At 32.4% G+C, this 72,089-nt stretch overlaps 2 protein-coding genes and 1 long non-coding RNA gene across 3 annotated transcripts; 2 read left to right on the forward strand and 1 right to left on the reverse strand.

Annotated features, from left to right (window-relative positions):
- Window positions 1-3,257: 3,257 nt before the first annotated feature.
- On the forward strand, window positions 3,258-4,888 carry LOC120091788 (uncharacterized). The gene is made up of 4 exons (XR_005485835.2): window positions 3,258-3,662; window positions 4,217-4,443; window positions 4,532-4,619; window positions 4,701-4,888. It is a non-coding gene; the product is annotated as an uncharacterized LOC120091788 (long non-coding RNA).
- A 21,503-nt stretch (window positions 4,889-26,391) lies between these two features.
- Window positions 26,392-32,262, forward strand: LOC120090932 (bZIP transcription factor 17-like). Its single transcript, XM_039048629.2, has 2 exons — window positions 26,392-28,459; window positions 31,503-32,262. Exons 1-2 carry the CDS (start codon window positions 26,443-26,445, stop codon window positions 31,946-31,948), a joined length of 2,463 nt encoding a protein of 820 aa, XP_038904557.2. The 5' UTR covers window positions 26,392-26,442; the 3' UTR covers window positions 31,949-32,262.
- Window positions 32,263-39,569: 7,307 nt separating this feature from the next.
- On the reverse strand, window positions 39,570-43,821 carry LOC120091120 (Transcription elongation factor (TFIIS) family protein). The gene is made up of 9 exons (XM_039048974.2): window positions 42,370-43,821; window positions 42,211-42,279; window positions 42,009-42,091; window positions 41,440-41,492; window positions 41,201-41,346; window positions 41,051-41,078; window positions 40,662-40,954; window positions 40,492-40,582; window positions 39,570-40,264 (listed from the first exon to the last, which is right to left on the reverse strand). Exons 1-9 carry the CDS (start codon window positions 42,838-42,840, stop codon window positions 40,140-40,142), a joined length of 1,359 nt encoding a protein of 452 aa, XP_038904902.1. The 5' UTR covers window positions 42,841-43,821; the 3' UTR covers window positions 39,570-40,139.
- Window positions 43,822-72,089: the final 28,268 nt, after the last annotated feature.

Consider the following 72,089-nt stretch of genomic DNA (forward strand, 5'->3'; position numbering starts at 1 on the left):
AATCTATATTTTTAATATGAATCTCATTCAGATTAATTTTAACATATAGTTTTATATGATGTCATTCACATAAATAATATTTAGATCTTATTCAAATATTTGTTTCTCTTATATAACCTATAGATTTAATATGAATATTATTCATATTAATTTTAAACTATAGTTTTATATGAATCTCATTCATCTAAATAATATTTGAATCTTATTCAAATATTTACTTCTTCCATATAACTTATAGTTTTAATATGAATCTTATTCATATTAATCTTAACCTATATTTTTTATATGGATCTCATTCATATAAATAATATTTGAATCTTAATCAAATATTTATTTCTATCATATAACCTATAGTTTTTATATGAATCTCATTTGTATAAATAATATTTGAATCTTATTCAAATATTTATCTCTCTCATAAAATAAAATATAATTTTGAATCCCATTCAAAATTAACTTTATATCATAATATATCTATATAAATTATATTAATTGTATCTCATACAATTAATTCTCTTATTTAATTTGGACCATTCAAATTAATCCAAAATTAGATTATTCTTGTTTTACCCTTAGTGAGTTAGCAAGGGGACCTAATGGACTTACAAATTAGATGCTTCAATGATACAAGATTAATTTCAAGATTAATTTAATTAAACTCTTTAATTAAATTAATCAGCATTTATTAACTACATGTCACTAGGGTTGGCAAAAAAATCCCGGGGGGGCGGGTGGTCTGCATGTCATCTTAGTCCTTTTACTTAGAATTATGAAGGTTGTTAGGCAGAAATTGCATCGATCATGCTAGGAATTCATGAGAAAAAGAGTTTGCATCGATCAGCATATCGAATCTCAATTAACCCATTACTTTGCGTTAATTATGCGTTCAATGTTCTATTTTTGTAGCCAATGCAGAAAATGAACGGAAACGCGGAAACCGAACCATTGCATAAATGACCACATGCGGAGAAACACTCCATCACAAGGCAAACACATCGATCAATGCATGGATGTTGTGGTAATTAGTCGTATGCGTCCATCGCATGGGAGTTGCGCTCGTCAAGCGTTTGCGATCATCATGTAGAGTTGCGGTGTTTAGTGAATGCGGTGAATGACTACGGCTACGCGACAACGCATTCTAATGGGATCAACGCAAAGTTGGTGGAATGAATGCATCAACGCATCTACCTCGAGAAAATCCAAAGATGATGTTGACATTTCACCTACCACGCCATTAGTAGCAGAGGTTCAGAAAGGATGAACGTGCCTAACGTCAGACTTAGAACAGTCCAATTAATGTTGTCGGTGGCCAAGCTCTATAAATAGAAGCCGATGAACTCAAATTCATTTTATCCAGGTTTTTTGCCTAAGGATGAATCCAAGGTTTTCGCCTAAGGTTCGCTTATGGCAGATCCTTGTGATCCAGACAAACTGCGTGAGAAGATGGCTGAGAGTTCTTCACCTCCTTCATCCATTCCGAGTGACGATCGGAGCCTTCGACTGGAGTTAGATCTCGAGAGAGTCAGCTCCTCCACCCATCCATGGCACACCAGTAGCCTTGACGCACATCCGCTGGAAGCAAAGTTTTGCTTCCAGCCGGTCATTTCTTTTTTCTTTCCTTTATTTTCTCATATTATATTATATAACATTTTGGAATTAAGAAATTAATACAATGTGTTTTAAATGCATTTCTCTTTTCCTTCGACTTCATCTCCATCTTCTTGCTTAGCATCTTTACTTTCATTGCAACACTTAGTGGGATTGCTTGGGTATTGCATACTTAGTCATTTGGATTAGGGATATGAAGTATGTAGCAAACTACCGAGAGGTATGCGTTGCGCGAGTATGTGAGTAATCTTATTTGCTTAGTGTGAAACTGCTGCAATGCCTGTCTATGGGCTAACGCATTGCTTGTCTATGAGTGAAGTTAGCAACAATCAACTGACCAAGAGGGTAAGTGGTTGGACGCATTAAGCAAGGTATGCATTGTTCACTAGGGATAGTAACAATCGTAGGTCAGCGAAGTTTATGCGATTGTCTTGTATTATGTATGCTTCATTCGTCCATTAGGGATACTTGGGAGGGTAGTCTAAGGACAGGATCTAGGCTTGGGAAAGTCAGGTCAGAATTTAGGCTTGGGAGAGCCAGATTAGAACACATAATACCAGAGATAGGCGCTTAGAAATAAGCACTATTTGTTATTAACGCATCACATGCATCCTAGAGATAGGATAGGATTGAATGTGGTCACCTTGCTTTCATGCATTTTGCATCATCGCATAGGACAAGAGTAGAGACTTAGGAATAAGCTCTATGGACACTTTACTTTCAACACATGCGTCCTAGAATTAGGAGCACAGCATTTCCATTGGAAAATGACTTGTCGTACGTGGTTGTTACATGATCACATAATCTGACGCTGACTAAGGTTCCCTTGCGGTCACTCTTAAAGGTTACAATGAAAACATCTCCGTATTTTATCCATTTTTCCATTCATTTATTTTATGTCAGGGTTTGTCGCATCTCTACCTTTCATGCATATTCTTATTGCGTTGTCTGATAGATAGGACTAGGAGTAGGATTAACGTAGCAATATCCCCTCCATTCTTTTATTTATACCGCTACATGCTTAATCACCGCAAACATATAGTTACAAGTCCCTGTGTTCGACCTCGGATTACCCGAGAAACTTGCATTCATGTTATACTTGGCGTGAACGTAAGAAAACTTGTGGCAAAATGCATGGTCATCGCATATATTGTTGGCACATTTTCATTCCAACGCATGACCATCAACGCATGGCTATCAACACATATTTTAGGAACATGCATCGCATAATGCATCCACAGGATTGGGTTGTCGAATAAAAATTGACTTCTAATTTCCACGCATCAGCGGGTCCCCGCAGGGACCCACCTTGTTCGAGTCGGGGATTCCCCAGTTTGACCGGGGATGGGGTCAAACCGGGGAATTTATTCGAGGCCCTGTCCGGGGATGGGGACAGTATCCCCGCCCCGACCCTGACCCCGATTAATCCCCGTCCCTGAATTTATATATATATATATATATCTTTATATATATATATATATATATATATATATATTTAGAAATTTTATAGACTTATTAATTTGTATATAAACAGACCCAAAATAAAAAAAGTAAAAAGCCCAAAAACCCAAAATTAAAAGAAAACCCAAGCCCAAGCCCAAAATTCCTCTCCTCCTTCCTTTCTGCCAAAATAGTAAATCCCTAAAACTATTGTAAGCCTATTGCACGGCCGTTGAAGTCTGTTGCTTCTGCCTCCAGGTGATTCGTTGCGTTGAAGTCGTGAAGAGTCTTCTGCTCCAGCCGTTGAAGTTGTGAAGAGTCTTCTACGTTTGCTCCAGCCTCGTCCACGTTTGCTCCATCCTCGTCCATCGCCGCATGAAGAGTCTTCCGCGTCCGCGTCTGCTCCATCCTCGTCCGCTGCATCCGCGTAAGCCTCCAGCCTTATCCGCATAAGCCTCCAGCCTCATCCGCGTCCGCCTCCAGCCTCTGCGTCCGTGTCTAAAACTAAATCCCTCTGCATCTGCCTCCATCCTCATCCCCATCTGCCTCCAGCCTCGTCCGGGTCCGCCTCCAGCCTCCGCGAGTATGCGTCCGTCCGTTCGGTGCCATTTCAGGTGAAGACAATGTGCTATTTTAAAAAACAGACTTTCTGCTCTTTTAAAAAATAGACTTTGCCACTTTCTATGTTTAGATAATGACTAATGAGTCTTTGTTTTTTTTTATATATTTTCACGGTTCTTGTGTTGTTTTTCTTTCGAAAAAAATAGACTTTGTGCTATTTCGAGAGGCAAGATCTATCCGTTCAACTTTCAAGACTTCAAAGTTCAAGCCGGTGCCGGAAAAAATTTTCTTTCGTTCTCTTGTTTGACCATTTGATATTTTTGAAAAGTATGCTTGAAATTAGTAAATAATATGTATGAAAAATATGTTTGTGTATGTTTGATATTTGACTGTTTTTAATTTTAGTCTTGAATATGTTTGGAAAATATGTTCGTGTATGTTTGATATTTGAATGTTTTGAATTTTAGGCTTGAATATGTTTGGAAAATATGTTTGTGTATGTTTGAAATTTTAGTCTAGAAATTTAGATGGAACCTCACAGAATATCGAATTTAATGATTTTAATGATTATGACTTGTTTGTATCAAATTCCAATAATATGAATCAGATGCAACAGTTTGATGCATATTTGGATGAACCTGTCTTACCTCGAACATCCGATTTTGACCTTTTGAGTTGGAGACATATTAGCCATCCCGTTATCTAGTGTTGCATCAGAGTCTGCTTTTAGTACCTATGGTAGAATTGTAAGCCCACATTGTAACAAACTTCATCCAAAGATGATAGAGGTTTTGATGTGCGCTCAAAATTGGATTGCAACTGAAGTTTTGACAGGTTAGTATGTTTATTTTGTTTTACATCTTTCTACCATTTAATATATTAATAAATATTTTCTTTTATTACAAATATTTGACAATGTAAGGTACTAGCACGGAAAAGAAATAGTTACACATTTAGCAACTGTTTTAGAAGATGCAGATGATTCTGATAAAGATTGCCTGGTGACTAAGGTATGCTCAAGGATTAACATTATTTCGTGGTCTAGTTTTTTTTTTTAATGATATTATTTGTTTATTACATTTTAAATGTAGGAATGAATACAACTAAGGATGTGATGATGCCAAGAAAGGTGAAAGATTTGATTGTAACGTCGTTGAAGAGAGAAATACGAGCTTTATTGAATTTTAAGTTGTAAACTTATTTGAATGTATAAGACGTTTGACTTTAATTGACTTCCTTATTCAAACTTTATTAAATTTTAAGTTTTAAAGTTTTTTAATGGATTTTTTAGCTTTTAAATTGTCAATTGATTGTCAGTTAATTGTCAATTGTGTTTATTTCATAGAATAATCTATTGTTTTTTGTTCATTTGTTGTGCATTAGTCAAATTTCAAATAAAATCACTTGAATTAAAAAACGTGAAATTCGATAAACTTATTTAATGGATTTTTTGTGGATTAAAAAAATTTTAATTAAAAAGAATGGGGAATCCCCGCAGGGAAACGAGGAATGGGGCCTCGTGGGGACCCCATTTCCTCGACGAGGAATCCTCGCCCCTGTCCCCACCGGCGGGGATGGGGGATGCCCCCTGCCCCACCCCGACCCCGTTGCCAACCCACATGTCACTCCACTAAAGACCCACAGTTACACTCTTCGCAGGGTAGATATATCTTTGTGTCCATTGATATAACTAATCAATAGTAAGTCGACCCTTTATAAATCACTCGTAATTACAGTTGGGTCAAAATTATCGTTTTACTCCTGTAATTACATCTAACTCCTTAGGTTTTACTCCTGTAATTACATCAAACTCCTTAGGTTCTACTGGTCCTCTAATTAACAACTTGTTTATGATGCTACCATAAACAAAACCCTCTTGAACCAATGAGAGGGAGGGGCCCCATTTTTCAAGACTCAGAGTCGGCGCTTAAGGGAGCAATTCATCTACTTACCCTAAAGACGAGGAGTGAATTCCATCTTGTAGCTATGTTCCCAGCTCCCTACTCAGATAAATCCCAAAAAGGTAGGCATATTGAGTCATCAAATCTGACCACTCTCACCCATACAGATCAAAGGACTACCCTCATAGACATGAGTTCGTAACTTACTTAGGATTAAAATCGAGTCACCTATGGTCATCCTATGAAATGTTAATTTCTTCAGTTAACGATATTATAAAGAGAGAATAATCATTTTGCAATCCAGTCTTATACAAACTCTTTGTATAGGATACCCCCACTAGCATGTCTCCACACGAACGATTAGGATCAAATCGTTTGCAACACTTTACAGCTCTTGTAACAATTAGAAAGTGAGTCAAATCCATATTGTCACTAGGATAAGGCACCCAACCTTATTCATATACTACAGACCATTTAAGTTATTACTTGAACATGATTCACCTATATGTCGACCACATACTATTCAAGTTTCATAAAATAACCTTGAATCTTTCTTTAATGGATAATTGTATATATAAAATAATCAACCATTATTTCAAATAACATATGAACTACGAGGCCTTAGGACATATATCCCAACAATCTCCCACTTACATTAAAGCCGGTGAGACATGTATCCTAAGACATACTCTATACCGACATACTGCCCTAGCACACTAGAGACATGTCTCGTAGTCCTAGATATTCTAGGAGATCATCTCACGATTTAGCCTAGAGAATCCTTTATATTATTCAAATTTGTTGTGTCAATAAATACCATCTGGTCACCACCATGATGTTTTGCTCATTTTGTTTTTATTCCTACAACTTGGTATTTATAAATATCCTCATACTTAGTCCTTATTCATAAATATCCTCATACTTAGTCCTTACACCACATTATCTCATAAAGTAAATAGGCTAATTCATATTTGAAATGGCTTTCAATACTTAAGATATACTATGGCTATGCAATTATTACTTCACAAGCAAAAATATGTCTTGTAGTCCAATTTACACCACATAGGATAAAACATGGATTTCTCTAAATCTTGTATGAAACAGTGTATTCTGTAAAAGATCAAATCATAAATTTTATATACCAACGTCTCATTATTCATAAGTTTTAATGTTTAAACTCAATGGTCATACCATCGATTTAACCGACATGACTAACCAACTGTATATTAGATGTTAATTAAGTCTCGTGTAAAAATGAGTTACATCCTCTCAACATTTGAACGATCTTATGAAACTTTTCCTTAGACATATCAACTTCATTGTAGAATGAGGCATTACCATTCCATCTGAAGCTATTGCATCGAACATTCAACAAAAACTTTGTAAATGTAAGATGCATGAGACAAACTTAACATCATGTCCTTAACACCTCTATGTGGATATTTAATATACAAAATCATTTCAAATCAACTATTTGCAATTGGTTAAATAATCAAACTTTCATACTGGTCTTTACTTCATCCATAATGAGTAAATATCAATATAAAATAGATAAATACCCACTATTCATTTTCTTTTCATTGTCAACGTTCAAAGTCATGGGTTATGATGTTGGGATTGGTGTCCTAATTCTCCTGGTAGTCTCGTAGATTATAAACACTTTGTGAACATATTGTTATTAATAAAATACATGTCATTTTATAAGCATTTACTCAAATCCAATAAACTAAGATCCATGGTTATTTCATGTAACTTAAGCATGTATGTGGAGACATACAAGTAGATCATGCCTTAAGTAATAACCTAAATGGTCTATAGTAGATGGATAAAGAAGGGATACCTTATCCTAATGACACTACAGATACGGTCCACTTTGTAGATGTTACAAGTATTGTAAAGTACTACAAATGGTCTGATCTTGACCATTCAGTGGAGACATGCAAGCGGGAGTACCCTATACAAAGAGTTTGTATAAGACCGACCACGAAATAATTGGTCTCTTTATATAACGCCGTTGATAATTGAGACTTACATTTCACTAGAATGACCATAAGTGACATGACCTAATTCTGAGTAAGTTGGGAACTCCTGCCTATGAGGGCAGTCCTTTGATTTGTATAGGTGAGAATGCCAGATTGCCAACTCAACAAGTCTACCATTTTGGGGATTCATCTGATTGGAGAGTTAGGAACTCAGCTACACAAGACAAAATTCACTCCTTCCCAAAGCAGGGTAAGTAGATAAATTGCTCCCTTAAGGGCTGATTCGGGATCTTGAACATAATAGCCACACCCTCTCCTGGCTCGAGATGACTTAGTCATAGTAAGACTATGACTTATTGTTCATTAGAGAAATCAAGGGTACTTAAGAAGTTAGATGTAACTACATGGGGCAAAACGGTGAATTGGCCCAATTGTACTTACGAGCAATTTGTGAAGGGTCATCGTACTATTGATTGGTTTATGTCTATAGTGCGAAGAGTGCAATTGTCGGTTTTAATGGAGTGACCAATAGTTAACGAATGGTGGATCTCGTGATTAAAGAGTTTAATCAGTTATTCACGTACTGTTGAAGCTTCAAGTTATAGGTCCATGAGGTCCCCTTGGTAGCTCAATGAGTTCAAGTTGAGATGACTTAGTCATAGTAGGACTATGACTTATTGTTCATTAGAGGAATCAAGGGTACTTAAGAAGTTAGATGTAACTACATGGGGCAAAATGGTGAATTGGCCAATTGTACTTACGAGCAATTTGTGAAGGGTCATCGCACTATTGATTGGTTTATGTCTGTAGTGCGAAGAGTGCAACTGTCGGTTTTAGTGGAGTGACCAATAGTTAACGAATGGTGGATCTCGTGATTAAAGAGTTTAATCAGTTATTCACGTACTGTTGGAGCTTCAAGCTACAGGTCCCTGAGGTCCCCTTGGTAGCTCAATGAGTTCAAGTTGAGAACAGATTTTAGGTTAATTTGAAGTGTTTAAATTAACAAGAGAAAATTCAATTATATGTGATATAATTGATTCAATGTATTTGATACATTATCATTGGAGAAATTAATATAAATATGATTTATATTAAATACCATAAAATAGAAAAAGAACTATGGTTTATATATTTCATATGATAAAATATTAAAAATATAGGTTATAAATATAATATAATAACTTGGTTATTATATTTATTTATAACATATTCATTATATGATAATTAATTATTCTTTTTTTTCTACTAACCGATTTGAGTGGGAGGTTATTGGAAGTTTTATGGTAACTGTGAGATAAAAGAAAAATGGTTTTCCAAAATTCAGTTGATGATTCATTCGGAATAATCTCACAAAAGGCTATCAAGTAAAAGTGTTCTATTAAACAATAGCATAGAGAGCATACACGATCGAGTTACGAGTTTATGATGCGATAGTTACTCATTTACTCATTGCTACACGATCGAGTAGTAAAGTCTATACGATAGGCTTCGTCTTTATAAACGATCGAGTATCTAATCTATACGATAGGTTTCATCTCCCACTTACTCGATCGTCTACCTCCTGCTTTCCTCAATCCAAAATCATACAGAGTCCACAACTCCTGGATTCTCACACCGAGAATACCAAGGTAACCATTATGGTGGTGTTCTAGTTCAGTTCGAGGATCGGGTTGAACTTGATTGTGATCGAGGTGCATCCAGTCGTTCGCTAAGATCGTATTCTGATCATTGCATTCGAGTTCATGTTGTTAAACGAGTTGTTGAACGATCAAGGGATACTTGAAGAAATGTTCTTCAAAAGTTTACATACTCTATCCCTTGTTCAGTCTTTTAAAAAAGCATGCTTTAATTTACTGTTTATGCATAATAGTTTCCGTTTAGACTATAATTGTTTGTGTTCTTTCTTAATGGAATTTGGAACGATCCGCTTCCGCTCACTGGATCTCAATTTAGAGTTCCTTCATATGATACTATCAACCATTATTCTCAAAGATCTTAATTGTGAAATTTATTTTTGAAATGAACATCATAATTTTGCAAACCTTTTACAATTGGATCTTTGAAAATTTGCTTGAATTTGTGTAGATGCATTGAACTTCTTTTCACAAAAAAATTAAATCATTTTTACATATCTCATATGGAACAATGAATCAAATAATAGATAAAAACTCTATTATAGTAACTAGTGAGAAAATTGACTCATAGTCTTTTCATCCACCAGTTCCATCGCTAGTTTTCACCTTACGCCAAGAGTCTTATTTTAAAGATCTCTATCTCCAAGTTCTACACTTTCGAGTCTCCCTTTTGTAGATTCATATCATTTAGGTTCTCCCCATCAAGAAAATCTATAAAAATAGACTGAGATTGAATATATATGCTTTATCTCTAGTTTTATGACTTTGACATAATTTATTTTGTCAACATTATTTAATTTTTGTCATTCATTATGACAACTTTGATTTTCAATAAGTCATAGCGAAGGTCGAATCATCTCATAACTCTCCTACTACTTTTGAGATTTATATGTTTTCATCTTGTCATCTAATATGACAATAGACTTCAAGTAAGTCTTTATAAAGGTTGAGTTATCTCCTAATTCTCCCACTATGATCAAGACTTATCTAGTTGACAATTAGAAATTGACTTTTAGATGAAAATAAATGGTTAACAACACTTGTTAATTATTAAGTAGTTCTACTTGGAACTAGTTCATCAACACAAATTAACTTTTCTACAGGTTTGTAGCCTTTTATATGACAATCCTAATAAAATTAGTATTTGCCACACAAATATATTATTTTATTTTGGAGTGTACAAAAGGTCATTTTATAACTCCTTTAAGGACTATCTACATTTAGGTGTAATTTCAAACATTTGTTTCGCCACGCGTATTTATTAAAGGTTCGTTTTGACACGAATATCTCAACTTATCCAAATACTAAAATGTTGTAAACCGATTTTTCAACACTTTCATAATCCAAAATTGTTTCTCAAATATTTTTGGAGGAAACAATGTTAAAAAATTGCAATCTCTATTGCATGTTCTTAGTGGAGTTTGGCGTCGGTGTAATGAATATGTTTAATAAAGTACTTAATATATACTAAGTTTAACAAGACCACGTTTCTCCTGTTGCAGCACAATTTCATCCAAATTGTACCTAATGCTTGAAGTTAAGATCTTATCTCATCTCTATTAATCAGACATAGTACATTAAATTTCATGTACTAATCATTATGATATGATCATAATGTCACTGATAGCACCGAAAATGTGCTATCTTGCTCTACTTAATTCGTGATTTTTCTTGTATTTTATGTGTTTATTTGGCTATTTTACAGGTTTTAAGCACTTAAGTGGTAGAAGGGGTCGTTAGTGATGAAATGGATTTAAAACAGGCTAAAATGGAGCTTAATTGCATCAATTGGGAAAGAAAATGCCAAAAATGACCAAAATTCCTTTGGAGGCATAGTGCATAGCATAACGTCTAGTGCTCGACACTCTTTCCAGGAGCACCGAATTTGGTGCAATGCCACGACACTGCCCTATGGCACTGCGATGCTTTGAAATCAACTTCACAAGGATTTTCGTCAGCATCGCGACACTGCACCTTAGTGTCGTGGGGATATCAAGATTTTATATAAATATCTGTTTCTACTGCCTAGGTCAAGGGTTCTGCCAATCTGCCGATTTCAGCCAACTTCCACTGATTTCTCTTCTCTTATCTTCTCTTTTTGTTCAGTAGATATGTCCAAACTCTACCCCATTGATCAGCATGTTGATAATGGCTAAGGTACTTAATCTAGCTTGGATCTTAGGATTTTTCTACCTATTCATGTACTTTGTAAGTATTTGAACTTGACTTTATTTGTATTACCTGGACTCAATTCTACTTTAATAGAATTTTATCATATTATCGGACGCTTGGGGATTGTATGATTTTTGCTTTTTGATTAATGTATGATACGTGACATTTAATTATACGTTAATATGCAAGAAGCAATAGGTTAGTTTAACTTGTGAGGGGTTAATGACAAGCATTGTTCTAATCAACCTATGATTGAGTCAAACAAAGGATTAATTAATACTTTTCCTGTTAGATATTCGACTTAACTTTGCCTTTGAACTTAATGCTATTAGACCACTTGGATTTGTTTGCTTTTCATCTAATCCGATTTGGGTTAATAAGATAATTGGGATGATTAATTGTCTTTACCAATTAATTCGGTTAAATATAACAAATACTGAAATTCATGTTATGAGAATTCTATAAGAAAATATATTGAATAGGGAAATTTTGCAATAACAAACATTTTTCTCATTTTTATCACAACTACTCTATTTATTTTTATGCAATTTAATTTTCTCGCAGTCAATCAATTTCAAAACCTTCATTTGGTTACCTCAGATAAAAAACTGTTTAATTGAAAAATTCGAAGGCTTTTTGAGTTTGATCTACTGTTACCACTATAACATTAGTTTTGAGTGGATATGGTAAAGTTATTGGTCCAGATTTAGGCTACCAAATCTACTTGAACCAAATTAGCATCGTCGCCTAGGAGCCAAGTATTTTCTCTTTCAAAGGATTTTTAATTCTTTGTTCGTTCTTGGATTTTTCTTTTTCTATATGACCTGATCCTCTTAGGATCGAAATTTTTTATTGTATTTTGAAGAGCTTGGTAGGGAGGAAAAAAGATGAAAGGGAGAAACTAGAGAACAAAGAGCTAAATAAGAGTAAATCCATGCAAAAGGCACATTGGAGGAAGATCATTTAGAAGAAGAAGAGGAAACGATGGCCCAGCCTAAGATGGAACGTACATTAAGGGACCTTGTTGCACCTAATGTTAATCAGCACTAGATTAATTCACTTACTACTTATTTTCTATGGTTTGACATGAGGGGACCCGCCCAAGCACTTAAAGGAGTTCCATATTGTATGTGATGGTATGATACCTCATGGTGTTATAGAGGAGCAGATAAATTTGAGGGCCTTTCTCTTCTCCCTCAAAGACGAAGCTAATGATTGGCTTTACTATCTTTCTACTGGATCAGTGACCTCCTGGGCCAAGAGGAAGAAGAAATTTTTGAAGAAATTCTTTCCTACCTCTAAAGCTGCAAGGATCAGGAAAGAGAATTAAGGCATCACCCAATTTGGAGGCGAGACCCTATATGAGTATTGAGAGAACTTTAAGTGCCTTTATGGTAACTTTTCCCATCATCAAATCTCTTATACGCTCCTAATACAGTACTTCTATGAAGAGCTTGTCTCTAATAATAGAAGTACCATTGATGCAGTTGTAAAATGAGCCCTTATCAATAAGATGACTTTAAAGGCTAGAGCACTCATCTTCATCATGGCAGCCAATGCCTAGCAGTTTGGAATGCAAGATCATATTTTCAATCTTCTACATCTTCACAAAAGGTAAGTTAACTTAAAGTTGAAATTGATGAACTCCTTATCTTTGTGAAACAGGTCTGTTCTGCAAAGGCTCTGCAAGCTCAAAAGCAAGTAGTTGAAGTGAATTATGTTGGGAATCAACAAGGGGGACGGATGTACAATTACAACCGTTGAGGCAATCGAGGGAACCATGGTGGGAACAGTTTGAGTATGCCCTTAGAGGACATGGTCAAGAGCTTGGCAAAGTCCACTATGCACATCAAGTAGAGCCAAGAGTAGTTCCAGCAGACCACTGCCTTTCACATCCAGAGTATGGCCACCCAGATCTCCCAGTTGGTCAACACGGTTAGTAGGCTAGACACTCAGTATGGGAAGCTTCCTTTCCAACTTGTGTCCAATGTGCGTAATGTTAGTGTCATCTCTGCTATTAACTGCATTGAGAGCTCCTTGACGCTTGATTCAGAGCCAGTGATTGAGCCAATTGAAGTTGTAGATGCTGAGGATGTTGGGGAATAGATGACCTATATCCACCTAAAAGACGTGGGTTACTTTGATAAATCCCTCAACCCCCTTAACCTCAAGATACGTAAAATATTGGTGCTAGAATCTCATCTCCTCCCTAATGAATCTCTATGTATTTTCTCTCAAGCTCTCAAGCTCTCCCTTTACACAAAGTTAAGAATTAGAAGCCCACAACTCTCTAATGTTTCTCATCCTTGAGAATAACAAGGAAGGTCTCGTGGTGGTTTCCTCTTCCTTGTTGTTGTATTCATGGTGTCGGGTTCGTGAGATCGGGAGAAGAAGACATGTTGTGGAAAGGAAGTAAGAAGACGGTACTTCAAGGATATGTGATATCCTTTTCCCTTCTTCTCTCTGTATTTTCACGTAGTAGCATGCTTAGGTCGTTGTTTATCCTTAGTTTCCATCACTTTGTATTTTGAATGTTCTGTAAAACGAATTTAGAAAACACGACTGCCAATTGCTTCCGCTGCGAGGAATTCCAATCCCGTCATGACTAAGGGTAGAATGGCTACTTTTACTATGATTATTTAGGACATTCACGAGAAAATAGTGAGTATAGTTCCTTGCAGTGATGTGTGAAAGCTAATGCCCCTAGGTAAAAGAAATGCAAGTTTAGGGTACCCTAGAGTTTAATTTCATGCACCTTAGTTGAAAAATTACTGCTTTGATTTTTTATTTTTTTTTTGGCACTTAATGGTTAGTGCATGAGCCAGTTTAGGGAGAAAACAAATTGAAAGCCATTAATACCATTTTGGGTTGCTAGAACTTAACTAGAAAGGCTTTGAACTCACTCTTGCATGATCAAGTCTATAATTAATTTTAAATTGTGCTTCGTTGATTGAATATGGATTGATTTCATTGTTGAGTGAAAGTTGAATTCTAGGAGATTGTTTAGACTTGAGTAACGACACATCATGTGAATGAGCATATCATTTGTATGAATATGTATTTATTCCACCTTGCTCGAGGACGATGAAAAATTAAGTTGGGGGTGTTTAATAGCACAAAAAATATTCTATCTTGCTCCGCTTAATTCGTTATTCTTTTTGTATTTTATGTATTTATTTGACTATTTTATAGGTTTTGAGCACTTAAAAGGTAGAACAGGGTGTTAGTGACAAAATGGAGTTAAAACAGGCCAAAATAGAGGTTAATTGCATCAATCAGGAAAGAGAAAGCCAAAAAGACCAAAATGCCCTTGGAGGTGAAGAAACTCTTAGAGAAGAGAACCTTGAGCATAAGCAAGATTGAGCCAAATCCATTTTTCATTAAATATAAATTTTACAATAAACAAGAGACAAGATATGCATTTATTTATAAATTATAGTATGCTAATGAAAGGGTTTTAGAAACCTCACCTTTGAAGATCGTTCTTCAAGAATTCCCTCGAACAGCACACGAACCTCTTGAAGACTTTCTCCCAAAAAAAAAAACCTTGAACAAGTTCGAACACAACGACAAGGTTTTCTCGGTATTCTCAGGGTGAGAACTTATGAGTGGTGGGCTCTAGCTATTTTGGATTTGAGGAAAAACTTAATGGTAAGAGGAAGGATTGAGAATATTCTCAAAAACTCAAATACACACAGAACTCTTCTGTTGTTTTCTCACTGTCAATTCGATTCTCTTAGCAAGAAAAAGAAACCTTTTCTTTTTCTACATGCCAAAAATAACCACCATCCGCACTGGGTTGAGAGAAAAGAAGGGGAAGGGAGTTGTAACTCTCTCCCTTATTATTAAAATAATAATTAATATAATTATAAATATGACAACTAACTTATCATATTTTATATATATACATATATATATATATAGATATAGATATATAATCTATAGTTTTAATATTTATCACATACAATATAAACTATAGTTTCTTTTCTCTCTTATATGACATTTGATATAAATTATATTTATATTAAATTTAACAACTATGAATCCAAAACTATATTTAAATCTTATTTAAATATTTATTTCCTCTCATTAAACTATAATGTATCAAATACATTACAATAATTCTAGCACATATAATTGAAACAACTTAATTATATATTCCTCTATTAATTTGAACAATTCAAATTAATCCAAGAACTGGTTATCAATTAATCCTATTAAGCTACCAAGGGGGACCATATGAACCTGTAGCTTGAAGCTCCAATGGTATATGAATAATTAATTAAACTCTTTAATTAAATTATTCACCATTTGTTAATGTCGGGCACTCCACTAAAGACCGATAGCTGCATTCTTTGTACTACAGATATATTTCTATGTCCATTGGATATAACCAATCAACAGTATGATAATCCTTCACAAATTGCTCGTAAGTACAGCTAGGCCAAATTATCATTTTGCCCCTGTAGTTACATCTAACTTCTTAAGTACCACTGATCCTTTTAATGAACAATAGAACATAGTTCAACTATGACTAAACCCCTTTCGAGCTAGGAGAGGGTGTGGCGCCACATTGTTCAAGACCCGAAATCAGCATTTAAGATAGAAATTTATCTATTTACCCCTACCTAAGTGAAAGAGTGAATTCCATCTTGTCTAGCTGTGTTCCCAACTCCCTATCAGATGAATCCCCAAAATGGTAGGCTTGTTAAGTCAGTGATCTGGCCACTCTCACCCATGTAAATCAAATGGTTGCCCTCATAAGCAGAAGTTCACAACTCACTCAAGATTTAGAACATGTTACCTATAGTCATCCTGGTGAAATGTAAGTCTCTATTATGAATGACGTTATATAACAAGACTAAACATTTCATGGTCTGATCTTATACAAACTCCTTTGTATAGTATATCTCCGCTCACATGTCAATACACAAATGATCAGGATCAGATCATCTGTAACACTTTACAACAATTGTAATACCTACAAAGTAGGCCATATTCGTAGTGTCACCAGGATAAGGTACCCAACTTTATCCATCTACTACAGACCATTTAGATTATCACTTAAACATGATCCACCCGTATGTCTCTACATACATGTTTAAGTTACAAAGATAACCTTGGATGTTAGTTTATTGGTTTGTGGTTAATGCAACTAAAATATCATATATTTTATTGACAATGAATTTGAATAAAATATCATATATTTTATTCAAAACACAATGAGTTTGTTCAATAATGTTTACAAACTATAGAACCTTACGAGATTTAGGGCATCAACCCCAACAATCTTCCACTTAACTTAAAGCTAGTGGGATGTAAAATATAGTCAAAATACAAAGTACACAAATAATAAACTAGAGCATAACACGCGCCTAGTACAAATCTCCCACTTGCCCTAGTCTAGACGTTGCCTGTCCTATAGACCCATACTCTGCAGATGACCCTCAAACACCTTAGCCGTTAGGGCCTTTATAAACGGATTAATAACGTTATGCTCTGAAGCTATCTGCGTGACAATCACGTCCTCTCGATGCACAATCTCTCGGATGAGTCAATGATGGTGGAGTCAGCGATACACCTTGGTCACTACATACTCAGTCTCTATGGTGGAGTCAGCGTTGCACCCTTGCTTGCTGCTTCACCATTCTACTGCTCCTCCGTTAAGAGTGAACACTGATCCTTATGTGGATTTCCTAGAATCTTTATTAGTCTGAAAATAAAAGTTCGTGTATCCCGTAAGGATCAAATCCTTAGAACCATACACAAGCATGTAGTCCCTCATTCTCCATAGATACTTGAGGATGTTTTTAACGGTGGTCCAGTGATCTAATCCTGGATTAGATTGATATCTACTAACTAGCCCTACTGCATTACAGATGTCAGATCTAGTACATAACATCGCATACATCAAATTGTCCACAGTAGATGCATAAGGGATCCATCTCATATCCTCAACTTTTTTAGGAGTCTTAGGACATTGTGTCACACCTTGTACCAGATTACCCTCCTAACCTGGACGGAATAGTGACTGCAGCAGTTACCAACCCTTTTGCTGGCACTTACTGCCTATTTTACTTGTTAACTAATACTCAAACCCTGAATACACATATATTAACTCAGAACTTAATACATTTACACTACAAGGTTCCGCAACATTATTATACATGGATATTACCACCTAGTGAGCCCCATCAAGAATACTAGTCACTAGATAGACACATGTGTACTAGCTAATATAGGTCTTCAATTACGCTTCCCTCAACCTGTTTCTTTGAGTGGCAGAGCAGCAGCAGAAAAGTCTTTTGGGAGCTAACCGCTACCTGGAAAGGAAAACATTCGAAGCGTGAGCTAGAATCCCAGTGAGTGACTTAATAAAATGTAAAACTCATGCTTAAACTGAAAGCTTGAAAATATAATACTAGAACTTAAAATATACCAAGCAAATGTGTACTTAAAACCTTTTAAACCAATGTATCTGAAACCTGTATCTTAGTTGAGAATGAACATTCACTGCTCTAATTCCTAACATCAAGCCATGGCCAGATGAGACCTCTACTTCAACCTGTTCACATTAAACTATGGCTAGAAGAGATACCTACATCGATCTCTTTAAGTATACCGATGGCATCTCAAGCAACATCCTTAAGACATAAACGTTGATAACAACTTTTATGCATCAATAATCATCATTACATCCTGGTTGAGAACGAGCATACACCGCTCTAGCTCCCACCGTCTATTACCAGCCAAAAGACCTATACCTCGGCCTCTCATTCAGACTTGCCTACATACACACGGAGTTTGTTACGTACCGTCAACACCTTAGGTAAATCTATTCAAATACTTTCCCTACCATTATCCCTACTCATTATGTTTAGAAATACCAATGCATGTACTTTGGCAACTTTAGGTATTTAAAACATAGTACGTCAAGCTTCATTCAACCTTAGCTTTAACCCTAACGCATGCTTCATATTTTGTGAAATAAGTTACTAGCTTGTAAAACCACTAACATGCATTAGACATGAAAAACATACTTGGAAAACTTATACATTAGTAAACATCAAACGTTGATAAACATTCACAAGCATTAGAAATTTCAAACTATCCTTCTAGCCTAGAAGAATATATGACTGCCTTTATCCTTAGTTGAGAGTGAACTAATAGTTCTAACCCTCAACGTCAACCTTAGTCGGGGAGAACTCTTTTGCTCAATCCCTCGTCGTCGTATTACCTATGTGCACGTGGTTATAACTGAGTACCGTCGTACCTTATGTACCTGACTAGGATACCTTCTCATTGTCCTTCAGTATCCTCAGGTACTTCTACTCAGATACCTTCTCAAACGTCCTTCAGTATCGAGCTGCTAAGATACCTACTCATATGTCCTTCGGTATCAATTTGGCCGGATACCTTTTCAAAAGTCCTTCGGTATCAAATTGGCCAGGTACCTTCTCAAGTGTCCTTCGGTACCAGTTAGATACCTTCTCATATGTCCTTCGGTATCAATTTGGCCGGATACCTTCTCAAAAGTCTTTCAGTATCAAATTGGCCAAGTACCTTCTCAAATGTCCTTTGGTACCTTGTTTTAAGTAAAACTAGTCATAAACATTTAATTGAAAGGATACCTTCTCATTGTTCTTCAGTATCCGTACGTAACTAGTCACAGCATTCAGTTGAACACTAAAGATTAGTGCTCAGATCATCATACTAATTCATCCATCATACTAGTTTATCATAAAAATAAAGTTACTTAAACATGCTGAAAGCATTTGAAAAAGATAACATATTTAAATCATATCAATTCCATGGAAAACATGCTTTACATAGCATGAGAAATAGTTCCACAGTTACGTTGCTTGGCATTTCATCTATACACTTAGCATGAGAATAACTTTAAAGAAATCATAATTTCTAAATCAATAAAAACATTAATTCATCACATAGTCACTCACAGCTTGTTGGCCTCTTAACGAGTTACATGCTTCTCTTAGCTCTTCTTGGCCTGAAAGGAATATTTTCCGATTAAACCACTGAGAATTCCTAGTAAAATACCTTAATTAATTCATTTACTAATACAACTTTTATCAATAAAAAAAGTATTTCTAGCGAGAAAATCATCATGAGCGAGATCACCCTTATGAGCGAAATTTACCATTCCCAGCGAGATTTGGCACTTTCCAGCGAGATTTAGTGCAAACCAGCGAGATTTAGTGCAAATCCAGCGAGATTCAATGCAAACCAGCAAGATTTCCGTCCCTAGCGAGATCCACCTCTCGCTCTCACTTCCTCTTGCTCTCTCTTTCTCTCGCTCGCTCTCGCTCCCTCTTGCTCTTGAGCTACCTGCTTAATCTTTCTAAGCAGCTGTCTGCTTATGCCCAGATCCTCTGTTACAACTTTAAAAATTCATAACTCAAAATCTAAACCTCTTTTGAAGAAACTTCCTTCTACAAACATATTTAGAATTGAGTTAGCTTTCTTATCTTAAAATTTTAGCCACAAATTCCTTATAGTTTGGCCTAGAGATCCAAATCTTCACCTCAGGCTCTGATTAACCCAAGATTTTGTCCCTCCTATAATTTCATCACTTTCCATTCTTCTTCTTCTGCCATCTTTCTCCGGCAAGACAACTTTGAAAATTAGATTCTTTCATCTTTCAAATGGCACTGATTTCACTAAATTTGTTCTTGTAGATTGTCAAAACCAAACTTTCGAAGTTCCTTTTCCCTTTTAATCTTCCTGCTACCTCCTAAATTCAAGGATAATTCGCCACGTCAACTCATATCTAATGACTCAGCCCAAGCCAATAAGTGAGTTTCTTTATTTAATACGTTTTTCTTTTCTTTTCTCCTCAACCTCTATAATCTGCATAGATTTTCACTTATATAATATTTAGTATATCATTCCTTTGGCGAAACATACTTGTTTAGGAACTCGGGGTTTACACTTAGCTTACATGAGCTTATTTCTTCATGGCTTCATTCAACTCATTAAGAGACATCTCATTACTTTCTCTTACTTAAAATAATTAGGGTTCGAGCTTTACAAATTCTTCCCCCCTAAAAGAAATTTCATCCTCGAAATTTGCTCGAACCTACTTATAACTTAGGCTTTGACAACATCCTTTGGTTGTAAACTTTACAACCTTCTTCTATTCCTTTTTACTGCGCTTTCGCTGTGCTACTCTGATATTAACTTTGTTCATTTTAAATAATACTGGTATGTATGAACAATTTGATCATCATAGTTCACTGTATTTGTCACATTCCTCTGGTTACTCTTTCATTTTCCATTGAGTCATAGTATTCGTTTACTACTAGGGTGGTCATTTCCATTTCCTAATAGTACTATTGGAACACTCTTTTCCAGTTGTTATACCCTTGAATTACTATAAAGTTTTAGGACACAAATCCTAACATAAACTACCTATGTCAATATCGATATTGAGATTTCCATTTATGGATATAATGATGGACATATCGATATCAACAAGTATTTATGTAAATAAAAATGTTATAAAAAATTATTTAAATCAATAATTAAATTGTTTTTAATTTCAAACCTATATATATCATATTATTAGTGTACATATTTATATTGAGATCAATAGATGTTTATATTGATGTTGAATCCTCTAATTTACAAATTTTAAATATCAATAGGTATTTCAAGCCTTCAACAATAGAGGGATTTAAGTTCTTTTCCATCATATTCTTTGAAGGAAAAAAATATGAAGTTCGAGATAATGTATATGTAGCTGGTTTAGTTTTACCATAACATGAATATTATACAATTATAATAAATAAGAAAAGTGAGATGACGTGACCAGATCGTAGGAAGCACAAGAATGTTGAAGTTGTCAAGCGTAGTTTGAGCATTATAGATGGGAGCGAAACTTCTCGTACTATAATGTAATTCGAGGATGAATCAAGGTAGAAGTTTGTGGCCATCTAACACCTAAGTACATTAGCAGTACACGAATGAAATGAATTCATACCACATTCAAAATGAAATGGATCATCAGAATATGCAAGTATCATTAAAAAAGAATACTCAAACGTCATTTGGTAACCATTTGATTTTGTAAAAAATTAAGTTTATTTTCTTTCAATATCTTACCATGCTTTTCATCTTTTTTTTTTAAGTAAAATAATATAATTTTAATCAAATTTTTTTAAAAAAATAATTTTTTAAGATACACATAGGTAAAGTCGAGACGAGACAATGAGTAATTAAATTAAATAAGAAAAAGGGAATATTAGGGTTTAAGAGGGATCGAAGGGGCTTGAGACAAAACCATGTGAAGTGAGAAAAGACAAACGTAACGGCAAAGAGACTCAAAAGCAAAAGCAAATCAAAATCCTTGTTCAACACGTGCCCCACTCAAGAAATCTCTAGACTCTACCATTCCTCCGCCACTAATTTCCCCCTTTCTTTCTTTTTAATTAATTATTATCAACTCTCCCACGCGCCCACTCTTCTTTTATCTTCCACGCGCTTACCTACCTTTATTTCATATTCTTCTTGGGATCCAAAATTCCATCGAAAACGTTGATGTAAATATATAATTTATAATAATATTTCATGGAAAATTCATTTTTTTATCCTAAATCTTTTTTGGTTTATTTGATTTTTAATATTTAAAATATCACCTCGTTAAGATTTAAGTTCGAATTTTATTCATATATTTCAAAATGTTACAATCTTATCTTAAGTGTTGAATTTGTTTCAATTTAGATCCAAGATTCATACTATTACTCTTTATTTTTTTTCTATTAAATACTCACTTTTCGTCATTATATCTATTAATTAATTTAAAATAATTATGAAGTAAAATTTTAAAAATATTTTTAATGGTGACGGAAATAGTAAAATTGAGTAAATTACAATTCTTTTAATTTTTTAATTATTTTAAATTAATTAATATATATTAACATTCAACACGGAAAGTAGATATTTAATGAAAAACTAACATTATAAGGATAAATCTTGAAACATAAGGATCAATTAAAACAAAATTCAAATCTCAAAGTAAAATTATAATATTTTAAAACATATGGACTAAATTAAAATCAAACTCGAAATTTTAAATAGGTAACATTTTAAAATTTAAGAACAAAATGAAAACTAGACCAAAAATTTTGAACCAAAAAAGTATTTTTTTTCCTAATATTTAAATTGATAAATAAACTTAAAGTAGATCTTCCTCGATTTCATATAATGAAAATTTTGATTTACCTCTCACATTAATGTTGAACCTATAAATATATGTAAATTTTAATTAAGATGTTGATTGAAATGTCGACATGTTGACAAAAATTTATAACATTTTATAAGATGTCAATTATCATCCAAATCTTTCTAATTTATTTTGATTTCTAACCTTCATAATTGTTAAACTAAGAAAATCAACTTAATTATATCATTTGTTGCCTTTTTGTGAAAAATGATACTTTTAGTCATTGAGATTTAAATTAGGTTTGCATTTTTTCACTTTGGTTCGTCAAATTTTTTTTTTTTTATGCCCTATTATTTTTATTAAAAAAATATTTCGTTCCCAAAATTTTAAATTATTGATTTTTTTTATAAAAAAAAATTGTATTTGTATTTTTTTTTTTTTTCCTTTCTTCTTTTACTATCGATGGCAGTTGCCGCTGCTGACTATAATTTTCTTCTCTTTAATTTTTATTATTCTTTATTTGTTAAAAAGAACACAAACTAAAACGAACGGAAATTTATTTTTAGTTATTAATTTCCCTATTTGATTTTACACTGCAATTTCCCGTTCACACTATTATTTATTTCTGCTAAATTTCGCTTAATGTAAATATTTCTTAATATCCTAAAAGTATTAAACTATTATGATACTTAAAAAAAATCAATTAGGAAAAAAAAAGGTGTGCAGATTTAGTTACATTTTAAAATGAAAAATTCTTATAAATAGAAAAGTCTACAAAATATTTACGCTGTGTAACTTTGTACGTTTGAAACTTTTTATTACAAAGTGTAAATATTTTTAAATATTTTTTATATTTAAAAAGATCTCTTTTAAAATAGCGAAATCTTTTTTTTATCAATTATAAATATATATTTTAGAATATTTTTGGATATCTCCATTTTGAACCTAATTTTTAGGTAGTTTATAAATTTTAAAATATTACACTCTTACCTTTAAATTTTGAATTTAATTTAATTTTTTTTCTAAATACTTATTTACCGTTATTGATATTAGTTACTATTAGTTAACTTAAAAGAATTAAATAAATTCTATTCAAATTAGTTTCAACTAATTATCTATCTCTATTAAAATTAAGTAAAAAAAAATTACACCATAATTATTATAAATGAATCAATTAAAATTAACGTCAAAGACCAAATGTGAGAACTTCAAATTCCAAGGTAAAGTATAAAATATTAAAACATAGGAACCAAATAAAAATCGAATTAAAAAATTTCAATGATGAAAATGTATCATTTAAAACTTAGGGGTTAAATGGAAACAACATTCATAACTTAAAAAGTAAAAGTATAACAATCTGAAACCTAAAAACTAAATGAAAATTAGACTTGAAATCTAGATAGTAGAAAGATATTTTCTCCAATATTTTAAATTACTCGATAAATTTTTTTTCCTTTAAAGTAGCGATAGATAATTAGAAATGTTCACGGGGCGAGTCGAGGACAAGGATGACTGACCCGTCTTCATCTCCACTTCCCATTTTATTCTTCATCCTAGCAAAAATTTCTACGGAGATCGGGATGGGGATTCTCCAAGGAGAATTAGCGGGGATATAGCTTCCATGAAAATTGTTTTCCCGTTTGATTATTTTTAAAAAAAAAATCAATTAATTTAAATCACTACTATGGAATATTTTTATTAAGTAGTTGAAATTTAAACATAATATTTATATAATAATTGTTGTTGACAAAATCTAGACATAGAAACTCACTTAACCTGTGCCTTCAACGGGAATTTATAAACTTGGGGAATGAAGGCGACCTGCAAGGTAAACGAATAAAACATCGATATGGTGTCTGCCACAAACTTCCAGTGCTTAAGTCACTATTTAGCAAAGGGTCAAAGTAAGCTAGAAATAGGAAGAAAAACTTACCTTGTATGATGGCTATGACCCCTTATTTATGGTGGGATGGATTTAGTGTTCTGAATATTAGAGGGATTAGGAAATGTCAATTCAAGTCACCCACATAGGCTAGGATCGTGACCCACAAAAGGTGGACCTTCATGGATGGAGGATAGCTTGCCTCGGAATTGGCCACCAAGGGTGAGTTGGGCCAACTCATTTCCTTTCCCCTAGTCCTTTCCTCCCTTGAGCCCGTTTCTCACTCTTCCCTAATCCTCACATGATGATCACTTTTGGTTCTACCATTCGATAATCCATTCTTCTAAACTCATAATTATTGGTCCCAAAATGATTCATAACAACAATAACAATAATAATAACATAACATTAAATTAGTATAATAGATTAAAAAAGAGGCTAAAGGGGTGGGGTCGGCATCCGTCCATTTGACCTATGAAGAATTTTCCCTCACTCCCTCCTCCACTTTACAACTAAATAAAATAAAAAAATTAAAAAAAAAAGTCTCCAATAAAAAAATGGACATCTCTATAGATAATATATTTAGCATAATAGTTTTCTTGGAAAAATAGAAAACAAATAACTTTAAATAGATAAAAAAAAAAAAAACACTCTTTTTTGTAAAGGGTAAATCCGCAAAAATGCAAGCAAATTTTCCTTTTATGAAACATTTTCCCTTCTTATTATTATTTTTCTTTTATTTTAGATTTTTCCTTATTTTATTTTTGTTGCCGTTTAGGAAATATTTGTACTTAGAAAAAGAATGTGACCTTCAATAGTATATTTTATAAAATTATTTCGGATCAATGTTGAATTTCCTATATGAAATTTAACCATATTTTGAAACATCAACTTTATCATCTTTCAAGTTTAGTGTTTCATTTTCAATATTTACATTTTTATCAAACAAATTCCTACCTATTTTTTTATACCACATCTATAGAGATGAGATGTCGAACCTTCAACCACTAGAGAAGAAGATCATGTTAATTACGGTTGAGCTACACTCATTTTGACATAAATTCCGACTCACTAGCAACCTCAAAATTGAATAACATATGCCCCTTTGGTAACCATTTGGTATTTTGTTTTTAGTTTTTGAAAATTAAGTTTATAAACATCATTTCCACCTTTAAATTTCTATTTACATTTTACCAATATTCTCAAAAACTAAGTTAAATTTTGAAAACTAAAAGAAATAGTTTTTAAAAACTTGTTTTTGTGTTTGGAATTTGGCTAAGAATTCGACTCTTATATCGAAGAAAGATGCAAATCATTGTAAAAAATAGACTTAAAAAACTAAAAACCTAAAACAAAATGGTTACTAAACGAGGTCATGATGATAAACTATTGTGTTATTCTTTTTCCAATTTTTTCTAATTGGTGATGTAGAAGGGTCTCGACCATGTGTTCATTGGAGAGGTCGCAGGCACACTAAAAAGGAACAAGGTGGTCGGAGCATCAAATATGTAGGTTTTTATTATTCTTCTTCTTTAATGGGAAGTGGTGTTGGAGAGGGATGAAGGGGTACGAGTTTGAGGCGCTAGATTTTGTGAATTTTTGTGAGAAAAGGACAAGAGAGAAAGAGAAGAGACTGAGAGTGAGAAAGGAGTGAAAGCACAAGGCCTAATTTGCATGCACGATATTCCATTTCAGTAATTTTACGTGGATATGATGTAATCTAAATGGTACAAATTTCGAAATTTAGAAAGTATGACAAATTTCATTTCGACCTTTAAATGAAGGTCATCTATATGAAAAATCCTTCTTTCTTTTATTCACTACTTTCACTAATATTTTTTTTTACCTATATACTTAATTATAAATTTAATATCTGTCGAACTAATTACCTTAGTAAAAAAGAAGTGAAGAAATAAATATAATTGTAGAAAATAACAACTAACAATAAAATGATTATCAAAGTAAACATAGTTTGACGATAATCAATATATATTTTTTTAAATAAAGATCTTCCATTTCCATAGTCGTCATACAAAAAAAACATCAAAATGATTATTAAAGGAATGAATGTGTTTAATAGATGAGAGAGAGAGAGGAGATTGACACGCGCTTGACTGAGAAAACGTTGGGCAGTTTCGTTACGCCACAAAGACCAATTAAAACCCCATTCCCTTTCTTCAATTTCTTCTTCTTCTTCTTCTTCAATCCAAAATCCAAATTCAACCAGGAATTCCAATCCAAAACCCTAACCATGGCCGACCCATTTGAGGTCGTTTCCCCCTCCGATCAAAACCCTAATTCCACTACTTACGCTTCCGAATTTGATCCCCTCCCAATTCCCCCTCTCGACTCTCTGTTTTTCTCCGATCCCAATCACGACGGCCCCGCCGACCCTTTTCTTTATTCCACTGCCTTGGATTTGGGTTTCGACGAAAATGATGACTTCGAGCTCACCTTTGATGATCTCGACAACCTTTACCTCCCCTCTGAGGCTGACGATTTCCTCATCTCCGATAATTTGGATCAGACTACCAATTCCCCGCACTCGCCTCCTGATGTCCCACTCCAGGATGATGCTAGTGTTCGCGTTTCCAGCCCTGCAGCCTCTCCAGGATCGAGGAGCTCTGCGGTTTCTTGCGAGCAATCTCCCGATGATTGTAAGTTCCCAAACTATCAATCTTCGAAATTAGGAACAGCAGATAGCGAGTGTGTTTCTACTGATTCTAGTGGATGGGACTCTAAGCGTTCGAGGATAGTGAATTGTCCTTCCCCCGATGGTAGTGATCATGAATTCTCCGGCGGCCCAGCATCTTCTCAGGGCTCGGGTTCGGGCATATCTGAAGGAATGAATTGCCCATCTTCTAATGCGGAATGTTATGATGTTATTTCCGACCAGAAGATTAAATCAGAGGAAGTGGGGAAAAATTGCATGACGAAGAGGAAGAAAGAACAGGATGAAGGGAACGCGGATTCGAGATCTGCCAAGTATAGAAGGTCATCTGTACCTGCAGAAACAACCGATCCCCAATTGGGTCCCTGTTCTGTCAATGTAGATGATGAGAAGAGGAAAGCGAGGTTGATGAGGAATCGAGAGAGCGCGCAGCTTTCCAGGCAGAGGAAAAAACATTATGTGGAGGAGTTGGAGGATAAGGTTAGAAACATGCATTCAACCATAGCTGAATTAAATGGTAAGATATCGTATATGATGGCTGAGAATGCAGGTCTAAGACAGCAGCTGAGTAGTAGTAGTATGTGTCAGCCTCCTCCTCCTCCTGGGATGTATCCTCATCCTTCAATGCCTCCAATGCCTTATACATGGATGCCATGCGCTCCTTATGTTGTTAAGCCACAAGGGTCTCAAGTCCCTCTGGTTCCAATTCCTAGATTAAAGCCCCAGCAACCTGCACCTGTAGCAAAGGGGAAAAAGAATGAGAGTAAGAAGGCTGAGGGAACAACTAAGAAGGTTGCCAGTGTTAGTCTTCTGGGTCTAATGCTCTCTTTTATGCTTTTTGGTGTTCTAATTCCTTTAGCGAATGTCAATTTTGAAAATGTTGGAGGAGGTCCTAGTAAGTTGTCATTTGTTGGTGATAAGGTATACAATCATAATCGGAGGAGGATTTTGAGTGTTGATGGGTATTCAAATTTATCTGATGGTGTGAGTGTAGAAACCCCTTGCGGGAAATCTGGTACTTTGAATAGCTTACAATGTGAGAGAATCTATAGGAAAGGGCGGGACTTGAAATTTGATCAACGAGGAAAGGGATCGCAACGTTTAAATGATTTAGATGAGTCTATTAAGCTTGGAAATGCTAGTGAACCTCTCGTTGCGTCTTTATACGTTCCAAGGAATGACAAATTAGTGAAAATCGATGGGAACTTGATAATTCATTCTTTCCTTGCTAGCGAGAAAGCTATGGCCTCTCGCAGGGCTTCTGATACCAACAAGGGTAGGGAAACTGGTCTTGCAATTCCTAGAGATCTTAGTCCAGCCCTCACTGTCCGAAACATCAGGGCACTTACTTCTGGTCAAGAGGACCATACTAAGACAACTGCGGCTGATGGTAAACTCCAACAGTGGTTCCGTGAAGGCCTTGCAGGTAATACTTAGCTCACCAACTTTTTAATTATGATTATTATTATCTATATACAATTTTTACACATGGAATGATGATATTTGAAAGTTTTATTTGTATTGGGGTTTAAATCTAATGGTATCAACTATCAAATGGCTGTTGAAACAAGACATTTGACGCTGGAATATATGCGAACACTGTATCCTTTCTTTGGTGCCCATATAATTTGAAAAGTAGGCAGAAAGATTGACTCATTGACTTCTTGTTTCCCTTGTTAGCTTTTGCACTGATACAAGAAAAAAATTGTTATAAGAGTCTTGGATTTGAATATTCAAGGGATTCTTTAATTAATCTGATTGTGGCATAATATAATACCCTTCAAAAGGTGTCTTGATCAGTTAGACCATATAACATAGTTTCACAGGTGGATTAGGATGATTTTTAAAGGTTGTTGGAGTGCTGAGTTGAGATAGGATGTTTGAAGTTCATATGTATGTGGAGTTCATATATCTGTGAAGTTCATATGTCTATATTTGGGGTGCAGAGTTATTTGGTCTGAGTTTAAATGTCTGTGTTTGGGGTGTAGAATTGAGTTCATATGTCTGGGAGTATTTGATGCAGTTTTTTGAACTCTAAATAATTTGCTTTTATGATTACTATTTTTGTTTCGAAACTTTTTTATTCGATAATTTTACCTATCTTGTTTGAATAAAATATGAATTGCAATTTTTTTCTTTTAAGTTTCAAAACTTTTCTTTCTTTCTTTTTTAGTCAATGAACAATAATTAACCTATTATGTTTCTTACAAAAATATGGTTAAATAAAATGAGAAATCAGAGGAATCAAAACTTTTGATTCTTAATTTTTCTCCATGAATTTCATTATCATCTTTTTCTTTTTCTTTTTCTTCTTCTTCCTGTTATTGCTCTATAGTTTTGAATTTTCTTTTAATTATATCTGTCCCATCATCTTAGCAACCAATGGAATGTCACCACATTTCTTCAACAATTTCACTTTAAATTCCTCTAAATTTGGAGGATCATCACATCAAAGATCTCCATTTTTCACTAATTCTTGCTTGAAAATGTTCCAAGAATTTTTTTTATGATTATTTTGTTATGTGTTACATACTTTTCGTCTAAATATTTTTAACGCTCATTTGATATGTGAATTTAATTAAATAAAAAGATTATTTCACAAATTTTTACGTATAAATATTGTAATTAATGTAGATAAAATACTATTATTTATATAATCAATAACTCTACAAACATACTTTAACAATCATTAGTCTTATAATAATCGAAAGTGGTTGTCGAAGTTGATTATTGAAAATGATTTTCGTTGGAGTTTGTAGTTGGAGGTGGTTGTTGGTTGCATGAAGGTAGTATTAGAGTTGGTCGTCAAAGTTTGTCATCGGAGGTGGTTTTCGGAGCTCGGAGTTGGTCAGGCGAAGGTGGTTGTCGAAATTGTTCATCAAAGATGATTTTTGCCAGAGTTTGTAGTCAGAGGTGGTTGTCGGAGCCCAAAGTTAGTCGCATGAAGTTGTTATTAGAGTTGGTTGTCGGAATTTGTCATCGGAGATGGTTGTTGAAGCCCTGAGTTGCTTGTCCAAGTTGCTCGCTCAAAGGTGGTTAGTGAAGGTGATTTCCGTCGTAGTTTGTAGTTGGAAGTGGTTGTCAGAGCCTACAAAGATGGTTGTCGGAGTTTGTTTTTGAAGCTTGAAATTGGTCGTCGAAGTTGGGTCACTAAAGGTGATTGCCGGAGCCCGAAATTGGTTGTTAGAGTTGGTAGTGCGAAGGTTATGGGAGCTCGGAGTTGGTCGTCGGAGTTGTTATTGGAAATGGTTGTCGAAGCTTGGAGTTGGTCATCGGAGTTTTCATCGGAGGTGGTTGTTGGAGCTTGGAGTTAGTTCCCAAAAGGTGACAATGGTCAATGGGTGAGCCATTGAAAACATTGGAAAAAGGGAGAGTGGGGTGAATTGGTAAAATATACCTACTCAACTCCACCAACATTTAAAGTTGGTGGGCCAAACAATGAATTGGTATATTATACCAACTCAACTCAATTCATGTTGGTGAGACAAATACCCCCTTAATCAGATATTGATGCATGCATAAGAATAGCTTTGGTCGTTGGAGCCTGAAATTGATTGTCAGAGTTGGTCGCGTGAAGGTTGTCGGAGCTCGGAGTTGGTCGTCGTAGCTATTATCGGAAATGGTTATGGGGGCCTGGAATTGGTCGTCGGAGTTTCTCGGGTGTGGTTCTCGAAGTTCGGAGTTAGTTCCCAGAATGTGACAATGGTCGATGGGTGAGCCATTGAAAACATTGAAAGGATGGAGAGTTAGGGCGAGTTGAGGTGAGTTGGTAAAATATAACAACTCAACTCCACCAACACTTAAAGTTGATGGGCTAAACAATGAGTTGGTATATTATACCAACTCAACTCAATTCATATTAGTGAGACAAACACCCCCTTAATCAGATATTGATACATGCATAAGAATAGCTTTTCCACAGGTGTGTGATAGACTGTTTGCACGAATATAATACTTTTTGCCCATGAAATACCATTGTACCAACATCTACCTGATACTTGTTGGAACACTTGCTGGGAAAACTTGCTTTCCATGTCTACGATAAAGAAGCGGGGACATAAATTGAAACTAATGAACTTTTGGGATTCCATGTTATCATGATTGTCTTGCTTATATCTGATTGTGTATGTTATAGATTGATAGATGTATGTCCATTGGGGTCAGGAGGCTGTTGTCATGACTTTCACACTTATTTATTTTCTTAAAACGATTCTCAACCCGGTCACCCAGTTTCTTTCTTTACAGAATCTTGTTGAAATTAGACCCTTTATGTTTTCCTGATTGTTCACAGTAGTAGGTGGTAAATTGATTTTGGTGGACTTGTTTACTTGGATTAGGATTTGATCAAATGATTATGTGATGTATATTAGATGGGTATCAAACTTCAATATGTCATTATTAATGATCTAATCAGGTGCGGGTTTGAGTTCATCTTATAGATTCTTATGGTTTTCCTTCTCCATCTGTAGGACCGATGTTGAGTTCTGGCTTGTGCACCGAAGTGTTCCAGTTTGACGTTTCGTCAACAGCTCCAGGAGCAATAATTCCAGCATCTTCCATTGCCAATACATCTTCTAGAACACATCGTAAGAATGGTAGTCAGGTTAATAAGGGAAAGAACAGGAGAATCCTGGGTGGTCTTCCAGTTCCCTTAAGCGGATCAAACTTCAACATCACAGAAGAACCTGTTAGAACCTCACACAAAGACAGCCTTCCAGGTAACAATAAAACAGCTTCGTCCATGGTAGTTTCTGTGCTCATTGATCCCAGAGAAGCTGGTGACAGTGAAGTTGACAGCGTGATTACGCCGAAGTCTCTTTCGAGAATATTCGTGGTAGTGTTGCTCGATAGTGTCAAGTACGTCACATATTCATGTGTTCTTCCCCGCTCAGGTCCTCATCTCGTGTCTACTTAAAACCTGGAAACCATTCTGCCAATTGATCTATATACCACACATTTTTGCACATAACCAGGACAATTGGCAGGGTTTAAAGAATAACCGTCTGATCATGACTTTGAATTTACCTTGTAATGCTTAACTTTTAGGATTAGTTTAGTTATAGTCAAGTCTGTAATGGACTGTTATTTAGTGGCTTTGTTTTAATCCTCAGTCATAAATAGACATGGGGAGAGAGTATCACTTTCTGCATAGAAAGCAAAGTGTTAGAAACTCAGATGTTTGACTGAACACTATTTAACTACCTCCATTACATTCCCTTTTCTTTTTCACTCTTCGATTTTCCCTGTTTCATTTAATTGTAATTCTGCGTCTACATTTACAATGAAAAATGGAGGATAATAATTAGGCTAAATGAAAAGGTGGAAGTTGGACTGACGTTAGGTTGGATTGGATTGATCGGTCCACCTAGGGTGAGTTTGCTCTGTCTGCAATGCGCTCCTGGCTTGATTGGCTCACTCCTTTGATCGGCAATGTGCTCTTGGTCTTTAACTAGTTGGGTTGTGCTTTTGATGTTGTTATCTATGTATGGATTTGCATGGGATAACATCAATTCTATTCCAGCGTCCTTTTTTTTTAGTTCTAAGAAAAATAACTAGGCTGAATATATAATTTGAAATTAGAGTTTTAATATCTCACTAAAATATGTTTTATTAACTTAAAAGTTATAATGTTTTGTTTTTTTTTTTTTTTTTTTTTTTTTGCCACAGTTAGACTTTTTCTTCAACAATTTTTGGAAAAAAAAATAGTAACCAAATGGTTATTAAAGTCTTAATTGTAAATTTCTGTCAAAGACTCACTCTTGTATAATTGGACCTATTAAGAACTAATGTTTTGTTATGAATGGTTGAGTAAACAATATTTTGGACTGATGTGGGATAAATATTTTATTAAATAATTGTTAATATTTGTAGTTGAAAGTGGAGTCTATTAACAATTGCATTAAATATATATATATATATATATATATATATATATATCATTTGAACTATCACATTATGATTATCATAAAAAATAATACATGAAGGATAAAATTATAAATATTAAAAAGTTATGGGTGAAATTGAAAAACGAGGTAAGAAATAGGGTGGGTTCGGTATCTTAGTCGATTCGTATTTTATGTTTTGAAAACCAAAGGATACAATGGATTGTAAGAATTTATAATTGATGGGCCAAACTTCAAAATTGTTTTTTCCTTTTCTTTTTTCCTTTTTTGTTTTTTTGGAAAATGAAGTTTGACCTAAATTCTGAAAACGACTTTTAATTGTTTAAATTAAGGATTTCATTTTGAATATAATGCAATGTCCTTATATGCAAGAAAAAAAAAGTTAGTGGGTCCCTTTTAAGTTTTTGTTGTAGACAAAAGGCCCCTTTTGAAAAACAGAGTATTTTTGGAACCCACGAAAATTTTTGAATGAGATTACTTTTATTTTATGCCCTGACCCAATTAAACACAATATTAGTTAATTTTCAACCCTTTTTTAAATTAAATTGCCAACCTACACTAAAAAAAATGCCAATTCATTCCATTAATTGTTGTACTCCAGAATTAAAAAATAAAAAATAAAAAATTTACTCTATCATTTCCATTAATTCATTAATCATCCAACAAATTTCTCACATTTTTCACCTTTCACTTAGATTAGGAAAATTGTGATATATAGCTAAAGAAAACTAGGTAATGAAAAATGAGAATTAATAATATGTTTGTAAAAATATCTAGCAAGATTTTGGTGGAGAGTGAAGAGATTTATGTTCATTTATGCCTCTCATGTATATATTTATTCTATAATCAAATAGTTGTTAAATGATAAATTTTGAACTAACACGTTATTTCTCAAATTAATGGCAAAATTATAAATGATCAAACTTGAAACTAATCAAAAGCCGACAAGTACCTCAAATTGAAATTGAAGATAAAAATTGGAGGATTTTAATAATGCCACGAGCCTTCGTCATGGTTTTGGATTGAATAAATTTTTTTAATTCAATTGAGTTATAAAGTCTAATTGAGCCCAAAAATAGGTTTTTTTTTTTGGTCAAAAAACCAACCAAACCCAAAAGCTAATTAATTGGGTTCAAGGGCCATCCAAGCTCAATCACACATTGACTCATGAAAACTCTATAAATAGAAGAATTCTTCTTCATCTAAGGGATCCATAAATTTAAGGCTCCAATGAAAACTTTTGAGCGAATTCATCCAACCATTAAAACTTCTTAAATTCTTGAAGATCGAATGACACTTAAAAATTGAAGCCCTTTGAAAGATATAAATATTCTTTCAAGATTTCAACTTAAAAAATATTCATGAATCATGTTTCTCTAAAAAAAAACCTCACGTAAACAGCAATCTCAACTGATTTTTTTTTTTTAAAAAAAGATATTGTTTTGGATTCCTAAGTTAGGAGAGGAGTGTGAAATGAGTAATTCCAAATTTGGTAGAAGGTTAGGGTAGAGCAAGTTCTGTTGAGTTGTGGTGCGTGATGCCCAAACACGTTTGCCTTAAGTTAGAATGCTCCTAATACAACTTGTATTTAAAGACTCAATAGATTTGCAAGATTTATACTGCAATTCCCACCAAATATCGCATTTCACTATGTTCTACATCAAATCAGGAGCAGAAATATCTGTTATCGAGAGTCATTGTAAATAATACGATAAGAATGCTATGCTCTTGCACGCCGGGGACGAGGTGGGGGCAGGGGAAATTGTTTGTTGAAGTAAAGAAGAAAAAAAGGATGTAGATGTATGAAAAAGTTTGTTCATGTGTCTAGATCATACACTCACAAAGACTCCCAAAAGGTACTTTTTGAAAGAGCAATGGTACAAAATATAATCTTGAAGGTGATCCAATTTCGACAAAGGGAAGTGGGCTGTCGGCCCACAGATCCAATTAATGTCGGCAACAACAAACTTAGCCACCAAATAAGTCAAACCTTTTGGATTTGGTTGTTGAATTGCGATTAATTAGCTTTTGAGTGGGGATTAGGGTTTTTATATCTCTTCTCTAACCATCCAACCACTTTGAGTTTTTATTCCTCATATTACATTCACAACTCATTTACAAACCATTTTTTATTTTTGTTTTTCAAATTTTGTGTACAATTACGAATATAGTCACCAATAGGATAAACCATTTAAGATAAGGAGTATGAAGAATGAAAGACTTTCGCTCCTCCAGAGCCTTCTACGTAAGGGCATTTTGATTATGATGAACATTAGAAAACGAGACAACTCCCAAATCACAACCCCAATCTTTCATCGCATCTATAAAGAAAGAGACTTCATAAATATCTACTGCCTCGTCATTCAACAAATGAACAGTCTAGAAACAATCAGACTCCACTAATAGATTCGAAAGATCTAAGAAATTTTGTTGAATTTGAATCATACTTGTGTATTCAGAAATCAAAACTAAGAATCAAGGGCAAAAAATGGAAATGTCACTCAAGTCATGGTTAGAGAGATGAAAATGTCAGATGTTTTTAGATAGATTTCAATGATATTTGCTTCAAGAAAAATAGATCATAGTTTAGGAAAACATTGGTGGTGTGTTAAAAAAAGTTTCGATAAGTCAAATAAAGAAACTAATCATAGTAGTAAGAATTCGTAGAAATAACAAATTATATAAATGAAAGATATACATCTAGTATCCTTTTCTTCATTGAAATTCAAATTATTATTTTTGTTAGATGTTAGAACATGATTCACATTATATGACATTAGTGATTTTCGAATTGAGATTATAGGAAATTGGCCTTCAATTAGATTAGTTGATGGTTTTTTTATATTTAACAAGAGTTCTAATTTTTTGCAATGGAATATTTTTTTGTTTGTTTAAATAACTCATAAAATCAGCCCAAATTCAGTGGATTTTGAGAATATCATATAGCATCTTGTAAATGTTTGACCTTGAAACTTGGTCCTTTTTTTTTTCTTTATAAAATGAGTTGGTGGTTAGGGGAAAAAAATGTCAACTTGACTTCCTTTCTTTATTGATAATAGAATTTTGAAAGTTTCAATACCTTTTAATTTCTTTTACTAGCCTTTCTAAGTCAAACAATACCTAAAATAATCCATCAATTTTGAATCTCATGTCTTTGAGTCTATTTTGGTAAAAACAAATACGAGTATAGCTCAACTATTTTAAATTTGTATAATTAATATTAAAGTCTCATCTTCGATCTCATAATGTCAAAAATAAATTAATAAATAAAATCAACTGTTTGAAGGGTTTTTTTAAAAAAAAAAAAAAAAAAAATTACATCATTTGCTCATCATCTTTTAGGTTTGGGTTTATTTTGTTATTGAATTTTCTAAAAAATATATAATATAAGTAATTAAATTTTCAATCCGAGTATTCAATAGATCCCTGAGTTTTCTACTTCATGTCTTAATAAATTTTTGGCCTATTTGACATTTTTTCCTATATTTATGAACCCATGAAACAAAAAATTTAGAATTCATATCATTAAACCTAAAATTCTATTTTACATTTAATATGCTACTTAATTTTAAAATAATTGAATATTTTAAGAACTTATTAGATATAAAATTGAAAGTATAGAGATATATCAGACACAAAAATAGAAAGTTTAAGGACATAATAGACACTTTTTAAAGTTTAGAGACCTACTTAATATAACGTTGAAAGTTTAACCACTAAACTTGAAATTTAACCTATTTCAAATTTTAAGTTTTTAAATATTTTATCTTAATTATTAATTTTTAATATTTCCAATATTTCTTTCTACTTTTTATTTTTTTATTTTTTGAAAAATGAAACCCATTTAACCTAAATTCTGAAAACAACTTTTAATTGTTTAATTTAAGAATGTGGATAATTAATTTACTTCCATATAATCATTGATTTATATAATTGATAATTAGGATAAATATTGATTAAGATAATTATAGTAATTATTAATTTGACATGTGTTAAATGTCTTGAATAGTCAAAAGGGCATGTATGAGTTTTTCTTGTAAAGTAATTATTTATTTCAATAAAATATTTGTGTTTTTTCCTTCTTTTTTCAAAGGAAATATTTGGATTTTTAAAATAGCCAATACCATAGTAACGCGGGAATGGTTTATTTACTATAAAAGAAATGTACCGTTTATGCATAGATAACAATACAACAAACCAGCAGTTTTTAAAAGAGTTGTTTTCAAATATAAGAAAATAAGTTAATTTATTAATAAATATAGCATAATGACATTGTCTATCAATATCAATGAATTGTTTTCAAATATAGGAAAGTGAGCTAATTTGTTAATAAATATAGCAAAATGACATTATCTATCTGTCGGTACAAATCGCTAATAGACAGTGACATTTTGCTATATTTAAAAATATTTCCAGTAGTTTTACCATTTAAAATAATTACATGTTTAAATCCTATAATCAATAAAGAGAATTTTTTACCGATAGAAAAAATGTCAAACTATTTTCAAAAATAGCAAAAAAAAAAAAAAATACTAGTAGACGACTTATATCAACTCTATTAATGATAGACTTGTATCAGTTTCTATCACTAATAGACACTGATAGACTTCTATCAGTTTTTATCACTGATAAACACTACTGATAGACACTAATAAACTTCTATCAACGTCTATTTGTGATAGATATTAATAACAATGTCTATTACAGCTATCTAAAAGCAACAAAATTTTCAATAACAATGTCTAGTATATGTATCACAAACTATCTTTAAAAAAAAAAAAAAAAAAAACTACCAACAACTCGTAACAACAAAATGATTATCTATTGATAGGCAACTGATAGTAGTATATCATTGTATATCACTTGATAGACTACTATTAGTATCTGTCTGTGATAGATAGTGATAACAGTGTCTATCACCACTATCTAAAAACAATAAAATTTTCATATTCAATAACAACATCTAATGTATAATCGATGGCAACAAAATTATGAACAAAATCATTATCTATTGATAGACCAATGATAACATTATATCACTATTTATTACTGATAGACAGTGACAGACAACTATCAGTGTCTATTTGTGATAGAATGATAGATAATTACAATATGTCTATGATTATCATTCTAATTACTATTTTGGGACTAGTACAAAACTACCCAAACTACTATCATTTAGTATATAATTTGGTTTTTCATTATCTATCATTGTCATTCTACTTAACATTTTTGAACTAATGAAGAAGAAAAAGAAGAGGGGGAGGAGGAGAAAGAGGAGGAGAAGAAGAAAATAATTAAAATTTATTATCTCTTGTAAATATTTATCTTTTATCTTTTTATTTTTGAAAATCCCCATCAATAAATTGGTGACTCAATAAACATCTAGTATGATTTTTGAAATAGTGAAAAAGTGATGTTTTTTAAGAGGATAATTCTAAAAACACTTTTAAAAAAAAATGTGTTTCTAATACTAATTTTGTAAGAAGTGCTTCCCTCAAAACCATTAAATTTAAATGCCATTTGAAATCCACTCTCAATTATGGTAGCCTTTCATTATTTTTTAAAAATGAAAATAATAAGGATGTAAACTATCTAAAATATGAGGAAAAAGATATATTTTTCTTTAGGGAAGGGCAACTTAGGAAAAATATTGTGCTCTCATTTTTCACATTTAAATATATAGGCTATAAGAGACGAGGAAGGCATGTGGGTTGATAGAATCTATTCAGATAGGGTATAAGGAGAGAGAGAGAGAGAGAAAGAGAGAATTGCTTGCAAAATTTGAAATCTTAGAAAATTATTAAAAAAAAAAATGAAGAAAAAAAGGGGGGGGGGGTAATGCTTTTTGAGGTGTGTGGCAAAGGATAAGAACAAACATACATATGGAAACCCTTATCTTCTGCAAATATTAATTGGAACCAAAGCAAATCAAAACCCCCTTTTCCCTTCCCCACTACTCCAATGGATTAACTCATCACCACATACTCTCTCATACCTAAACCCAAATACATTATCCATCATCCCTTTTCTTTTTTTACTTTTATCTTTGATCAGAAAGTTAGAGATTCAAATCACTATTCGAAGTTGATAGTATATAGTTTTATTCCAATTGAATTATACTTATACCTAGACTAAGGATTAGATGTGAGGTTTGATGGGGAAAAAGTGGATGGGAGGTAAAGGGTTGACTAATAATAAGATGGATTTGAAAAGAGAAATGAAAGAGGTAAAAAAGAGAAACCTAGGCTTTTCTCATGGTTGTTACCTACCACTTTCAAAGAAAGTGCAAAACCCTTTTGTCTTCTTGTGTTGGGAGAGATCTTAGCTGTTGATCCAAGAGAGCAAGAAAATTCCTTAAATGGGAAACATTTGCTAACTATCCAACTTCGTCTCACCTTCCTAACTACCTTTTTTAATGATGAATTTGTGTATTTCACCAAAAGTAAAATATGTCAAAGAACCATCCACAGCCTTTCCATGGTTTTATGAAAACATTCATTTCATGTTTTTGTTTAAGAAACGTATCTCGAAGACAAGAAACGAGAAATGAGAGACCGCAATCGTCAGCTTTAGAACAAAAAGAACAGCATTTGAATGATTCATTGGCTATCATTCCATGAGAACAAAAGCTAAAAATTGTGAGTACAATTATTGCCATTCATATGAAGTGGTATACAGATTACTTTATACTGTTTATGGGACTGCACCTGGTTTTTGTGCAAATTATCTTACATTATCATTTATCTCATAGTATGGAAGGAAGCCTTCCTTGAATGTAAGAAAGAAGGGGGAAACTGTCTATAAGAAGTAGTCACTGGTCAGTGAAGTGAAGAGGATTCAAATGAGGGGTTCTATACAGTCATTATGTAAGAGATAACCAACCAAGTCAAAACTCCCAGAACAACCACTGATAAAGCTATATAACCTGCCTCCCAAATTCCATTAGAAATTCTCTATACTTGAAAATGTACTTAAAGTAGGAAATGGGTTTTTTTTTTTAAATTCCAACTCTCCTTTGAATCGGAATCCCCTTCTCTGGCACGACAGACTGAAACCAAGTTTTTTGTTGTTTACCTTCAAGCGAGTCAGTCAAGACACTGTTTGCCAGGGAGCTTTAGCATGATCTTCCACCTGATTCTGGATGGAAGTCACCTGGACAGTATGCTGGAAGCATCAGTTTCTACCTTATTATTGACGATCCTAACGACGCCCATTTGCCCAATTCCGGTTGTAGCCTCCAGATTTTAGGTGTGGATTTCTGTGGCCAAGTCCTTGCTTGGGAAGATCGTGTAATTCCATAACCTGTATCGTACGCTGCTTCTTGGCTGTTGAATAAACACCACGAATCAGAATTTTTGAGAACTTTTATAGTTATAATCCACAAGTTTACCGAATGCAATTAAGAAAGCTCTCATTTGGATGTACTAAGAAAATTGTCAAACTCGAACATATTTAGCTAAAGTTGATTTGATCGATTGATAAACCTTTTATACTGCCTATGAAATTGGTATCAGAATTGATAAAAGTAAGGATGGGAAAATAAAGCAAATACCATTTTCAGCTTGTTGGTAACTCTCTTGGAGTTTCCTCTTTGTAGCTTCTAGTTTCACTTGAACTGCAACCTCATCCGAGCACTTGTAGTTCTGGTGAACACAAATTTTAAAAAAATCAGGTAAAAATACAAATGTCAAACCGAATTACTGACGATATGGATGTACTTACGACTTGCTGATTCCTCTTTGGGATTGTAGGTTTATCCAATTTGCGCTGGAACTTCTCATGGTTGTCCTTCTGTTCTGTGCTTAGCTTCTGTGGCCTCAAAAGCCCAGAATTTGTATTTGAGGATGGCCTATTTGGCTTCACAACTTGTTCCTTCATTTGGGTCATATTTTCCTTAGCAAGCACATTGACCTCTAGAGCGGTTTGTTGGTTACTCCTTACAGGGTTTTGATTGCCATTTGATGTTTTTCTCACATTATTGCGGTTCTTGACGAAGTCACCACTATTTCGAGGATCTGAAACAACATATATCCCAATTCGTAATCATGAATCTAAGAAATGGGAAGCTTAAGTGATTAAGAAAGGCATAGGATATTGCATAATGAACTCACTTCCATCATCGTCCATGCCATCAAAGAACTTCACCAAAGAAGGGAACAGAACGGAAAGTAAAATGCAGTTGATTAGAACCGACGCAGCTTAAAGCAGATAACTTTTCTTCAGAATAAACAACCCAATACAACAAGAAAATAGAGACATACTTGTGAGAGCTCCATAGATGTGGGCTGAGTGGTAAAAAATGCAGCTTCATCTAAAGGAGGAGAGGGAAGCCCTTCTTCTTCTTCATAATTATCTTCTTCTTTTACCGAAGCAGACTTGTTTTTTGAATCTGGTGTGACCTCTGCACCTTTTTGTCAACATAAACAAAAGCATTTCTATATAAAGAACTCGCGAAAATGGGCATAAAATCATAGATGCACGCGTAGTGAACAAACTCTACCTTGAACAGCAGCTGTAGCCTTCACCCACTCGTCCACCATTTCTTTCCACTCCCTGCCACCCATAAAGTAGATCTTTTACTCTCAAACAAAGTAAAGCAACAACAAGCAGTAAGAAGAATCTTGAAAATGATATCTTCTTTATCTACTAGCATTAGATGAATAATGAATGCAAACATTATCAAAGACCAGGTTCTTATTCGATGAGAAATTTCAGAAGATAAGACATGGCAGATGGGGAACTCTCTCAGTGAACAAGTAGTTGAAAATACACGGATGAGCTAGAAAAGCTCTTCATCCACTCAATAAACAAAATGATGGACACCTAATGGTCGAAAGTGATTATTCTTTGTTGATCCTACGGAGCAAGCCATACATAGAACTCAAACAAAAGAGAGAACAAATCCATAAGATCTACAGAACTTTGGAGGCAAAGCAGCAGCAGACAAATGTATACAAATCCAAAAGAAGCATATTGAAGGTGCCATAAGGAGAGTCGACAGAAAATTTACTTTGGGCATTCATCAAATATCATCTATACTTAATGAACTTTGAAGGAAATATTTAGTACATGATAAGAACTCGAGCAAGATGGCGGATGTGCTTTGATCCATGCTTTCGAAGACCATTAACAGCTTTGCCAATCTCAGTCGCCTGATAAAGGGGGAAAAAACCTCAAAACTTAAGTCCAGATTTTATTTAGAAACTAGAACAACCAACAAAAACAAAGTCCCCTCAAAAAATGCAAGAGCGAACAAAACAATTCAAATCACCTGCAGAGTATCAACTGATAAAGCCATCAATTCAAGTCTTCTAAGTGATTCAAACAACACTGAATCAGACTGCACAAGAACACACAAAACAGAACAATGATTATCATGAGAGACAAAAAAGACATCCCAGAAAATGAAAACAGTCAAAGCAATCGTTACCTCTTCTTCAAAATTATTCAGAATCTCTTTGATCCTCAAAACCTCTCCAACAATCTGAGATTCTTGTTCAATTTCATCAGTCAATGCTTCAGCTTCACCAAAGCTAAAATTACTAACCCGGTTACAATTCATCTCCCCTATATCATCTCTACTACTATAAACCTTGCTCTCTTTGCTCCCACCAGCCTCAAACTCACACCCATCTCCGGCGAAATCGCTTTTGAAACCCGTTTCACCGTCATCGCCGTCGATGTCTCCGGCCACCGCCAGCTCCACTCGGTCGCAACCCAAACAACGAGTCAATCGGCAAGAGAACAACTGCTCCGCAATTCGATCTCTCCTCAACCTGAACTCCTTAGGACAATCGGAAGCCGCCACCAAGATTGCGTAATCGATTATGCCAAAAATATCCGAATTCGCATTCCGGAAGTAATTCCTCCAGGAATCCAGCGACCCAGACTTGGCAGCCATGAACGGAATCTGGAGAAACTAACCTCGATCAAACACAGATGAAATTCAAACGAAATACTCAGAATCGAAGTGGGAATTCCATCGCCTTGGGGAAACAAAAACCTAAATATGAAGAAAACGCAAGCAATTGGGGTTGAACCCAGTTGATTAAAGGTGGGTTTTGAAAGAAATCAACAGCCAAAACAGAAAACCCCCCCTATCTAACACTAATCCAGCACCACAAGAATCCGATTCCCAGAAAAAATCGTTTGCAACAAACCCATTAACAGTCGGAGTTTCATCCGTTCATAGGCAGAAAATGAGTTGGTTAATGTGTGTAGAGTAAGTCTTGGTGCTCGATTTCGTTTGAAAATTGAGGATCGGATCAAGAACAGAAAACGGTATTGATCAAAACCCAAGTTGTGGTTTGTGGGATTGTTCAAAAATCTGGGAATGGAAGTAACAGAGGAAGGAACTTGGTTGCTTTTCTTCAATCCCGGAAAAGCTCCGGGATTTCCTGGGGGAAGAAATATCGGGAATATGGGAAATGGAAAGAGAGGAGAATAGAAGAGAAAAAGAAAGAGAAGAGAAAATAAGAACAAGAATTCAATCTTTCAATCTCTCTATCTATTTTTCAATGGAAGAAATAAGAATGGAAATGGGGGAAATGGGTTTTCTTTTGTTTGGGTTCTCTCTCTAGAAATGAAGAGATTAGAATCAAACTGGGTGCTGCATAAAGGGCACAGAGAATTTGGGCTATACTCAAAACCAAAACTCCTCCCTTCAACATTCACAAATATGTTCTTTCTTCCTTTTTTGGCACCAAATCCACAAAACCTCTCTCCTCTCTCTCTTCTTCTCTCAAGCTACTATTTTTTTTATATTATAAAATATCTATTTTTTTATTTTTTTTAATTCAATATCTCAAATATTGAGTAGGGTAGATGCTAAAGAGATTTTAACGTCAAAGGTTGGATTTTTTATTTGTGGAAGAAACACTAGAATAAAATCATGAATAACTTTCTAAATATTTACCATTAAAATACTATCTTTTAAGCACTTAAAAAGTCATTTCAAATCAACTCTAATTAAAAGTACCTTGTTAAAAAAAATAGGAGGTTAAGAATTAGTTCACTATCTGAGAGTGGAAGTCGTTAGAAATCAATTCATTCAATTAAAATGGGATAGAATAAAAATATATTTTTAAATTAATAAATAAATATTTTTACACTATTGAAGTAAGTAAAAGTATTTATTATTTTGTTGCTTACTACAAATCATCTCTTATATCAATAAAAATTTATTGATATATAAAAATATTGGTGAAAATGTTAACGTATGAGATTAAAGATTAAAAACGTTTAATCTTTTAATTGAAATATATATTAAGTTATGTTCAGGCGAATTGTTAGAATAAGGTTTTCACGATATATTTTGAAGTTGAATATACAAAATAATGAGAAACATGTGATATTGAAAGATTTTAGCCATACGAGTAATTCTAATTCAATAAGTAATTCTTTTTTTTTCTTGGTTGAATAAAGAAAATATAAAATAATTCTTTTTTATTTTGAAAAGAAAAACATAATATATTTTGAAGTTTTCTGGATAGGTTGTCTGTTGTAAACAAATTCCACAAAGGCGAAGTACGGCTGTATTCTAATTTCTAATTACGTGTGGTTTTTGAATTATTATTAAATTTCTCTTCTCAATAAAAATTTCATTATTAAAAAAACAATTTAAATACAAATATATTTGATGCATTTTTAAGATTCCATCTATTAAATTCTTAAAATTTTAAAATTATAAGAGAATTTAAACCTTCAATAATGAGATATAAACTTTAGAGTTTATAATTTAATACTTTACAAATGCATGTGTATTTAATATTTTGAATTATTTTTAAATAAAGAAAAATGAGTTAATTTATTTATAGATATAGCAGTCTATCACTAATAGATACTGACATTTCGCTGTACTTAAAAATATCTTCATCCATTTTACTATTTGAAATAATTACTCTAGTGTTTTGAACTTTATAAATTTTGTTTGTTTAATGGGTCATTTGACTTATACAAACTCTTTAAATGTTAATTAATTTAACGAGACTTTTGACTTTCAATTTTATGTCTAGTAGGTATGTGAATTTTAATAAACGGTTGAATAGATCAAACGAGATGACTTAAAAATATTAATTTTTGAAAATTAAGTTTGTATTAGATATAAAAAAATTTTAAAAAAAAAGTTAAAAAATTTGTTACATTTTAAAAAAAATTAATAGATTAAATAGATAGAATATATTATTATTATTATTTGGAGAATCAAACACTTAAAAGATGAATTTGAAAATTAATAAACGAAAATTGTAGTTTTGTTTAAAAAAAAGATGAAAAAGAAAATAAAGGTGGACGGGTTGAGTAAAAGTTTGACTCGGACTATTTTGTAAACATGATAACGTGTTGAGTTGGCGCGAGTCAGGTTCTTTTTTTTTTTTTTGGGAGTCAAATACGCATAAGATTATAATTTTTTTTAAAATTAATAAAAATAAAAATTTTGAAGTTGGCTCAAACTCGGCGTCTCGGCCGAATGCTAAAATCACATGGCTGTGAGACAGACAGTGACTGTCGTATTAACACGTCGCGTTTTGAACACCGTTTGGTTGATAACCTCATGTTTTTCCGGATTCCACGTGGCCCCCACGCCCTCCAGCCGTCACCTACTACCATTGGTTTCTCATTTTTATATTCCAATTTTGGGACAAGATTTTAAATACCTACTCTATTATTTATTATAAATACCAAATTTTACTTTTTTGACAAATTATAAAAACCATCCCTAAAATATGGTAATAGTTTCAATTATACTCTTAAACTTTCAATCGTAAGAACTGAGTCATAATACTTATAAGATGTTAAAATTAAACCTTCGAACTTAAATAATTGTAGAAATTGTAACAATTGTATAAGTTTGAGAGTTTGATTTTTATCATGTAGGAGTCTAACTTCTACGACTATGATATGTTTGAGGGTTTAATTTATATATTGGTAGAAGTTTGAGGTTCCAATTTTTATATTGAAAATTTGAGGTTGTAACTGTAATTACTATTATACTTTAGAGGCTTTTTTTTTTACAATTTTTCTTTTGAGCTAATAGGTGCATTTGAGTTAACATTAACATGACTCAACTGATATGAATTTAAACTGTCAATTTTGTGATCGGATATTCCAATCTCCCTACCTTACACATTGTTTTTTAAAAAAGGGTGATGATCTTAAAATTTTAAAATATACTATTTTAGTTTTCAAGTTTTATATACTATTTTAGTCTTCGCATTTTTTAAAAAAAAGTTTAAAGGTTATTAAGTACTTTTTTATTTATTTATTTTAAATATTGACATGATATTAAAGTTGATTGAGAAAATGAGAATGAAGGGAGGGGAGAGAGAAAGCTGATTTTCTCGATTTATAATTTTTAATATAAAATATAATGTCAATGTTTAAAATAATAGTAAAAAATTATTCAATAATATTTTTAACTCTAATTTAGAGACTAAAAAACATTATATTTTGAAAATTCAGAGACAGAGAGTAAAAAATTCAGAACCAAAAATACAAATTTTCTTAATAAAATATTATATATTGCATGATCTCTCTATACATTGAATCTTTTGTGCAACGTCTTCTTTTTTAATTATTATTATTATTATTATTTTCTAAAGAATTGGGACTTGTTACTACCAATCCATTCTGATGTATCAATTTAAGTAATGAAATATATAATGAGAAAAGTTATTATTTTTCTTTTTTTCATTTCTATATATTATTTTTAAAATATCGTATTAGATTTATGTAAAGGGCATCATGAGTCAAATTTATTGAGCATTATCGATTGTTTGAAGACTTCAAAACCACGACAATCTACCACAAAATTAAGTTATAAGCTATTTTTAAAAGCTATGTAAGTTTTGATAACTCAAGAAAATGGTTTTTAAAATATTGTTTTTATTTTAGAATTTGATTAATAATTCAACTTTTTACTTATAATAAAATATAAATCATGGTATGAAAAGGTGACAACATAAAGTTAATTTTTAAAAATTAAAAAAAAAACTATAATTCAAGCATATATCTCCTATTCGATAAAAGTCATTGTATCTGATATTTTTACATCTTCTCTATTTTTCTTAGGGGTTTCGGAGAAGACCTATGTGGGGCACACTTTGGGTGTAGGGTGTTCATATTGTTTAACCTCTGTATTCATCTCGTTCCTTATTAATTTGGGTGTACTGCATTTTCAAAAGCTTTTTGTTGAACCGACTTCTATTTTAATCCATATCGGATCGATCAATATACCAATAATCAAGTTTTTCATTCAACTGGCAGAATACATAGCATTAACCTGGAAGCATTAGTAGATTTGGTATATCTAAATTCACAAAAATCACGACTTATTTAAATTATGTTAAAATTTAAACTTTATCTTTATGCATTAACAAATAAAGAATCTAAATTTAGGTATAACTATTAAATTACTTAAAACATACTTCTTCGCTCAAGAGATTAGAGTTCGAATTCTCCATCTTCAAATGTGAGCTAAACAAAATCTCGTATGATTTTATTATATTGGTAAATAATAAATCGCAATAAGTATATATATCATAAAAATTGTTAGTTTTAAATAAAAATAAATCGTTAGCATGTTTTAATATATTTAAATTAATTGCACATAATCTTTGACTTGGAGTTGTGTGTTTGGCTATGGCTATTACTTGTATTAATTGTTTATATATTAACTTGCATTTATAATTTTAAGATAAAAATGGACTATTTTATATCATGACTAAACTTGTTAGAGAAAACACCCGTCTTTCATAATTACATGGTCATTATATATTATTTGGTATGTTAGGTTAAGAATGACAAGATGTTTTATGATTATTGTATAGTTAGTTTAAAAAAAATTGAATGGATGACATTTCATGTTCATGTCTTATTCATGTAAAAATGAGCCTAAGCATGTTGATCGAGTGATTGAGATAATGTAAAAAGTATGAGATAATTAATTAACACTAACTCGAGTTAATATGTATAGTAGGTTAAAAGAGACGGTAACTAGGAGTGCAACCAAAAAATTAAAAATTTGAAAACAAAACTCATCCGTTGATTTGGTTTGACTTTTTAATATAAAATTTGACATCTTGACTTTTATTTGAAGAAAATGAAAAAATTATTGGATCGGATCACTATTGAAAAAGTCAATTTAAATCGAACTGAACCGATGATATACATATACCTTTAAAATAACCTCTAACATTAGGTATCTTTTAGTATTTTAATTATTATAATGCATATATATCTATTCTTTGGAGAGAGAAAAGATCAATTATTATGATGCATCTTATTTTTTGTTTAGAAAAATATGAAGAAACAAATATATATATATATATATAAAAAAGAAAGAAAGAGGTCCAATTTTACTTTTAAAATAATAAAAGGAATAAATTCAAAATGAAAATCGAAAATAAAAATAAACCAAATCAATAATAAATCAAATTAAATAAAAACAATTTATTGATTGTGCTAGTTATTGAACATCCTTTTGGATCTATTTTTTATAAAACCATTTAGTTTGGTTTGTTCTTAGTTGATTCCAAAATTGCTTTAATTGATATTTAATATGTATCAGAGATGAGACACTTCAAAATGTTTTTATTTCAATTTAACTGAATTCTTTTCCATGAATTTTGATTATTTGACTTTGGCCAAAACCATTTTTATGAGACTCAAAGTGATACAATTTGATTGAACTAATTAACATCGTTCAAATAGACAAATGACACTTTTTTACATCTTTTAATGTAATTAATTTGAGCATGACTAATTTTTTAATTGGTCCCAAATTTATAAAGTTATACTTTCATCATTAATCCAAATTAATGATTTCATTAAATTTGAGATTTTTTTTTAGAGTAATAGACTAAATTGGGACAATTAAGATTAAATGAAATGAAAATCAAAATATACGGTCACACATATATGTATATATTTCTCTCATTTTAAATTTATCGTGATAAATAGGAAAATTCTCGTGAATGAAACTCGTTTTGGGAGCATAATTATCGGCGTTGAATAAAAGCAAGAAAGGGTTCTGATTCCTTGCCAATTTGGTCCCTATCGTTGACTTTAATTCACAGCCGTTGGATCGTCAACTATTTTTCTAACATGACGTGGATTTTTATATACCACAAGATTCTTAAATCTTGTATTAATTTTATTTTGTCCTAAAATGAAATTTTTAATTTTATAATAAAAAGTGATATAAATTAAAAGTAGCTTTTATTCCCCCCATATTTACCATATGGCAGATCTATTTTACAAGATGTTGGGGACCATCGTTGAGCCCTTTTTTTCTTTTTGTTTAATTTTAGAAAAGCAAATGAATGCTAATCTATATTTAATTATCAAAATCTATTGAGTAGATAAGGTATATTTGTTTTCTTACTTTTATTTGTGTCGTTTTATCTTTTTCTAAATATATCCATTTATTTTGATGTAAACCATCCCATTAGTTATAATTAAAAGGTAACGTATGGAATTTGGTACCAATCGTGAATTTGTAATAATTGGAAACAATCGAATAATTATTCTATAAGATAAGACAATCTTACACTGATGTGATGCTTAGCCGTTGACATTCTGACAATCGAGTTAGTAAAATTTAGAGAGCTAAAAGAAATGAAGAGCTCCACATATTTTCAACGTACCTCAAATGTTACAATCCTTATTGATTATATATAAATATGGTTTCCTAATGGTCATTTGATAATTAACTTCTTGAATCATTAATCAACCTATTACTAACTGTTATGAATTGCCAAATTAGTTTTACTAACAAATCAATAGATAAAATCTATTGAAGACTCATGGGCGTTGGATTTTATGGTTCTTGTTGATCTCTTTAGTTCCTATAATTGAGTCAATGAGTCAGTCTCTATACTTAGCTAGATAACTCACTTCTCTTGGAATGATCTTATGGATCGTCCTTATAAGACTAGATACTTAGTCGTACTTTTTTGGACTCATAACATAACATGTATCAGTGAAACATAACTACACTTTCAATTTCGGTTATAATAAAATTTATCATGAACATCATAATTTGTCAACTTGAGCACAGTTTCAACTGATTGTATAGATCAAACACTCTTGATCAAAAGGTTAAGTTCAAATCTTTATACTCTTTAATCGTTGTACTAATTATATGTTTCACACACCCATTTTATTTTATCCTACGAGCTTCTCGTTTGAATCATGTTTGTGTCAAACTATCACTAATTAATTTAATTATAGGATAAATATTTTTATCATGCACAAATATTCAAGTAATATTAAGCATCCAAAATAAATTTATAAGGTTAAAATAAAAATTCAAGGATGTAATAGTGAACATTTTTAAAGTTTTGAAGCTTAATAGATATAACTATCAAACTTTTAAAAGTAGATTTGTAATTTATCATTTTGTATTTATATAACTATATGACATATAAAAGTGTCACATCAATTCTTACCTAATGTCTCACTAGTTGTTAGTTAGTTACATACACTTCAGTTAGATAAATAGTGTTATTTTTCTTCTAAAATGAAAAATTCAAGTATTAAGGCCGGTTTTGGTAACTATTTTATTTTTTGTTTTTGTTTTTGAAAATTAAGCTTATGAATACTACTTTTACTTATAAATTCTTCATTTCTTATCCACTTTTCACCAATTATTTAAAAAATCAAGCAAAAATTTGGGAACTAAAAAAAGTAGCTTCAAAAAGTTATTTTTGTTTTTGGCATTTAGCTAAGAATTCATCCATTGTATTTAAGAAAAATACAAATCATTATAAAAAATGTGGATGAAATAGATTTAATTTTAAAAAACAAGAGTAAAAATCAACTGATTATCAAAAGAGCCCTAAAAATAACCCAAGGCTAGAACAAAAAAATACATTTGATTTGGTTCAATTTCACTTACTTTTTAAACAAATTAACATATATTTTATATTTTATTATCATGAATTTCATTTATATTAATTTTCATGTTCTTTTAAAACGAAAAAATTTATATTTTTTACAAAGTTTATAAAAAGAAATGAATTGAATATTAATTTCGATTTAAATTTTAAAAATTTGAACTAATTTTAAAAGAAGACAATTATATAGTTGATAGCATTTGTTTTGAATTATACTTCTACATTATTAAAACAAATAAAATTCTAAAGAAATGACATCAATTTATTGTTTTTTATTTTTTAAATATTGAATTATCACTATTGGATGAGTAAAATAAATAGAAAATTTCACTTTAGATTTCAATTGAAAATAAATTGAGTTATATATTGTACCATTTAAATGGAATTTACTTTATATCGAAATGGAAAACATGAAAATATTTACTCTTAGTTGCATATTTTTTTTAAAAAAAGGGGTAAATTGAACATTTTCAAAGAAAGAGTTTCTTTAAAAAGTGTTTATTTTTAATCTTACTAAAAAGTATCTATTTTAAAACATAAAAAAATAGAAATTAATTTTTTTAAAAAAATAAATAAAAACATAAATATAGTTATTTGTATATATGAAAAAAAAGAAAGAAAGAAAAAAAAGTAAAAAAAAAAATGTCATCAACATGAGAATCTCAAAAATTCATGTTTCAAGCGAACATCTAAAATTTTTATGATGGTAAGGGCATCCCCATGATTATCTCTATATGTCTCGACATCTTACATTATCCTAAAACAAATGCTCTGATTTAAGGCCTGTTTGATAACATTCCCATTTCTTATTTCCTATTTCCCATTGCCTGTTTTTGTTTCATATTTCCTCTTTTTTTAGAATAAGAAACAAGAATACGTTTGATAACTATTCATGTTTCCCATTTCTTGAAAAAAGAAACAATAATAGAAACTTGTTTGATAACTATTTTTTATTTATCATTTTTTTTGTATTTTTCCCCTTACATTTATTTTCATATTTTATAATTTAAATATAATCTATATATATATATATATATATATATATATTAAAAAAATAATGATCAAATATTTACATTATCAAATACATATAAGTCTTGATGTAAAATTAATAATAATACAATTGTTTCTATAATTCATTTGTTGATAAAATTTGATTTACAATATCATTTTTCACTCAAGTCATTTGTTTTAAATTTTAAATGATAAATACTCAAATTTAATTCAGTTATATTATGAAAAATTTTCACAGATAGAAAAAATATCAAACTATTTACAGAAATAACAAAAAAAAAAAAAACCATTGATATACTTCTATCTGCATCTATCAATGATAAACTTCTCTTAATTTCTATCACTGATAGATATGGATAAACTTCTATCTGCCTCTATCAGCTTCTATCAAATAAAATTAAAATTTTGTTATTTTGTGTAAATAGTTTCCCTTATTTTTCTATTTGAAAAATTTCCTATTATTATGTAAATGTCGTGATTGTAAAAATATTAAAATGAATTTAAATGAATATCTTAATAAACGAAATTTATATGTGGTGAAATTATAATTGGTTTCATATGTAAAACAAATAATAAAATATTATATTTAAAATAATATATAAAAATGCATACTACAAAATTTAAAATTTAAAATTCAAAAAATATTTATATATATATATTGAAAAATTTGAACTTTGAAAATCAAAATAATATATAAATGTAAATATTTGAGAATTTAAAATTCAAAATTAAATTAACATATCGATAAAAAAGTAATAAAGAAAATAAATATAAATAAGAAAAATAAAAAATATTAAAAATATTAAAAAATATAGAGAAAAATGAAATATAAAAGCAAGAGAGAGAAATATAATAAAAAAACAAAATAAAACAAAAAAAGTCTCGCCTAAGATTCAACACCATGACCATAGGGAGTGTTTTGGACTTGCTTGACTAACTAGTCAAGTTTGCAGTTTGATACATACTAAAAACAACTTTAAATAAAAAAAAAACGAAATCTCAATTTTAGTTCCATTTTTAGAAATACTTCTCAAATTTGAACAAAAAAATAAAAATAGTTATAAAATAGGTCAGTTTCTTAAAAGATAAGGAATATAAATAGAAAATAGAAAATGAAAACGCTATCAAATGGACCCTTAAATGTTCATTCCATAGAACTCTTGGATCACCACAAAACAAATGGCTCAAAAAAGTAATCAAGTTAATTCCTTTAAAACATTAAAAACTATATAGAGCAGAAGCACGATTATTTCCATGACAACAAAAATGTTTAGGTCTCAAATCTCAATTTAACTAAAATGTCGATACAAATATTGATAAAAGGTAAATGTTGATAGATATTACTAAAATAATTATAAAAAAAGTAGATATTTTTAAACTAATAAATAAATATTTTATGTTTTTTTTACTTAGCTATTTATATTAGTGACTTTTTGTTGCTCTTTATTTATGTTTTGTAGATTTTTTATAATATAATGAAAATGCCAATTTATCCCTCATGTCGATGTTAAAGCCATAAAAATATAGAAATATCAATGAAAATGTCGATATATCGAGAAGTATATTATGACAACTTATATATTATTATTTTTTATCAGTTCTCTTATCATATCTCTTTCCAATCAATTTCATTCTTTTGTACATATACATATATTTTTTCTTTTGTCATAGTTACCTTTTTTTAAATAAATAAAATTTGGACAACCATTCAACAATAAATAATTACTAATAATGATAAATTTTCATTGTCAAATATGTTGTAGCAAGTTATTATCGTCAATAAAATGACTTAGAAATTAGATATTTCTAGTACGATACGAATATTTAAACAATGGTAATCATTAATATAACATTTATAGTGTCACTCTCACAAAACGATTATAATGTCACTATGTAGTGTCAAGAATACCATGAGATCATAACAAACTTTTGCACCAACATCATACGATGACACCTATTCATCGTCATAGAAATATTGATGACTATTTGACATTATCAATTAAATATATCTCATGATAGTTTGATAAATGTCGAGTACGTTGCGCCCAAAAAATTGCCTCTTGGCCCTTAAATCATAAGGATTAAAGAGAAATAAAGTGTAAAATTAGGGACTAAAAGTAAAATATATACATATATTGCAACAAAAAGAAGGTGATCAGAACATGTGGAGGAATTGTCAAATGTTTTCTCAGCTTGAACAGAGACAAAAAATGAGAGAGGCAGGAGGGTTGAGATACACGTGTTAATCACGTTTCGGAAAAGGAGGGTGACACGTGTCAGAAGGACAGTTGAGGAGGGCAACGGCTCGGGTTAATGACGTGTACAATCTTATCTAACTTTTCCGGTTTATTAAAACGCTCCGTATCTCACGCGTTGTACCCCATATTCTGACCCCTCCAATGCTTGCTTGCCACGTGTATCTTGTCCCTTTCCTTCCTCGTGATTCTATCATATCCTTACCAACCATAATGCACTTCTTATTGCATTTGCCTTTTTGTTATTGCTCAATTATTGAATCAATTTTTTTTTTAATAAAGAGAATTTATTTGTTTATCTCTACGTCTGGAATTTAATTTCTATTTAATTTTGACTTTCGTTTCAATTTATTTAAGTTTTAAAATATTACAATTTTAATATTGATTTTTGAATTTTTATTTAATTTGATTATATATTTCAAAATTTACATTTTTAACCTCGATTATTTATTAAATACTCATTTTTCATCTTTAATATTAATTTATGTTAATAACTTAAAAATCATTAAAATGATTATAATTAATTAATTTTTCACTATTTTTTTATCACTTTTAAAATTAAATTTAAAATTTTACTTCATAAGCATTTTTAATTAAATAATGACGTCAATGATAAAAGATGAAATATTTAATGAGAAATTGAGTTTAAAAATGTAAAATCTTGAAACTTAGGGATCAAATTTAAAACTTAAATCTTAAGGGTAAAATTATAACATTTTGAAATCTAATGACTAAATTTAAACAAAATTCAAAATTTAAGGATCAAATGTGTATCATTTAAAAACTCAGGGATCAAATAGAAACAATATCAGAAAAATTAGGGATCAAAAAGGTATTTTCTCGAAAGTCAATTATCATTTAGGAAAATTATTCGAGTATTGAAAAGGTACATTTAAATGCAATTGAATACACATATTCTTCCAAATTTAGAGATCAGAAAAAAGTAAAAATTTTAATTATTCAGAACTATTTTTGTTAAATTAACAATTTTATTTCTGTGAGGGAGGAAATTACTAAACTACTAAATTGAATAAGAATGGTTACATCTCACGCCATCAACCTTTTAATTACTAAAGTTAAAATATTATCTTGATCCATTAATTTGATATTAAAAATATATATATTTTTAATAATATTAAAAGTATTTTGATATTTGTACTTTTAAATATCTAAATTCAGTATATATTTAAGAGTGATTTTGAAATTGTTTAATTTTTAAACAAATCATGTTAAATATCAAAGGACTTTACAATAAAACGTTTACTATGATAAAGTCTCATTATATTTGAGAGTGTCTGCCATAAAGTCATGCTACCTATCAGACTTTCATAACGTTTAATTTTTTAATAAATCAGATTAAAAAATTAAATAGATAAGTAATAAGAATTTAGTACTTTTTCGTGCAAGCGCGATTATCCAAACCCGACCTCATTCATTCGACTGAAATGACGGCAACCACGTGTGGTAAAAGAGTTATACTTCCACCACCAACACACTTTGGACTCACATCTAGCATGCCTTGGTATTTATACCCTTTAGGCATTGCTAAATTTTCCAACATCAGACAAAGCTCTCCCACTCCCTTAACTTATGCTATGGGCCTAAGCCCATAAGTCATTTTCTACACCAGAATGGTTGGTTTCTAATAGTAGTCTGATACTATGAACTTTATCCTACATCTAGGGTTGTTAGTGTAAACCCTTAGCTTTGTTTTACTAGTTAATTATGTTTAAGTCCTCTTAATTATGAATTTAAGTTTTTGTAAGTGTCTGTGTATGATTATTGAATTAGTTGAAATGTATGGGAAGCTTAAAATGTATGTATGTAATGGAATGAACACATGCATAGTAGAAGAAATAACGGATCTAAAGTACTCTAATTAGGTTAATTTCAAGGAATAAACATGCAATTAAATTAAGAACAAAAAGAAAGAAGGTATACAACTACAACCTTTATAGTCTCAAAACTTTTCCATATCAGCTCCAATCTCCTCACGAATGATTCGTAGACCACCACAAGAGTCTCCCCGACTATTCTCCAGCCTTAGAATGGGATGGTGAATCCGGTGAGTGACTAATTTGGAGAGGAAGAGGTTAAGGATTTGTGAGAGAAAAAAAGTTAAGGATTTGTGAGAGGAAAATGTTGAAATTATCAAATAATCTCATAAAATTCCACTTGAGCAAGAGTTGTAAAATTCATAAATCTCTTCTTTTTATAAGTTATTTCATGCAAAACATACAACTTTGAGTTCGATGAGAATTTGACACTAAAAAATCCACTAACTCAAAGTGGGATTAGTGGGGCAAACGTCTTCAAATGAAGACAACACTTAACAATGCAAATGTTGAAATTTTCCACTCACAATTGTTAAATATTTTCACTAACTTGGTCAAAAGTCAAAGTTTGACTCTCAAAGTCCAAAGTCAACAATTTTGACTTTCATTGCATTTTTGACATAGTCAACAATTTTGATTTTTATTGCAATTTTGACCAATTCCATATAATTTCAAAATTAATTCTAATAATTAATTTGAAAATAAATTAATATTAAATAATTAATTAAACAATTTAATTAAGTTAATTTAATATTAAATCTAATACTAATCCCAATTAATATGAATCCCTATTCATAATCTTGATATTTAAATCTTATTTAAATATCTCCTATTTTCTCTCTCTTTGTGTTTAATTTACAATTAAACATTAGGTTAAATCGTATATATTTCACGCTTTGCTCCAAAAATCAAATTTGAACACTTCAAAATCGTTCATCACACTGTTCTAGGGTTTAGTTCGATATGAGCTAGTAGGGGGACCTCATGGACCTACAGTTCATGGACTCCAACGATCTGAGATTAACCGGCTAAACTCTTGAACCTAATTAACCACCATTCACTAACTACTGGTTCATTCCACTAAAGCCCAGTAGTTACACTCCCCTTATTATAGATATATTGTATCCACTCGATATAACCATGATTAGTAAGTTAACCCTTTACAGGTTGTTCGTAATAACAGCTAGGTTAAAAGCTATTTTACCCCCGAGATTACATCTTGCTCCTTAAGCCCCTCTGATCCTCTAATGAAAAATTGGTTTGTGATCTAGTTACTAAACAAAGTCCCTCTCGGGCCAATGAGAGGGTAAGGCCTCTTGTTCCAGACCTAGAGCCAACACTTAAGGGAACGACCTCTTTACTATCTCTAAAAGCGGATAGGAGTGAATTTCGTCTTGCACCCTATGTCTCTAGCTATCTACCCGATCTTACCCCTGAAATGGGAGGCTTATTGAGGCGGTGCTGTTGAGACAACCCTCACCCATGAAAATCTAAGGATAAACCTGAATAAACAAGAGTTCGTAGTTAGCTCGGGATTAAGATCAAGTTACCTAAGTCATCGCTTTGAAATAGTCAGTCTTAAAGAGTAAACAAAGTTATAAAGTAAGACTGACTTTTTTCTTGGTCTGATCTTATGCAAACTCATTGCATAGGATGCCCTCGCTTCTTATGTCACTACATGAACGAATTAGAATCATTTCTTTTGTAGCACTTTACAACAAATTGTAACAACTACAGAGTGGATCACATCCGATAGTGTTACCAAAATAAGGCACCCCAACTATATTCATATACTATAGACCGTTTTGGCTATTTACTCGAACTTGATCCATCTTTATGTCGCCACATAAAGTTCAAGTATTCATATAATAGCCATGGATCTTTAGTTTATTAAATTTAGTACAGGTGCAATTTACATATTCAACAACAGAATAACATCTTTATTGATAATAGAATATGTTTAAAATTACAAACTGCGAGTTTTTAGGACATACAACCCAACAGTATGTAAGGTTGAATGGGGAAAAATCTTCTAAGTGTTAGTAAGTTATACTCTTGGGTACTTAGAGGGCATAAAAATATGCTAAAAGTGGAATGTTAAGCTCTTGGGAGAAGTAGAGAGGAGTTAACACTTAGAGGAAAATAGAAAATTTCATGCGATGAAGTTATGTCATGCTATGTGGCCAGTCTTGTTGAACTCTGCCGCCAGAAGTCAAATAAGGGGACATTACGACTAAGTATAGCTATGTGGTATACAGAAGGCCATGGAAGAAGTGAGATGGCTCTCGGATGAGAAAGAATGGTCGAGGTTGGTATAGAGGGAGTATGCAACTAACCTCATATGAAATTGGTGAAGGTTAATGTAGACAGAGTGCGAGTGACCAAGTTACTTAAGTAGGCACTCCAAAAGGATGCAAGGGCAGTGTGTTAGGAGGGTCGCGAAGTAAGCATCGACAGAAAGGCTAAGTCGGCAAACAAGGCGGCCGTGGACTGAGGCGATGATGGTATCACTCAAGTGATGCGATGAAATAATTTAAGGAAGTTAATGGCGGAAGGCTATTCAAGTAAGTCTTACCAGGAATGTTTAAGGTAAGATAATGCGATAATGGCTAGAGTATGCGATGACCAGGAAAGGACTTACGTGATCATAAGCTCAATGCAATGAAGTTGAGTTGTTCAACTTAATTAGTTAATAAATGGGTTATGTGGCAGCCTTAGATGAAGGAACTCTTAACAAAGAGACCCGTGAGCGGAAACGAGATCGTTCCAAACCCCATTGTGATAGAACATATACATTTACAATCAAACAGTAATAGTTATCTAAATTACAGCATGCTGCGAACGGGAAATACAAAGGTTCAAGTGAACCTACCCTTGAGGAACTATTCTTCTCGTTCCCTCGAACTTTGCTGCACGACCGTTCACCAAACACGAATGTCAGGGTTCAGAAATCTCCTCGAACAAGTACCAACAACACTCGTCCCTCGAACAGTAAACAGACACCACCAGCAGGCTATCTCAGTATTCTCGATGTGAGAATCCAGGAGTTGTGGGCTCTGTAGGATTTGGTAGAGGGTAGGAAGAATTTTCAGATCGTGTAGACAATCGAGTAAGTGGGAGATAGTTTTAGTCTATCGTATAGACAGTGTACTCGATCGTTTAGAGAATAAGTGACTATTGTATAGAAAACTTGCTAACGATCATGTATGCTCTCAATCTATCGTATAACTTATGCTTTTGATCGTCCGATTCTCAAAATCTTAATGATCGCTTAGTGTAAAAATGAAAACGATTTTCATTATAACCATCAGTTACCATAATTGATCACAACTTCCCACTAAGTTGGTTATGGAGAAAAACTATAACCAATTATCCCATAATTGATTTAATTACAAATATAAATAATATATTCATAACCTATAGGTTTAATATCACATCTCATGCAATATATAAACCATAGTTCTTTTCCTCCCTTATAGCATTAAATAATAATTCCTCCAATCAATGTATCTAATACATTAAGTCAATTATATCTCATATAATTGATACAATTTAACTATATCATATATAATCAAATTTTCTCATGTTAATTTGAACATTTCAAACTAACCCAAAAACTGATTCTCAATATTAATCCATTGAGTTACCAAGGGGACTTTATGGACCTATAGCTTGAAGCTCCAACGGTACGTGAATAACTGACTAAACTCTTTAATCACAATATCCACTATTTGTTAATTAGCATTCCACTAACAATCGATAGCTACACTTTTCGCACTACAGATATATTTCTGTGTCCATTGGATATAACTAATCAACAGTATGATGACCCTTCACAAATCGTTCGTAAGTACAGTCGGGCCAATTTACCGTGTTGCCCCTGTAATTACAATCCCATAATCAACCCTTAAGGGAGCAATTTATCTACTTACCCTTAAATCGAGGAAGGAGTGAATTCCATCTTGTGTAGCTGAGTTCCCAGCTCCTAAATTAGACAAATCCCCAAAGTGGTAGGTTTGAGTCGGCGATCTTTCCACTCGCACCCATACAAATAAAAGAACCGCCCTCATAGGCAAGAGTTCCCAACTCACTCAGGATTAAGGTCATGTTACCTATGGTCATCTTAGTGAAATGAAAGTCTCTGTCATGATTAACGTTATATAATGAGACTAAACATTTCGTGGTTCGGTCTTATACAAACTCTTTTGTATAGTGCATCATCGCTCGCATTTTTAATACATAAATGATTAGAATCAGACCATTTTTAGTACATTACAATACTTGTAACATCTACAAAGAAGTCTAGACTCGTAGTGTCAACAGGATGAGGTTTCTCTCCTTTATCCATCTACTACAAACCATTTAGGTTATAACTTAAAGCACGATCCACTTGTATGTCATTAGATACATGCTTAAGTTACAACAATAACCAAGGATCTTAGTTTAGTGGTTAATGCAACAAAATATCTCATATAGTAAAGACTGTAGTGAAGAAAATATCTCACATTATTACATCACAAAAGGATTGTTCAAATACATGTTTACAAACTACTGGACCCAACGAGATTTAGGACATCAACCCCAACATTAGAAACGTTGAATTGAGGATTTGAAGGAACCAGGAGGTCCACTGTGAAAACGGGATCGTCTCAATTTTATTTTTACAGAATAAAAATTACAGTACAAAAATTATGCATCAAATAGAAAATTTACAGCATACTAAAATATATGAGATCAGAGAAGAAATTTGCTTACCCTTGAAGAATAACTTCTTCGCGCTCCTCTTCGATCTGATCACGAACACTTCCATGAGGACACCACCAAGCGGAGCCTTTTGTATTCTCTTTTGGGTAGAGAATTGGTAGAAGGTATGGGCTCTGCTTCTTTTGGAAGAGGGAGGAGGAATTTTATAGGGAAATTTTCTTAAGGATATAGAAAAACACGTTGGGAGAAGTCACTGTCAATCTTCTGTGAAGAAGATGAAGTAATCGTAAAACTGAATCATCCACTCCCCCGCACACGTTTGATTGAGAGAAAAGAGTAACTCCCTCCCTAATTAATTTTAAAAATTAATTTTATAAAATAAACAATAATTTCTTTTCTTTACAAAGCACTAAATTTCTTTTCTTTGAGTAATTTAATCAAATTATCTTTTTCACAACTATCATGCTCAAGAAATTTAACTTTGTCAAGCAAGGCATTTTTCTCGTCACAATCAAAAGCATTCTTGTCACAAGAGATATTCATTTCATCAATATGCATAGCATCATGCTCATTCTCTTTTAAGCAAACAATTTCTTCAAGTAAAGACTTATTTTTACTAGATAAAACATTGTATTTCTTTTTAAGCACAACATACTTAGAACTAAGTTTTTCTAAATCATTTTGCATATTTTCAAAAGCTTCGAACAATTCATATAAGAAAGAGGTTCTAGAGTTACCTCATCATTTTGTTCATCCTCTTTGTCACTATGAGCCATGAAGCAAAAATTGCCCACTTCTTCATTATCACTCCCACTTTCGCTTTCATCACTATCATCCCAAGTAGCTTTCATTGCTTTCTTCTTGGATTTCTTGGATGATTTGAGAAATCGGTTCTAATATGACCTGGCTTATTGCATTCATAGCATATTACCTCATCCTTTTTGCTCTTTTGACTCTTTTTGGTTGGAGAGATGCTTCTTGAATTGCTTCTTTCTCTTGATGAAGTTCTTATACTTACGTGAAAGATAGGCAACATCATCTTGATCAAGGTCATCTTCATCTTGGGAGTCAACTTCTAAAGAGATGGTCTTTAAAGCTATACTCATTTCTTTCTTTTTCTTCTCATCCTCCATGTTTTTCTTGATCTTTATCTCATGCGTCAACAACGAGCCCATGAATTCATCAATGGAGAGAGATTTGAGATACTTTGCCTCTTGAATGACGGTGACTTTAGGCTCCCATTGTTTAGGCAAAGACCACAATAGCTTCTTTATCTTCTCAAGATTTGAGTACTTTTTCCCAAGTCCTTCTAAAGCATTGACAATGTTAGTAAATCTAATAAACATATCGGAAATAGCTTCATTTTCATCAATTTTAAACATTTCATATTGATGAACTAACATGTCAATCTTTGTTTCTTTTACTTGACTAGTTCCTTCATGAGTAATTTCTAATTTATCCCATATCTCTTTAGCGGTTTTGCAAATAGACACTCTATTATACTCAACTTCATTCAAAGCACAAAATAAGCAATTAATAGCTTTGACATTTAAAGAGCATGCTTTCTTTTCATTTATTGACCATTCTTCCTTAGGTTTTATAGTGCTAACACCATCAACATCTTTTATTGGAATTTTAAAACCTTCCTCAACAATATCCCATAAATCATAATCAATGGAAAGCAAGAAAAATCTCATTCTATTTTTTCAATAACTATAATTAGTACCATTAAAGAAATGAGCCTTTGTAATAGATTGACTATCGGTAAAAGAGATAAAACCTAAAGTTGTCATATCTAAAAAACAATTAAGTTTATCAAGAAATAAATATTTCAAGAAGAGCAACCCGCTCTGATACCAATTTTTGGGTCGATATGGCAATCCTAGAGGGAGTGAATAGGATTTAATTAAATTTTTTTTTTCTAAATTAACCCAATCAAACTAATTAATATACTTTTTTATAAATAATAAGAAAAATTCAAATTATGCAACAAATAAGATGACAAAAAATGGGATAATTTAATTCTATCAAATTTTAGCAAATAAATAAGAACAAACTAAAACATACAATAAATTGCTTAAATTAATTGCAAAAATAAAAAGAAAAGAGTTAGAGAAGAAGACACCAGAATTTTTATAGTGGTTCGATTAAACTCAACCTACTCCACTCCCCAAGCGCCTCTTGAGAATTTGAATAAAATCTTTCCGACTCTTTCCATGGATTAGAGCCCAACCGTTACACCACCGCTCCTTTTACGGATTCAAGAGCAAACCCAATCATTTCCACGGTTTAGGATCAAACCGTTACAAATGTTGGAATTTTTTAAAAACATAATACAACTCTCACTAGAGTGAATTTACAAGTTTAAGCACTCAACAAGTTTATCCCCACAATACAATAACACTCTCTCAAGAATAAGATGAAAAGAAAAAAAATTGGGAACTTAGAGAGAGCAACAATGGAACTTTTGAGTTTTGGAGGATTATGAAATGTAAAATTTGTTGGTTTAAAATTTGGAGAGGATGATGGTTTATATAGAGATGGAAAAATTTTTAGATACCACAATTAATTTGGACCATTGGATTTTGGAAAAGAAAAATCAATGGTGGAGATTTTAAACTAAACTAGTCGTTAGATACAAACAAAATATAATATTAAATTCCTTTTCTTTTGAAATTCATTTTCATTTTAAAATTAATCCAAAAAAAAAAAAAAATACCATGTGTCAAAAACTAGCCGTCAGTCACAAACATAAAATAATATTAAATTCATGTTCCTTTTAATTCATTTTTTTTTAAATTCATTCTCTTTAAAGTCAATCAAAAAATAAAAAACATACCATGTGTAAAAAACTAGTCGTTAGACACAAACATAAAATAATATTAAATTTATTTTCCTTTTAAATTTCTTTTAAATTTCAATTTTTTATTTATTTTAAATCAATCCAAAAATCAAAAGTCCATCATATGTTAATCTCTTAATGATCCACCATTCAACCAATATGCTGCCACATGTCTACATGCAAATGGTCTGGTTATGCCATGTCATCCACTACGGTATTTTATCTATAGACTTGTTTCGGTCATATCGTCTTCGTTTTAGCTCCGATTTGAGTGATTCAAGAGGTGTTGGAATCGTTGTTCCGAGCTCTACGTTATGGACATATTAAAACACTAAGATTTTCAGAAATTAAAAATTGAGTTTGTTATCATCAAAACATTGATTAATTAATTAATTAAAATTAATTAATTTGAGATTAAGGGCCAAAAAGCCAACAATAGTTACATCTAACTCCTTAAGTGTCATTGATCCCTTTAATGAACAATAAGGTATAGTCCAACTATGACCAAACCCTTCTCGGGCCAAGAGAGGGTATGGTGCCACATTGTTCAAGCCCCTAAAACTATCTTTTAAGGGAGCAATTTATCTACTTACCCCGATATTAGGGAATGAGTGAATTCTGTCTTGTGTAACTGTGTTCCCAGTTCTCCAATCAGAAAAATCCCCAAAATAATAGGCTTATTAAGTCGGCGATCCACTCTCACACCCATACAAATCAAAGAACTGCCTTCATAGGTAGGAGTTCACAACTCACTCGAGATTTAGGTCATGTCACCTATGGTCATCCTGGTGAAATGTAAGCATTTCCTATTAACGACGTTATATCATGAGACTATTCATTTCTTGGTCCAGTCTTATACAAACTCTTTTGTATAAAACACCTCTGCTCACAAGTCTCCACATGAATGATTAGGATCAGATCATTTGTAGCACTTTACAATAATTGTAACATCTACCAAATGGGTCGTATTCGTAGTGTCACCAAGATAAGATATCCAACCTTATCCATCTCCTATAGACCATTTTGGTTATCACTTAAATATGATCCACCGGTATGTCTCTACATACATGTTTAAGCTACAGAAGATAACATTGGATGTTAGTTTATTGGTTTTGTGGGTTAATGCTACTAAATTTCGAATAAATATTGCATATTTTATTAAATAAATAAATCGTTTGTACATTACAATTACAAACTATAGAACTCACGAGATTTAGGGCATCAACCCCAACAATCTCCCACTTGTTCTAAAGCTAGTGGAGTGTATATCATAAAAGTCACACTAATATAAAAGTACACAAAACAGTAAATTAGGGCATAATACGCGCCTGGTACAAAATCTCTCACTTTCCCTAGACTAAATGTGGCATGTCCTGTAGACCCATACTCTACAGGTGATCCTCAAACACCTTAGCCATGAGGGCCTTGGTAAATGGATCAGCAACGTTATGCTTCAAAGCTATCTGTGTGACAATCATATCCCCTCGATGCACAATCTTCCAAATGAGATTATACTTTCGCTCTATGTGCTTCCTGCGCTTGTGACTCATAGACTCTTGGGAATCAGCCACAACACCACTATTATAACAATAAAAGGTGATGGGCTTAAATATGTCTGCACCACTTCCAGATCTGTTAGGAACTTCTTGAGCCACATAGCTGAAGGAACTCTTATCAAAGAGTACCTATGAGTGGAAGCAAGATCATTTAAAATTAATTGTGACAGAAATACCACATTCACAAACAAACATACAAATTATGCATTTAACAACAAATTATGACATGCTTTTCAAACTTAAATAACAAAAAGACCGAGAGACATAACTCTTGAAGAATTTTTCTTCTTTGAATCTCCTACTCTCGTTAGGATCGATAACTCACGCTGTCGCTGTGATCTCCAAGTTTATTATCTACCAAATCTCGTTGTCGCTCACCACCGAATGGTCATCTACACGAACAAGGCAGCAAGGAAGACATCACCACTCAGTAACCTCGGTATTCTCAGAGTGAGAATCCAGGAGGTGTGAGCTCTGTTGGATTTGGTAGATGGGAGGAGGAAACAACGATCGTTTACAACGACCAAGAAAGTGGGAGAGATATAGTATGTATCGTGTAGATGGATGCTTGATCGTTTAGCAAACGGTGCACGATCGTTTAGTAAATTGGTGCCGATCGTTTAGGTAAATCCTCGTGCACGCGATCGTTTAGAAAAGACTATGCGATCGTTTAGGTAAGTTGCGTGTGTACACGATCGTTTAGGACAACTTGAGATAACATGTATGCTCTTGTTTACTAGATGATGGGCAGTGTACTAATCGTGGAGCGATTGTCTAATCTCTTTGCAAAATGAAAACTATTTTCTTTCTATCCTTCAGTTACGAAAATTGAATGTAACCTTCCACTATCTCATTCGGTTATGGAGAAAAGCTACCAACAATTATCTCATAATTGTTTAATTAAAAATAAATATAATCATATTATATTTATAACCTATAGTTTAATATCACATCATATGCAACATATAAACCATAGCCATGTTCTCCTCCACTAGATATAAATCATATTTATATCCTTTTCCTTCAATTAATGTATCTCATACATCATGTCAACTATATCAGATATAATTGACCAGTTTAATCATATCATATATAATCAAACTCCCTCTTGTCAATTTGAACACTTCATACTGACCCAAAACTGATTCTCAACTTGAATCCATTGAGCTACCAAGGGGACCTTATGAACCTGTGGCTCAAAGCTCCAACGGTACGTGAATAACTGACTAAACTCTTTAGCCACGAGATCCACCATCTGTTAACTGCCAGACATTCTACTAAAGACCAACAGGTTCACTTTTCTCATCACAGATATATTTCTGTGTCCATCGGATATAACCAATCAACAGTACGATAACCCTACACAGATGCTCGTAAGTACAACTAGGCCAATTTAGCAATTTTTCCCTATAGTTACATCTAACTCCTTAAGTACCACTGATCCATCTAATGAAAATACAACATAGTCCTACTATGTGTGGACACCTTTCGGGCCATGAGAAGGTGTGTGGCACCACATCGTTCAAGCTCTGGAACCAACTGTTAAGGGAGCAATCTATCTATTTACATCTGCTTCAGGGAAGGAGTGAATTCCATCTTGTGTAACTGAGTTCCCAACTCCCCAATCAGACGAATCCCCAAAGTGGCAGGTTTGAGTTGGCAATGTGGCCAGTTGCACCTATGCAAATCACAGGACCACCCTCAAAGGCAAGAGTTCCCAACTCAGTCAAGATTGGGGTCATGTTACCTATAGTCATCGTAGTGAAGTGAAGTCTTTGTCATGAAAGACGTTATATAACGAGACTATAACACTTCGTGGTCCAGTTTTATACATACTCTTTTGTATAGGACCCCGCTCGCATGTCTCCACATGAATGATCAGAATCAGACCATCTGTAGCAAGTCACAACCCTTGTAACTATTCTACAAAGCAGCCGCATCCGTAGCTCCATCAGGATAAGGTTCCCCTCCTATATCCATATAATACAAACTATTTTGGTTATCACTTAAGGCATGATCCATCTGTATGTCTCCACATACATGCTTAAGTTACAACGACAACCAGGGATCTTAGTTTATTGGTTTGTTGTAAAGCAAATAAAACATCCCATATTTCATAGACAACAATGAGGAAAAATATCATATATTATTATATCATAAGTGTTTGTTCAATACAATGTTTACAAACTATAGGACCCAATGAAAGTTTAGGGCAGCAACCCTAACAACAGCTTCCTTAGCAGCTTCACAAGTCGCTACGTACTTAGCCTCCATAGTGGAGTCGGCAATGCACCCCTGCTTGGTGCTCTTCCAGACTACTATCCCTGCATTAAGAGTGAACACTTATCCTGATGTGAATTTCCTAAAATCCTTATCAGTATAGAAATCAGAGTGTATCCTATAATGATAAAATCCTTAGAACCATACACGAGCATGTAGTCCCTCGTTCTCCATAAATACTTGAAGATGTTCTTAACGTTAGTCCAGTGATCAAATTCTGGATTAGACTGATATCTACTAACTATCCCACCTACATAGCAGATGTAATGTCTAGTACATAACATTGCATACATCAAGCTACCAAAGTCGATGAATAGGGAATCTATCTCATTTTCTCAACCTCTTAAGGTGTCTTAAGACACCGTTCCTTTAGAAAAAATAACTTCATGCCTGAAAGGGAGTAAACCTTTCTTGAAGTTCTACATCGAAAACTTGACAAGCATCTTGTCAACGTACGATGCCTGAGACAAAGCTAGCATTTTGTTCTTTCGATCTCTAAAAATTTGAATGCCCAAAATAAACTGTACCTCTCTCAAATCTTTCATTTGGAATTGGGTTACTAACCAATTCTTAATTTCAGTCAACATACCTACATCATTCCCAATGAGTAGGATATTGTTTACATACAACACTAGAAAAGCTACTGAACTGTTGATGATTTCTTGTAAACACAAAGCTCATCAACATTCTAATCAAAGTCATAAGATTTGATCACAGTATCAAATCTTATATTCCAAGATTGAGAAGCTTACTTCAATCCATAAATGGACCGGTTAAGCTTGCAAACCTTTTGCTCTTGACCTTGGGTTATGAATCCCTCAGGCTGCTACATACAAATGGTCTTCTCAATATTGCCATTTAGAAAAGCAGTCTTTACGTCTGTTTTCCAAATCTCATAACGGTTTTCTGTCTTTTATTTTGAGTTATCGCAGTTTTAAATAGTTCAGTATTAAGGACAACTTTAATTACTAATGATTTTAAAACATAAAGATTGTCTTCCAATTTTAGTTGCTAACGGTTTTGACCTAATTTGTATGTTTGGGTTGTAAATTTCTTTAACCCAAATAACCCTTATTAAAAAATGAACCCAACCCAACCCAACAATGAAATATTTGGGTTTGGTTGGTTCGGGTTAATTGGGTCATTTATTTAAAATTTTGTTCTAAAAAGAAGCAAAACGTAAATATGGAAAAAACTAATTTAATTATTTTCATATATTGAATCAAGATTAACAACTCAATTTCAATTTATATAGTGAAAATTTTCTTTCTAAAGTGAAAAGAAACTACTTTTAAGAGTTGTTGAAAAATAAATTATTCAAAAAAATATTTGAATTAAAGAAAATTAAAATCAATATATGTATAAATAATTGTATTATAAGTAACAAAAAATATATATTTTAAAGTTAATAATAAATTCGGATTAGTTCGAGTTGGTTTGGATTATATTAGGTGATCTCATGAACTAACCCAACTCATAAAATTTTTATTTATTTGAGCCCAACCCAACCCAAATGAGTTGATAACTCAATCTAAACTATACAGGTTGGTTGGGTGATCGGTTTTTTCGGGTCATCGGGTTTTTTGAACACCCCTAATGGGCTTTGCTTCTTTTGGAGGAGGGAGGAGAAATTTTAGAGGGAAATTTTCTCAGGGATGTGGAAGAACATGTTAGATGAAGTAATCGTAAAACTGAATCACCCCCTCCTCCGCACACGTCTGATTGAGAGAAAGGATAACTCCCTCCAAAATTAATTTCAATTAATTTTATAAAATAAAAAAATAATGTAATAAATAACAAATTATTTAATAAATTATTATTATTATTATTATTATACATATATATATATATATATAATAACCACCTTATCATATAGTATATTATAAACTCTATGTTATATCAAATATAACACATAACCTAAAGTTTTAATAACCTATAGTTTGTATTTCTCTCAATAATGCATGTCATTTAATATAAATCACATCTATACTAAATTTAATTATATGAATCCAATTCATATAATTAATATTTGAATTATATTCAAATATTTATTTTCTTTTATAATGTATCAAATACATTACATTAATTATATCACATATAATTAATTTAAATTAATTATATCATATATATAATTAATTCCTTCAATTAATTTGAACAATTAAAATTCATCCAAAATTAATTCTCAATAATTCTAATTGAGCTACGGAAGGAACCTTATGGGCTTGTAGATTAAAGCTCCAGTAGTACTTGAATAATTAATTAAACTCTTTTAATTACATTACTCAACATCCCATTAACTGTTAATGACTCCAATAAAGACCAATAGTCGCACTCTTCGCACAGATATATTTTTATGTCCATTGGATATAACCAATCAATATCGATGATGCTTCACAAATTGTTCATAAGTATAGTTGGGCCAAAATTACTATTTTGTCCCTGTAGTTACATCTAACTTCTTAAGTACCGATGTTCCTTCTAAAGAACAATAAGTCATAGTCTGACTAAATCTCTCTTGGGCCAAGAGAGGGTGTGGTGCTACATTGTTTAAGCCCCTGAATCAGCCCTTAAGGGAGCAATTTATCTACTTACTCGTGTAGTTGTGTTCCCAGCTCCACAATCAGACATATCCCAAAAATGGTAGGTTTATTGAGTCGGCGATCTGGCCACTTTCACCCATACAAATAAAAGAATCGCCTTCATAGGCAGGAGTTCAAAACTCACTCAGGATCAAGTCATGTCATCTATGACCATCTTGATAAAATGTAAGTCTCTAATATTAACGACGTTATATAATGAGACTATTCATTTTGTGGTTTAGTATTTTACAAACCCTTTTGTATAAAACACTCCCGCTCACATATCTCCATATGAATGATCAAGATCAGATCATTTGTAGCATTTTATAACAATTGTAACATCTACAAAGTGAGTCGTATTTGTAGTGTCACTAGGATAAGGTATCCAGCCTTATCCATCTACTATAGACTATTTAGGTTATCGCTCAGACATGATCCACCTATATGTCTCTACATACATGTTTAAGCTTCAAAAGATAACCTTGGATGTTAGTTTATTGGCTTCTTGGGTTAATGCTATTAAATGTCGAATAAAATATCGCATATTTTATTAAATAAATAAATCACTTGTACATTACAATTACAAACTACTAGGCCCATGAGATTTAGGGCATCAACCCCAACAGGATTAGCATGCCAGGTGCCATTTGATTAAGATAAGCCTACATGCAAACCCAAGTATAAATAGGACTTGTGAAGAAGAGAATTGTTTTGCCAAAAATTTTCCTACATTTAAGAGGAAGTGTTGGTTCCATCTGAAAGCTTAGAAGGAGTTGAAGAAGTTGTCGACAAGCTTGAGAGATTAAGGGGATTTTCGGCTTATTCAGAGGATTTTATTGCTTAAACTCTAAGGTAAAAAGAGTTAAAATGTTATGAACAAATTTTTAAAAGGGAATTTAATTCGTTGATGGTTGGATTTTAAGTTACTGAATTTAGAAGTTGAGATATGGAATGGTATTATGGATGAATAAGCAGGCATCTGCATCTGAGGGATAAGCAAGCAACTGACCAGATAAGGAATGTGACGAAGCGCATAGACGATCAACCAGGATTTATGCGATTGTAAACGACAAGACGTTCATCGCATAGGCACAAGGTGTGTCTTCATGATTTCTCGAGCACCCAGTAGCGAGTGATGCCTATCTAAAGCCAAGTAGAAGGTAAAATTAGCTAAGTGTAAGCAATGCAATGAGCTTAGCCATGATGCGATGAAATTTCTAATATGCGTAAGCTTGTGTGTTAAGCTCAAAAGGGAGCTTATTATACTAACCAAAAGACCTTTTTTTTATGTCAGGGCAGATGCAAAAAAGAGAGGCTTATAGACCTTTGGATAAGTAGCTTAAGTCAGTGAGTGACAAGTTTTCACAATGATTTCTAATGAATAGTTTTACAAATAATTTTCAGCGCATAGTTAATTTAACATGCTATTTGATATCATGATTTCTTCAACACATGCTTTAGTTATATGTTGATCGCATGATCCATAATTTCAAATAATGAAGTTTTAATTGTAAAACTAGCATGCGATTTCCATGGATTTATGTTTATATGATGAAGCATGATAATTGCAGCAAAAAAACTTTAGAAGCATGTCACTATTTACAAGGCACTCTGCGATGACATGTTATCATGAAACTTTAATCATGTTTGATAGTATTCTATTTTTTTTTCACGAAATGTTTTTAAATGCCTCTGTGCCTTGTACAACCCTACTCCAATGTTGGTACCAAAGGTATGGTAAGTGATAGAGTTGACATTCAACATGCAGAAGAGATTTGGATCTTAAACACTCTAATTACATTAATTTTAGTAAAGAAACATGCAAGTTCAATGAAAAACAGAAATAGGGTTTCAAAACACAACATTTGTAGATTCCTCCAAATTATTTCAAATCTCCACGAATTTCTCCTTCAATCTTTGTAGTAGAGGCTTCTCTACTATTCTCGGGCCTTAGATTAAGTGATATAACTCAAATTGAGTGAGATTTTGGGATGAATTTAGAGAATATTTGAGAGAGTTTTGACCACAAGTTTTTTCTTCTTGATTTTGAATGCATGAATCCAAAAATGATTTCATATTAACCATTTTATAGTTCTTCAGCATGCCAAGAACATGCCACTTAATCTTCCACTTAGATAAGTGGATAGGAGTGTTAAAAAATGGAAAATGTGGGATTATCCCACTTTCCATTTAA

This window comes from Benincasa hispida, chromosome 11 (genome assembly GCF_027475165.1).
Source record: "Benincasa hispida cultivar pf3 chromosome 11, pf3_genome.v1.1, whole genome shotgun sequence".
Classification (NCBI taxonomy): Eukaryota; Viridiplantae; Streptophyta; class Magnoliopsida; order Cucurbitales; family Cucurbitaceae; genus Benincasa; species Benincasa hispida.

What these genes read in the sequence shown, in the direction of transcription:
- LOC120091120 (XM_039048974.2), bottom strand. Translation starts at nt 42,840, where the DNA reads ATGGCTGCCAAGTCTGGGTCGCTGGATTCCTGGAGGAATTACTTCCGG. An exon ending in TATCAGTTGATACTCTGCAG is followed by an intron (nt 42,092 to 42,210) that starts GTGATTTGAATT and finishes CCCCTTTATCAG; the next exon opens with GCGACTGAGATTGGCAAAGC. An exon ending in TTACCAACAAGCTGAAAATG is followed by an intron (nt 40,265 to 40,491) that starts GTATTTGCTTTA and finishes TTTATTCAACAG; the next exon opens with CCAAGAAGCAGCGTACGATA.
- LOC120090932 (XM_039048629.2), top strand. Translation starts at nt 26,443, where the DNA reads ATGAGAGAGAGAGAGGAGATTGACACGCGCTTGACTGAGAAAACGTTG. An exon ending in GTTCCGTGAAGGCCTTGCAG is followed by an intron (nt 28,460 to 31,502) that starts GTAATACTTAGC and finishes CTCCATCTGTAG; the next exon opens with GACCGATGTTGAGTTCTGGC.